Genomic DNA, 72,089 nt, shown 5'->3' on the forward strand with positions numbered 1-72,089 from the left:
TCATTTTCATATAAAAAAATGCAGGACCAACTCTCCCGACTAACTGATGAAAACATTGCCTTCAAGGAAGGGGTCTTTTTTTCGGAGTGGCGTTGTTGTACGTAAATTTATGAGGTGCAAGGGAGACATATTGCTCTCCAGACGGGTTTCCTTCGTTCACTCAGGCTTCCCTGGGCAATTCTCTTTAGACCTGAATAAGATGGCTTCAACCAGCAGTGCATCATGCATTCTTTCGATCTGAAGCTCAGCCAGGAGCAGTAAGGAAGCTTGAAAACAAAATTGAACAGTTCTTGTTATTTCGATGTCAAGCTAACTTTAAACAAAAAGAAATGCGGAATTTCATCACGAAATGGACATAGTATTAGTTGAATAAACTGCTTGTTTTAAGGTTTACTGGCAGTCTCAGAGCAGGCCTTCGGATGTCCCGCGCTGAGAAAGCTTCTGCATCCCGAGCTCGACGGCTCTGTGCGTGCATTCTTCCTTCGGCAGCCCGGGTCGGGCGCCGAGGAATGCGCAGGGAATTGAATCGCCGAGCTACCTTGCTGCAGGATAGCAGATCGGCGTTCCAACTGCACCGTTTCTCGAGCTTGAAAGAGCGGTGCAGCTATATTAAGATAGGGACGCCCACTCGTTCTGTCACCCTCTGCGAGACGGATTGTTACGGTTGCTTCCATTCGGCTCAGAGCGACTGTGCCAGCTTTGCGCTTTTCGCAGTTCTTTTTTTTTTCGTTTATTTTGTAATACATTGCTTTCCCGGCAGACTTCAGACTACTTCTCGTTGAGGGTTTCCAATTCTGTCAGCGCCGGCTTGCAGGCCGAGTTGCTACAGTGATCGAGCTTTGGGCTGTCGAGTGACTGTTTATTTTCTTGGCTCTGTATGGTTCGAAACAATTTGACAGTGTGGTGAAAGCGAGTAGAAGACCGCTCTTCGAACTTAATGGTCAGGTGACTTTGTGCTTACCCACAAAGAAGCAATGGCCCTGAGTTTGCAGAGTCGCTCAACAATTGCTGGAGATCGAAGTTAACATTTGATTTAGTACTTCGCACCTTTAGGAGCTAACTGAACGAAGTCCATTGGCTTAGAAAGCCTTCTTAGAAATCCCCTGGTAAATTACTGCGTTCGAGGAGGAAATCTTCAAAGTGATATTTCTGGTGCATGGGTAGATGAGGGCCAATACGTCGCATAGTAGCCAGCACTGCAATATTCGGAGGGAACAGAGGCTTGCGCATTTTGACACGCGACTATTAAACAACCAACACTGGAGAAGCAAATTTGGAGAAGAGCTTTCTGATGCAGATGTCTAAGTAATTTGTAAAAATTGAATTCATAAAACATAGGGAGTCAGAGAAACGATGTTTTTTAGAGCACAGCACCTAGGCGTTCGGTAGGCATCGTTCTCTGTAATTTTTTTTGTTTGTGTATTAAAAAGATAACTCGTAGGAGTTCTTGAACCTGTGAACACAAAATCTTGACTTCCCATTCGGGCACTGCTTACACAAGCAGTAAGACGGTGAATATATTAAGGGTACAAATCCTGACTACAAATCACGAACAGATATTTCCGAGGCGTTTGCTACGGTAGCTGAGGGAGGAATCTTCAGCATTCCAGCAATTATTCGCGTTTTCACTAAGCAGATTTTGCCGTTCTTCACTATTTCGTGTAGGCTGGCGTGATTTGAAAGCTATCACTTTGTTTTGGGCTGAAACAAAAAAATACATTTTCCTGGCGTGGCAGTCACTGAGCCCGCAGCAACCATGACGGTGCAAAATAGAGGCATCCTTCTGCTAGCCAAGCTTACGTATTAACTCAATAGAATTATAGGTCCCGTTCGCGAGATGATCCGGTGTCAGCATTGTCAAGGTCAGCGTTGTGATAAACAAATCACGGCTATGTCGCGGTCAGGTGGTCCCCAGGAGCAAACTATAGACAGGTGGTCCACATAGGTCACGTGACTTTGTGGCGTCATCACAAACTGCCCACCGAATTGTCAGCAAACTGCCCACCCTGGAAGGTGGCAGTAAAAATAATGATTGTTCGCTCCAGAGAAGCAACCTGTGTCGGAGAAGGCCGATAGTTGAGATAACTTTCCATCGCAGGGCAGTGGCGCATCGCTTAAGCGTTGCAGCACTACGCCAGAGGGGGTTTGAGGACTCCCGGAGATCTATGAATGTAATGTAGAGAATGACCTTCTGCCTATATAGATTGCTCTCTGATATAAAGCAGTCTATAGACAACAAATGTACATATATATATATATATATATATATATATATATATATATATATATATATATATATATATAAATTACGACAAAATGCAAACAAGAACAAACAGAGACAAACTGCACATCCGACTGTAAAAAACCTTCGCAAGGAGCGCTGCAGGACTCACTTCTAAACTAGTCCGACGAACGAGAACGGGCAGTGGAATCGTACCGGGCTGCTGTACCACTCGCTGACAGGAAGCACGGCTCTCCCGGTACGAATCTCGGCCTTAATGGAGGCGCCACCATGGCAGATGCCCTTTAGGTGAAGCGAGCGCTAAAGGCAAGGAAACAAGAGCCTCTCTGGGAGTCTGGGAGAGGAACGGCATCCTGGTTCGCCTCTCCAGTCTTCGAGGTGTCACCGCGGCGAAGACAGAAAGATCTATACAAACCGCATTACCAGCCGGAAAGGGCAGCAGTTCTTTTGGCCGCGTTGTTAGCGCGAGAAAACAGGCGATCGTCACTCGGTAAAAGGAAAGAAGCTGACGAAGCCACTTGCTTGTTAGGAGTCGGCTGCTTCGCCTTGCATTTGCCACCGCTTTTTCAAGAAAGAATCCGGCAAAAACAGCTAGTCTACAACGACGGTTTTCATCTCCAGAGGCGCTTTTTTAGAGCGCAGCTCTTTGGCGTCCGTTCCTGGGTTTCGCGTCGGCGTCGGCCTCGTAACCAGCTCCGCCCCCAATGTCACGCTTTTCAATTGGTCGAAATGCTCGTGACTTCACAGTGCGCGAATTTCAAATGGGGCCAATTGTACTTTGGCTAGTAACCATGCAACCAACCAAAGGGATCGTATAGTGATGCTGCAACTAAGTTGGACTGAGTTTAGTTAATTGCTTAATTAATCAATTAGCCTAATTAATATAGAGGAGAATGAAGAGGTCAGAAGAAAAGAAAAAGACGCGCGCCGCAGCGACAACAGCGTTCGCGGAAGGAGACGCTGCTGAAAAAAAACAGATAAGTACGAAGCCGCGTTCCCTCCACCACCACGCACTTCCCCACTCAGTAAGTTGTTGTTGTTGTTGTTGTGACTGAGAGAAGGATGAAGAGGAAATTGCACGGGCCTGCTACTGGCTCTAGTCAAGCCACCACCGCTGCCACGTGCAGACAGATGAGAGTTAAAAGATCAGAGGAAAGAGAAAAAGGAAAGAAAAGACGCGCGTCGCAGCAACAACTGCGTCCGCCGAAACGGACGCTGCTCAAAAAAAAGCGGCCGAAGCCGCGCTCGCCGAAGCGAGAACAGATACTCCACTTTTCCACACCCACTCAGTAAGACGTTGCTCGTTTCATATACGTTGTGTCAAACATCCTAGACAGTTCCAACAATTGACAGGTTAATGACAGAACACGATGGATAGAAATACAATAATATAAATATGAAATAGCCTAATTAACCTTTCTAGTTAGACCGCATAAATCAATAAAACCGAGAACGAAATTGGTCGAGTTGGGGAATCGAACCAGGGTCTCCGGAGTGCGATACGAGCACGCTAGCCACTCCGTAATGCCAGCTGAATGGTTTGGAATGAACAAAGGCGCGTCTAGCTAATACGGCGTCTTCGTTCACTCCCATCTTCCCCTTTCCCTTACGGCGAGGTGCAGGTGTCCACCCAGATATGCGAGAGAGATACATTTCCTTTCCTCAAAAAATAAATTTACCGTCCAGCAAGGCGTACAGCCGAATTGGCGATGGCGTTCTGTGGACTCCCTGGCAGCGTTGCAAGACGCCTGTCGCGTTCCACTCTTACAGGCGAAGCTTAACATGTTAACCACACATCAGTAACACACGCAGACAGCCAATGGACGCGTCATTCGCTGGCAGCACTTGATTCATCATTCACAACCATATTCTTAACGTACGCTCCCTTGCCGCACATGGCAAGGACGTACACCACGATCACATTCTGCGCCATTCCTCTGTACTTTGCTTTGCTGAAACCTGGATGGATCCCGAAGAGCCTCTCGAAATCATAGATTTCCTATACTGCTGTGGTGCTCGCAGGGACCACAACAGAGCGGCGGGAGTCGCTATCTACTTGCGCACAGGTCTCTCTGCAATACCAGTCGAAATGTTTGGCACGTCACATGAAGTTGGCGAACTGTGCGCCGCAAAGTTGCCCAACGGCTTGCTGGTAGTAGCTGCCTACTTCGCCCCTACCGCACTCACGAAAGACGTCGTGCCCTTCCTGCAACTCGCATTAACCGTCCATCGATGCACACCGATGTTAGTAGTGGGGGACTTTAATGTTGACATAAAGACAAACAGCAATTTCCTAACACTTATGCGGGAGAACATCCCGTTCCTCTCGCTCGTAACGCGTCCCACGGCTGTGACAACCTCGCGAGGCACTTGTATAGATCTCGTCTTTGAGAATCAAGCATTGGTGTACCAATTCGAACATACATCACTCAATTTCTCCGACCACAAAGCTTCCTTCATGGCTGTCAAGAACTGTTAGTGGAGTCTTTGTTAAAGGAATACGTGTGAAAAATAAAAAAAAAATTCTGTGATAGCGCATACATGTGTTGCTCGATTTCTTTGCCTCAATCTATCAAAAAAGGTGAAACAGCTTATTTGCTGCGCTCAAATTTCGCATTAGGAAGTAACGTAATCGTCGGTAATTTTTTTCTTTTCCAAAGGCTTCCCTGTTCTTTTGCCAATGTTCGGCGTCTTGCTCGGGTGACCCATGTATCACTGCATGGTTGCTTTTTCCCCTGCATCCTGGACCTTCCAGGTGACTGCGCTGTTCGGTAGGTTTCAGGTTTGATTGAAATCGTCGAGGATCCGCATTTTTCAATTTTTATATTCCCGGATCGTGTCTTTTGTCTGCTTGCTATTTGGTGATGTCGGCTCTGACGTCAGGGAGGAAATAACCTCCGTCACTGGCTCTGGCATAGATTGCTTAAGAAAAAAAAGAAAAAATTGATTAGGACAAGATTGCTTGCGACATTCAGACCATGATTTGCCTTTTGCATCTGTAGGGCACTTTGAAGTAGCAAGAATTTAAAATACGTGCGCCATTAAAGCATACCTTACCGCGCCTTTTATTGTGTCATATTCTGATGTGAACACCGCAAAAAAAAAAAGCGTGCAGCGCAGCAATGCTCATGAAACTGACGTAAGAATAACTTCTGGCCTGGTTTACCTATTTCGAATTTTTATCCACATTTTATTAAGCGTAGTTCTAAAAAGCACTGTACTACACTCGCCTTGCGTTGGACGTTTTGGAGCTCACCGTTGCTTTCGATTCGTTCGCATAACAAGAAAACAGTAGTGAATACTTTTCCCCCAGTCCAAATCTGATTTCAGATAGCAATGCTAAAACATTATTCACCAGAGTGTTCCTTTGTTTTAGATTTGTGCTTTGATCATTAGCTTTATACTGGCTAATTGAGAGCCTGCAGAACGACAGTGGCGCCGGCGCGAGGTCTGCAACGTAGCAGCATTGCAAAACACCCATGCCGTTTCTACAACATTGACTGCATGCGTTATGATCTTTAACTGCTTTGAGTATTGAAGACATGTCTAAAATTCGGAGCATCTGCGCTAGCCTGTGTCTCAGTATTATTCGAAACTCTTATACTTCAGTGTTTTCTCATATATCTATGAACATATGGTGTGTTTAAAGCCCACAGATCCGGATATCAAGCTACAGCGTCTCTCGTCCCGCCATTCTGAGCATTTGTGAGCTTTAAAACCAGCTAAGCACGCTCCTAAACTCAGGGGTTCACCATTTCAGCGCATCTGCTTAAAGGTTCACTGAACAGGAATCTGAACTCGTCTTTTTACCGTGGGAAGTCAGTCTACACGTTCCGAGCAAATTTAGAAACTTCGAATTATTGTCCTGTGCGGCCGATTTACCTAATTTAAATCAGATTACCCGTCCCGGCTCCCGCCTTTATTTGAACTCGCCGCAGACGGTAGGAGGAATCAATTAGCGCGTACAGTGCCTTTCAGGCAGTCGCGTGGCGGCTTGGCTTACGCTTTTATTTTAGTTTTAGGTTTCCGTGAATAAATAGATCCAGCCAGAGGCTACCTAGCTGATAATTAGATCCAAGGAAAAAATACGCGTGGACTCTTTGGTTTCGCCGATCACGACGTATCACTTCGCCGACGGCAGAGCGGCAAGCCGCCATGAGACTGGCTGTAAGGTTGGTTGACTCCTCCTACCGTCTACGGGGAGTTCAAAAAAAGGCGGGAGGTGGGATGTTGATCCCGATTTAAAGTATAGAAATTTCCGCATAGGACAATAATTTGATGTTCTAAATATACCCGGAACGTATAGATCGAGTTCCCGAATAAAAAGAGGAGTTCAGATACCTCTTCAGTGCACCTTTAAGGAAGAATGGATGGCTATTCGCCTAAGGCGTAAAAAACAAGTATAAATGATTAGAAAATTCAGTAGGACTTGAAGTTATTTCTACAAGCCATTTTATTCGAGCGCTTATTGGCTGACACAACACGCATAGTATCAGTTTATTGATTCTAATTCACATTGAAAACGGCGTACACGAGTAAGCGTAAGAAAGAGCGCTTGTGCGCAAAAAATGGCAGGCAATCATCCGAAGTGTGGTCTCAGGAGAGAGAAAGCAAAATAACTTGGCAACGTGATGGTAACATAAAAATTATACAAAGTAAAAATTTTGATAATAACAAAAATACAATGATATATACTTCTAGAATAGTAACAATCACTCTGGCGCACTGCGCACTGTATCTGTACGCACTATGTCGCGAATATTTTTCTATAAGAAATAGGCGACGTGCCCGTGTTTTGCGATTTTTTCCTGGCCCTCTATTCAGCAATTCTGCTGTTTTCTTCCTTCGCCGGAGGAGAAACACACAACCCCGAGTACGGTTCCAATTTGTCATGTCCTTTTTTTGCTTCGCATGTCTTACCTAAGAATATGCTAGCGGCATAATTAGCTTTTAAATGGTTCTTCACAGCAAGCTTAGCGTTAATGTTTTGGTGCACATTGGCGTGCTCATTTCTGAACGCCCATTATTACGTAGGTGAACTTGAGAAAGGCGCCATGTTTAAATTGTAGTAAGATCCAACAAAATGACATTATTCGTAAGATTTAGCAGCTTACTCTCACTGTGTCACCGTTAAATGTACTACGGCATAATCAACAAGAGGGAAGCACAAGAGAATTGCCATTGGCTAATATAACTAATAAGAAAGGTCATGAAAAAAACGGAAATTTAAGAATTTATTTTTCAGTCTGTTTAGTCAACCTGTCGCTAAAGAATGAACAAATAGAGGCCCTGGAAGTGTTGGTATCGTTTACCAAGAGGAGTTGTGGTGCCTTATTACTACTTATGCAATTATGCAAAACTTGCTACCTTATGAGTTTGCACAGGCTTAATCCCAGATACGAAAACTCGAAACTGTCCCCTCTTACAGCCAGTGAAAAATAAATGCATAAAATAAACATACTTCCCTCCTGTCTTCATCTCAAAATGTCGGTTAGTACGTTGTGGAGAGGTGGCACAAACTGTAATTTGATTAGAGCACAAAGTATGCTGCTCATGTTCGCAATTCAAGACGTTCCTCAGTTATTACGGTCAAATCCTTGCACTAAAATAGAAACTGAAGTCGTCCGAATCTGTCTCGAACGCCTTTCCTCTGCGTGCTTCCCGTTCATTTTTTGGGAGCAAAAGCAAGATGCAACAGCACTTAGATTGGTCACGCCTTCGACGGCGCCGACGCTGATGCCGTCACTCTGTGGATTCTTTAGTGACCTCATGTTGGTAGTGAATGAAGGCGGAAGTAGCAAAGCCAGTTACCATAAGTACGCAGCTACAATGCACAAGGTGTGAAAGTGCTTTTCTAGCTTGGCCTTCCGGCATTGTCTGCAATGCGTCTATCATAAATTCAGCTACGTCGCAGCTGCGAAGCATCTTTTGCCTGCCAAGGACGTTGACGGGAGCTCCAGTACCGGCCTCCGGCACAATACCTGTCAGGTTTACTTTACGTCGACATTTGTATGACCAGACAAGCCTGCCCGCTGCTTGCGTCTGGTCCCTGTCACCCGCACCTCTCCTTGCGTATGTGCTAGACTCGTCCGAAGAAATTATTCACGAGCGCCCAGAGCGGACAGCGCAATTCCGGGTTTGAATGGCTGTTTCTACCACATTGTGGGCAGTTGAGTGGACCGCAAGAAGTGTAGTGCGGTGTGTTCCAAGTGTTTGCATAGTACATTCGCACAGAGCGCTTGCTTGCGGCTTGCTAGCCCTGGAGACTGTTGCCTGCGCTGTACACACTCATGCCACCTAAATCCGGCATGCGATGGTTCCATCGCACTGCGCCGATAACATTTACATAGAACCAAGCTATGTGCAAAAAAGATGGGACAAAGATAGAGCTGTGCGTATCACGCTCGGCTCCTGCAGAAGGCTGTACATCAATACTCGGTCAATAAATTGCCTGATATTTTGCGAGTAATTGACCGCCTTATTTCGGTTTCTCCAGAATTTATCGCTCGAAAAACCCTCGGATGGGGACAGTTACAGGGCTTTAAAAGACTGGTGCAATTCAAAACATTTCTAACACGTCAGCTGTGCGCTATTTACGTTTCTATGGCACTAGCGAAAGTTTCATGGGTTGGCAGTGGAAGACGCGAGAAGGCAAACGTTACATCGGCATTGCTTAGAAAGTTCAACCTGCGTAAAAAATATCAGGACAAGTGTTGCAATGTCTTTTTCTCCACGTACGAAAAGAAGTAGGAGCATTGAATTACTTCCTTGCCGTATTACTACTTTTTATATTTTACTTTTAGAAATAAGTACACGACGCTCCCTTTTACAAAGCTCTTTTTCTAGCTTTATACAGAAAACTCTTCCCTGTGCAGTAAGGTTCTGTTTCTAAAGCTTAGTTTCTGAGCTGGCTCTCTGTATTGCCCCTACCATACCACGTAGCCAACAAGATTTATTCACAAATGAAAATTGGGTCACTGACCAAGTCGAAAGATGAAAAATGACGTTTCGGGTCTCGTACGGGGCCCATGTTCACAATAAGGCTGTCACAGAAGAAGGGATGGTTATATACGCTTCAGAATCTTCTGCAATCTTTTCACGAAAATGTGATGTAGCGTGCCCTGATTCTTGTTTAGCGTGTTGGCCGTTGTCTGGATGATTAGGGATTCTAGATGCAGTCTTGCAGATAGGTTTATTTCCGTCGCCAAGATTTCCACCTCATTTCAGCCTATCTCGTGGCCAGTGGACAGCACGTGCTCTGCAACTGTATTTTTTGCTGCGCGCTTGTTTCTGACGCCGCCCTGGTGCTCCTTCATGCGCCGCTGGAAGTTCCCGGTTTCCCCAATGTAGACGGAGGGGCAGTCACTGCAAGGTATCCGATAAACAACGCCAGGGAACTTGGCACGTGGTAGCGGGTCCGTATGGGACCCGAAACGTCATTTTTCATCTTTCGACTTGGTCAGTGACCCAATTTTCATTTGTGAATAAATCATGCTTCGCCCTGACCAGACGGTGTTCCGTCGAACCTTGGACTATACACGTAGCACCAAATTGGGGTATAGTAGATGGATTCGCGCTCTGCGATATTTTTTGTGTACACTGGGCTGTATGCGAGAGATATGTGTATATACGCATAAGCGCTCCCTGGTTGGTAAAATTACGGAGGTCACCATAAATACAACTGCCGAAAGAGAACATATGATAGAAAAAGTACCGCCTGGTGAGCATTATTAATCTATCAGCAGCGGTGCCGGCTACACTCCACGCAACTTCGAGCCCAAGGCAGAGGGGTTAGAAGCAATGCACCCTGAACGACGTGAAAAGCGAAACTACCAGGCAAGCACCACCAATTGTAAGCACAGAAATTAGATGGCGCCTAAAGAATTGCCTCGCGCTACGCGCTTCGCGAATCCTGCGAGGTCTGTCTACGCTTTCTTAGCCAACGACGGCACAAACAACGTGAATGCGACTTCCCCGAGTAAAAATACGGAAGACAGCGACTCCACCGGAGCTGGCAAGCTAAAATTAGTGCTTTCATTCCCTCCATGTTATGCATGTTGAATGAGCTCTAACGTCACGCCAAAACTGCAGCGCGTAGAAACAACAGGTGCTGCTCTGCCTCCTGCATCTATTATTTATGCTTGTAAATGGCCCCGCGAAAGAGGCTGTCCGCCGCTAGGGGCTCGCGAGAAAGAAGGACTAGACGACTTTCCACAACATTTTATTTGAAGATGTTGGCAGTGAAAGAGTAAAAATAACACATTCGGTGTTTATGCGGTCGGTGGGTCTGCAAGGCTCTAAATTCCCTGTTTCCGCTCTCTCCAGCCTTCTAATCATGGACTTCATAAAGTCCTGGAATCGTTGCCGAAGAACCGTTGTATTTATCTGAATAACAGCAAGCTTACGAGCAACTGTTTACTTCCTAGAAGCGAAGTGAGGAGATTTCCAGTGCAAAATATTGGCTCGTTATATGGTCGCTCTTGGTCTCCTCTTTAATATAGATTTATTGAGCCAAAAAAATTAGCGATGACATAAAAAATCATCGCGTTTATTACAGTGTTGTGCAATCAGCCAGTCAGGTTTTGGTACAAACTATGAGATTATTCATTATACTCTCCAAAGACAACCTGCAGGAAAGCTTTGCAAAGTGATAATAGATAGCGGCATGTCACAGACTAGCGAGCGAATGCATGATTTTTGTAGGGCGAATAAATATGTTTGCATACATAGTGAGAAAAATTGTTCACGTGGATGATCACATGTCAGCGCTGGATTACATATTTAAAGAAGCCCTCTTACGAATGCCTCAATGTTCTCTTGCAGTACAGGCGGCTTAATGATGAAGGAAGATAACTAAGCAGGTTATCTGAGCAAGCTACATTACGTTAATGCAAGTAGCATCAGCATAATGACGCTGCTTTGCTGTTTCCTGTTCTAAACCGATTGCATTGCATACAGTGAATGGAGGCGTCTACAGAGGTGCTTGAATATCGAATTTTTTTGTACTTGAAGAATATAGCATGCATCTAACGTGTGAAGTTTGCACATTATCAGCGCCTCAGTAGTGTTATTTTCGGGCCGGACAGCCGATAGGCTTAAGGGTCGCAAAGCAAGGCAGGACCCAATTTAGCTCTGTTGCATAAAAGGACGTCATATCATGGAAAAATTATCCCAGACAAGCTAGTGGCAATCAAACGATAAAACTTTGTTATCGACGGATGTTTTGAGACCACACATGTGGAGATCAAAATTGGACTTATATTCTTTATTGTGCGCTGGCGAAACAAAGAATCCTTGGAAGAAATGAAAAGAATACGCCTGAAGTCCGGTTTCTGTGTCCTCAAGGCTTCTGTCACTAATAATATGCCGGAAAAAATTTGAACAGTGTCCAGCAAAAGCTTATTAATAGCCCGCAATGCCTCAACGTATTTTTCGCCGCAGCTCTGCTCCCCAGTTTCAGTGCAATTTAAAAAAAATAGTGGCGTTTCGCGTCTACGAGCCAGCAAAAAAGAGATAAAATAGATTCCGGCTAATCTCACTGACATATCATGTTTATAGGGCTGCTGCAGGAAACTATTTCTCTTGGAATGCAATGAGTTCTGCGTTTTTTATCTGCTCTATTGGCATTTAAACAGTGTATGACAAACTCTCCAGGTTTTCTATACTGTTGTAAACTGTTAGAAATACATCAGTTTGCTTGGCAAATGAGCAAATGTTACATACCAAGACAAAAAAAGTGAAACAATTGAGCTTGCGCCTACGAACTGCATGAAACCAATTTTGCGCCTGCAATGAATGCAACGGAAACTGGACTCTGCGTAAATGTGAATCTCAGGTGTGATAAAGGATAAATATAAACGATTTTTCCGTATTTCGGGAGTAAGGACGATCGTATCTCCTCGCAGACAAAGCTTGTTGAGCAGAAAGGCTGCCTGCCGGGTGAGGCAGCCTTGCGTCGATTTTAGGGAATAAATTTTCTGCCCCCTCTCTTAGCAATCCAATGAACTGGGAGACGAAGAACAACATTTTAGGTCCTCTTTATTCAGTTTCTCTTCAGTGACTAGCTATTCTCCTCTGTCAGTATCTAACGCTGATGGCATGTTTGCTGGTTGTGAAATTGTGGCCTTTCATAATCAAAGTCGGAGAGTACGCATTAACTGCAGGAAAAAAAAAACAGAAAGGCTGTTCAGGAAAAAGCCCTTTCGCCAAAGATCCTGGCAGCAATCAAACGCTTATTGGCATGGGAGCTACTGGCAGCTTGCAGTGTGGCGAGATGTATCGCTTGGTTTGTTGGAGTTTAACGTCCCGAAGCAACCCAGGCTATGAGGGACGCCATAGTCAAGGGCTCCGGAACTTTTGACCACCTATTTGATGACATTATAACATAGCGAGAGTTGTGTGAGTGCACCTTAAGAGTGTGCACAGCTTTGTTTGGGTACAGCAAATGCGTGAGTTGATATTGTCTATCAGCAAAGAAATGCAAAGTGGCCTATATCTGCTGCTACTTAACAGCGATAGAAAGAAACAGGTCAAACGCAGTTTCTGGTGGTTGCATTTGGGACGTAGCATGAAAACTAACCATGTAGACTGAATAGCCTGTGGGAATAATTAATACGTAAAATTTGAGGCACTTTCTGCTACAAAAGTTTCCCAATTTTTAAAAACCTCTACTTTTCGCAGCCGACTCAGATACTGCTTCAGTGATGTCGGCGCAGTTTGCTTTGCAAGTTTAAGTTTAATTGCATTGCGGTGAGCATGCGAAAGCTTGGTGAAGGAGTGCGGCGTTGTAAACGGAAAGTATGCGGAAGGGGTGATGGAGTTGTAGATAAGTTCTAAGGCAGTTAGCCATGGTGCTACTTTCCAGGCACTATGCGGGGATGTTTGCTGCTATTTCTCTTTCTTTTGTTTTTCGTTTTTGTGAACAGCGGAGAAAAGTCATTGTTCATTGACCGTTTCTAATGAGGGAAGAAAGCGTGCTTGTAGAGCTAGTGAAATGCCTTTCATATTCCTTGGTTAAGACCGGATTTTGTAATGTTCGCTAACACCCCTTAATATCCAAATTCAGTAGGAGAGGTGGTTTTCGTTGTCGTGGCTGGTCTTTAAGACTTCGCGTTTTTTGCGTGTTCAGTGCTACTTTCTCTTCAAGCTATGTAGGCGAACGCGTGCGGATGTAGCGCCAAGAATAGTCAAGGGTAGAACGCACACTTTACTCAAAGCAGGGGTGGGGGGGGGGGGGGGGGGGCACGTTAAAAAGAAGTAAAAACAATGCTGCCCAGTCCCAGCAAATGGCCATTGCTTGGGATGGCTTATGCGCGCACTGTCAGCCGTCGCCACCTTCTTCCTTTTCCTCTCCCTTTTCCCCAGGCGCAGCTTGCTAGATAAGAATCCTTCAGGCCGTGCTTTCTAGCTTCCTCAAAATAAGTATTTATTCTCACCGGAATGGCACTCTCTCTAAAGCATTCTCGTGAAGCTGCATAGAATATAAAAAAAAAATTCTTGTGGTGTGTCGTTGAGCTAACTCAGCAAAAAAAAAAGAAACGACCCAAACATTAAAGCGAATCCTCCCCGAAAGGGGATGAAGCTTGGTTGCTCACGCGTTAATGAAAGTCAGAAAAAAAAGAAGAAAGCATTCTAGGAAAGAAACGGCGTAATACAAGCTCCAACAATTAATTCTCGACAATTGGGTCTATAAAAGAAGCAAGAAAAAAATTATGGCTGAGGCTTAGCTAAGGTTAAGCCTAGTCAGATGCGAAGCATATTGGTGGCTAGGCTTGGTAATACATGGCTTTCCTTGGTTGCATACTTGGTCATTTTAATACAACCACTAGAAGCCTTCGTCGTGGGGGAAGACAACGGCATGGCTACAGCGGAACGCCGACTAACCCCGAGACGCGCGTTGGGTGAGCGCCTGGATTGCCACGGAAGCCGCGTCTGCCTGCCCGGTGGAGCGAGCTTTTCACCTACACCGAGTGTGAACGCGCGTTCGAAATGCGCGGGAATGCCGCTCGAGGACATTCCGGCGTCTGTGCGATGGCATCGTCACGACGACGTCACGGTGTCACGTGGAGTGACGGCTAGGGGTCCCACGGCGACGGCGCGAGGTGGAGGCCGCCTCTCTCATCCGATGTCACGTGGTGTTACGTCACGGTGTCACGTGGTGTGACGTCACGGTGTCACGTGGTGTGACGTCTAGGTGTCCCACGCCGACGGCGTGAGTGGTAGCTCTAGCAATATGCTTCGCATAAAATTCGTTTCTTGGCAATCTTTGACCAAAACGTGATATATAGCCACTGAAGGATAGGAAAGTCGCATTGAAAAAGGTGGAAAGTCTGGCTATTGTATAACGCACCGACAATGATCGAGAAGAGTCAGAAGAAAGGTATGAAGACGTAGCAATGTACAAAACAGTAAGAAAAGAGAAGTTGAAAATATAGGACATAAGTAATAAAAAAACTGGGAGCAGAAGAGAAACGCGATGACAAGGGCTGTTGGCGGCATGGCGTGATATATCGATGGTAAATGGGGATGAAAGGAGGGCACGACTCCTGCCGCTAAGGTCCTCTGTTTCGCTTGGCTGCACACAGATGTGTTGGCGGAAACCGGTTGGCCTGACGCGGACCATCCTATGGTGAATTTGAAGCCGGCACAAAAAACTAGCTGGCGGGAATCTAATGAGAGCACTGTTCTTTGTGTCGGCAACCCATCCGGTCCTCTTCCTTTCTCGCTGGTCTTACGTGTGAGAGGTTGTTTGGTAGTTTCTGAGAAAAAAGAGAACATACAGCAACGCCTACGAAACGTGTAAAAGAATTTCATCGCTGTTGACCAGAAAAAAAAAACGAAGGAACACTACACGAATATGGCTTTCATATTGAGGGCTGCACGTGGCTATTTTTGATTGCTTGCACAAACAGAAGGCCTATCTCAGAAAGAAAATTGAAAAAAGACAGTAATCTGAAAGAGCTTACCATACGATGTTAGGATGCAACAGTACTACTCTTAAGCAAAAAACACAAAAGTAAATACTGCGGCGACTCGAAATGATCAGCCCAATTTCTGCTGCTCCAGCTTAAATTGCGCCAATTGGCATTGAGCTATAAAGACGCAGTTAAGCTGTATCACCATTAGAGTGGAAAAAAAGATGACAGCTTTGGAGAATATTTATCACGAGGGGATTAACATGCTGAAGCTTCTATACGCGTGCTCCAAGAAACACAGTAGAAATGAGCTCTCGGTTAACTTCGACCTACTGCCTTTAGTTGCGATTTCTGACGTGAGGATGTACGCGAAGTTTTTGCATTCCACCTTCATCAGAACTGGGTCCCAGCAACCCAGATGCAGTCTTTCCAGAATGGGATTAGTTGCAGAAGGTCAAAGCCAATGACACAGATTGGCGGGTGCCTGCAGAAACATTCTTGCCAAACATTGCATATTTAATTTTCGCGGTGTTCATCAAGGCAGCAGAGCTGCACATCAGGAATTCGCATTCATTGCACAGTGGCGTTTTCAGTTACTCAACGATGCTTGGTCGCCCCTCTTCACGATTTGATTACGGTTCTCTTGTATCTTCACTGCGCCCACGTAACATATGGTTATGATGATAAATTTTTATTCTGGAAGTGCACCTGTGGCCAAAGTGCGCCATGACACAGGATTTTTTCTTATACTGAAGCTGGGCTCAAAGAAGGCCCATCACCCAAGCACTTCAACCTAAAGAAGCCGAGCACCAAGCAGGGAAAGCTTGTACCCACTGCGTCACCGGTGGGTACCCGACGGCACAGGAGATCGAACATCATACCTCCCGCATGGGAGGCTGATGCTCAAACTACTAGGCCACCGCTGAGGTCTGCATCAAGTACTGTCTCAACTTCTAATGCTTTTAGCAAAGTGCTGCACTGCACGGATGCATCGAGTGGGAAGATAAGTAACTTTTTCTTGATTGTTAACAAGACAATAAGGCAATGAAAGCGAATCGTGAAGGATGACCAGGGGGTTTGTGAACATTGGAATTCGAATAGAATATCCCCATCTTCGAAAATCTGAACGAATCAATTAGTTCAGACGGAAATGTATTTGTGTCTATTCGAATATTTTTTAAAGATTTTCGAATAAATCTTATGAGAAAACGGTGATTACTTCGGAAATCGCTATGGGATTGCTCGAGAAAGAGAAATCGTGGCCGTGACGCGGTCTATTTGCATTGTGACCTTTATAATCCCCCTATGTTGCGTCCAAAACGGGCGATGCCGTAGGGCTAAATCGGGTGGGATGCCCCAGCTCTGAGGCCTAGGACACAGCTCATTCTTCTATCATCTGCGGACCATACAAGAATAGCACTGTACAGCTCGGTTGTCTTATAGAAGTCAAGAAGCCAAGGGCAAATTTCCGTCAAAGACCTTCCAGCCTTTTGCGCGGACCAGTTTTTGCGACGTCGGGGTTGCGATACAGCAGAGGTTAGGCAGGAAAGTTAAAACAGACGGTCGGTTGTCCCCGTGCTGTGGCAAGTCGGTTTGTTGTTCGGGCATGCGGTGTCGAGTGGAGAAGGGGCAATCTAAAGACAGGGAGCAAGGTCCCTAGTGATGAGAAGCCCACTCCTGCATGACATTGAAACCAACGAGAGCCTATTTCCCTCTCCTGCCAAGCCTCTCCCATGTTCTCATGAAAAGTTGTTAGCAATTTTTGCGTGGAACCGCAAGTGACTGACAATTGCCTTCGTGAAATGGGATTGACCGGGACGTTATGACAATCGGTGGATGACATTTATTGGAAGACTTCGTTTATGGGCTACTTCCAGCGTCCTTCTTGACTTTCACCTTACTATACAAGGAAGCAGCGCATGTCTTTCAAAGCCGGACCTCCAGCCAATGGCTTCGACCGATTGTCAGCTTGTCACGGTTAATTATGTTGCTTCGTGGTCAATCACTCCGCGCGTGCTGGACTCCTGTGATGACATGCTAGCAAGAATAAGGAAATCTGGACTATCCAGACGTCTTGAAAACAGCTTGATGGCATTGGCTGAAAGGCCTCCCTTAAGAGGCATTTGTGGCTTCGTTTTGTGTTTTTCTCCGACAGTAGTTTATTCGCGGTCATCCCCAGTTGCACTAGTCAAAGCTAAGTTTCTAAATGTTTGGTAGTGACGATGCCACGTAACGATTCCCTGCCACGCAGGCGTTTGCATGGCAGCCGCCTGTAGCTTGAGTTGTCCTATAGCCAGCGCTCTGAAGTTACGGGCGTTTGCAGGGCAGCCGCCTGCACCTTGTGCGCGCTTGGCCATCGCACTGAAGCTGCAGGCATCTCCGTTGGTCATCTGACATGGATTTGAAGAAAATAGAATAAATAGGCAGGTTACGTATTGCTACATTCGTATGATACTCGTACGACTCATTTAGGAAGTCAGACATGAGCGCGTTGTTATCTTTTCTGCAAATCGACATAGACACTCCTGCTTCTTTTCAGGACAAAGAAAGGAAGAAATATGCGAGCGGACGCTGACATCTCTAGGGCGTTACTAAAAAAAAATGAATGATAATGCACTGCAAATCACCAACTACAAAACATATTTCCCTCGAAGGTGAGTGCATTTTCGACATCGGCCCTGCAACTTGTGCCTGAGGAGGAAGGACTTAGGTCGTGCATCAAACCATTATTTTTCAGCAGCTGTGATATTTTCATGGGTAGAAAAATGCGCACCCTTCGAGTGTTTCTTCAGATTCGGAAGCTGAGTACAGTCGCTGGGAGCTTGATCATATGAGAAGATGAGCGTTGTACCATTGGAAGTGTGATATTGGTCAGTTTCTGAGCAACTGTGTAAGCTGTGCGGGCTGAAACGCTCTAATTCAAAAACAGCACTCCCTTGGACAGATTTTTTTTCCCGGCGGTTTTGACCAGTTCCTGTCTGACTGCACAAAAATGAAGTACCATCGCATCAACTTTAGATAATTCACAAAATAACAATATCTGTCTGAAAGCTCTGTTTAATTCCCTTGCGAGCTGTCCTTCGGCGTCAGAAATTGTTTAATCGGGGTGACCTAGGCTCTCGCGACTCCTTCCATTTCTCTTTATTCTTGATAATTAGTAAATAGCCATGTCTGATCCATTCTTGCAAGTGGTAAAAAATAAAATTGCTTCATCTACTCAAAAATGCATACGAATGACCAAAAAATTCTCCATACGTTCATCCTTCTGGTCAGCGCAGACGCATTTTAGGACCCCGTTTGTCATGCCTTTGTCACGCCTAGTACATCAGCTAAAATGTAACCGATGTGCTGCCGAGAAATGTCTACGAGGGGGTACCCAAAAGAAACCGGACTTATTTTTGTTTGAACTTATTTGTTCATATTTTAAGCACAGACCTTTAATATCCTTCAAAGTACTCTCCACTTACAATAATACGTTTGTCGAATCTTTCATTCCATTTTTCAAAACATTGTTTAAATTCATCTTTTGTAATGCTTGACAGTCCCTCCGTCGTTTTTTTCTTCACCTCAGCAACATCAGCGAAACGCTTTCGATTCACCTGTGTTTTCATTCTACGAAACAAAGAAAGTAGCACGTGGCAAGGTCGGGTGAGTATGAGGGTTGAGTAACAGAGGTCATGCCATTTTTGGTCCGAATTTGTCGTAGAGACAGGGCTGTGTGAGTAGGGGCATTGCCATGGTGGAAAAACCAGTCACCCGTCTGCCACAAATCAGGCCGCTTCCACCGGACACTGTTGCCCAATCTTTTCAAAACATCCAAGCAGAAAGCCTGGTTAACTGTCTGACCCTGCGGAACAAATTCTGAATGGACGACTCCTCTCACGTCGAAAAAATAAATCAGCATTGTTTCGAGGTTTCGTTTCACCTGACGAGCTTTCTTGAGGCGAGGTGAATTTGAAGTTTTCCATTGGCATGAATGTTGCTTTGTTCAGGATTTAATTCAGGAACACTTAAGTTGTCCCCATAGCATCGTCCTTGAACGTCTTTCTGAATATTTCAAGAGTTTCCGTTCCACTTTTTCCGAGAAAAAATCAGAATTTCACCGGCGCACGCTGTTCACGAACATCAGCCATTGCAAAAACGACGCTCACACAAAACAGCCGTCACTCTAAAACTCTGCCTAAACTAGTCTGACCTCCTTCAGCGACGGCACTCGGCTTACTGACTCTGAAATGTTCGTTCTATGCGCTCCTAGCGGCAAAACGCGGTACCACAGAAGCTTTGCCGATTCAAAAAATTATTCCGGTTTCTTTTGGGTACCCCCTCGTAGTGCGTCTGCAATGCATACAGCTGACATTATTTTGTTACCACTTCGTGAACAGTGTCACCGAATTGCCAAAAGGTAGATTCTACAGGCCTCCAAAGATGTACTTCATTTTCATTGCTGAAAAGGCTTGTTTCGATAGCAGTCGCCCACCGAATCACCGTGGGGTATGAAGCGCCGCTTTTCCTTACATTTGCTAGCTGAGTGTAAAAAATTTATTTGTAGATATTTCGGTGTAGATTTGTAGAAATGTTTTCTTAGTAGATCGTAGGGGGAACGTTTGTGACAACGCGATAGTCTCTTGGCGTGGAGCCCACAGTGATAAACAGCTTCTTCGGTTCCGCACAAGAAAAAAATCAGGAAAAATCTTGTTCAGTAGGTTGAAATGTTTACTGTGGGTAGGTTTTCTGGGACAATGCAAGACGTTATTGCTGTACATTTGGATCAGGATAAAGGTGAAGGCTTATCGCCACCATGGTGAAAATTATAGTACAGCCTGTGCGAAGAGTCGATACGAGCCAACATGGTTGAGGGTAGCTTTTCCGGGAGAGACAGTTGTATGCTGTTTGATTTCAGTTATCGCCAGTGTAGCCAGGGTAGCAGGGCCGATCGTGCTGACGACTGAATCGTTCACTCGATTGAGATTTCTTGCAGAAAAGTATGACAATTAAGAACCCAACACGTGGAATGTGGAGGAAGCTTTGGTTTGCTTTAACACACTGGGAAAGATGCAAGCTGTGTAGTAGATAATTCAGTCGGATGTGACATGTTGCCTGTGCCGCACACAAAAACCTAGCCTGCCTGCTCCATTCCTCAGGAACGTTGTATTGAATTGAGAGCTCATAAAAATGGGAGATATTCGACGCTGCACAGGACAAGTAACCAATGTTAGGAACGAGGAAAAGTTATTTTCATAGATTCCAACACTGAAACTAGTTAACTTTTGCGCATCGCTGACGTGAGTGGATGAACGGTACATCGACAGTGGGTGGGCGCTCGCTGCCAATGGGTTGCGATGGGTGACTCTGGAACTGGCCGAACATGTTCTGCAGCTCATCACGTGTCTCCTCGCACCAGTCACAGCAGTCGCACCAGTCACACCAGTCCCCCCCGCGCACGCACCACTGCGCACCTTCATTCCTTCTTTTCCCAGACTGCAGTAGATTGGAATGGCCTGCCTGCCGATGCCGCACTCCACACCAGCCCCGTTCATTTTAAAAAAGCCATTGAAAATGTTCTGTTTTAAACCCCATGTCATTCATTTCAGATTCATTTTTTGTATTGTTTCCCCTCATGTAATACCCCTATTCAGGGGCATTTGAGGTGTACAAGAAATAAATAACAAGAACCGTGAGCCCGAGGTGCAACTAGAGATTTGAAGTAGGGCACAGGTCGAGGACGCCGGCAGCAGAGGTCGGCAGGAAAGGGAGACTAAAGTCTGGGCACCTGATCGCTTACCCGCGTTCGCACCCTGGTCTGCTGAATGGTAGTCAGCTACTGCCTCAGGTGTAGGGGGACAAGAAAATGAGAAAAAAAGGCTCTAGATAGATGCCTGCGCGAGCAGCCGCTTCCTGGGAATCCTCTAGATGGTTTGTTTTCCTGTACGTTCTTCCTAGGAGCCGGTCACTATTGTGAGCCTGCAAATTCCTTGTTGTTAGCAATGTGTAGGCATTTCCTGCTCCTCTGGATTATCTTTCACACGTCACACACTGAACGAGGCCACCGTACAGCGCCAGCACATCACATGGAAGCATTCAATTCCCCCTCGTGCTTGTTTCTAGACCACTAAGCAGATAGGAAATCTAGAGGAATTACTGGTGGCAAAGGAAACGTCGTGCACGTGCCATTGTTCAACGCAGACACCGAAACGGCGTATTCTCCCCTGTCATTCTGGTCACATTAATCTCCTTGAATATCTTTGTGCCTTCTATTTAGTCACACAAGGGAATAATACTGGGTGGCACATAACGTGTTCACTGCCGTTCTCCTAAGTGAATTTGCTAAATCTTCACCATAGTTTTGATTACATGTGCCCCCACCGCAAATAATAAGAAAGGCGCATTCTGAGAGCCTGGTTGTTGCTGTTACTGACACAATGTTGCCCTTGCTTACTATTCTTCAAGAAAGTGCTGGAAATGCTGGCCAAGACTAATGCACAATAAAAGGATAAAAACATCCCCTGGGGTCCCACTCTTTCCGTATCGGTCTACTTCCGCGGGAATCGTTTACCCCCATAAGTGTGACCTTTCATGCCTTAACGAGTGATGCCGGCCGACGGCGCCATCGACTAGGTGAAGGAATCTAGGTGCTAGGTGAAGGAAGGCGCTAAAAACAACAAAAAAGGCACCGAAGGTTTATTTTCTATGCTTTCGGGGCGAAACAATAATCAGTCAAACGGTTTCGGGTTGCCTTCTGTCAGTTTTAGGCCAGCACTCTGCGATTAATTTTTCCTCCATAGAAAGAAGTAACCCAGTGGCCATTGTTTGCATCTCAGGAAGGACTGTTAATGAGGAAGATTGCTGCTTGCTGAGCTTTCCATCAAGTCAGTCAATGCAGCATCCGGAGATTGTGACCACCTTGTCGGCGCCCTCAGAGACAGCATAACAATACGTCTTGAAAAAAAAGAAGCGGGCAGCAACTTTGTCCTTCATATGTTTCGAAGCTACTTCAGGTAACTGTCTGACAACCACCTCGCCTAGCGGGAAATGATGAAGGCGGGTGTGAAACAAGGAAGAGAGAAAGAGGCGGCGGAGTGTAGGGCTCGGAAATAATTTATACCATCTTGGGTTCTTTATTCAACAGCCATCGAGGGATTGAATGCTGTGAAGAAGCAAGTTTGAGGATGGCGCCGTGGACTTTTGTTGTTGCTAGCCGTTCAGAATATGGCGCATGCTCACACGGGGGGATCGGCGAAGAATTGGGAAATTTTCCGGAGCAATCGCCATGGCAGCGCGAGCTTTTTTCGTTTTTCTCATCTCTGCTGTTGTGCGCAATGGCCCTCACTCGAGGCCTGAGGCCGAACATGCGTTAAGGTGTCCTCAAAGTCGGGAAAGAAAGCAGCGATCCCCTCGAGACACTGCCCTCCATACAGCGTAGAACCCGAGGCCGATAGGAGTCGGTGTCACGACCCGACAGTGCTTTTTTAAATAATGCGTTGCAAGATAGTGGATCATTGCAATACATTTAGAGTAGGAGCTGTTGCCAACAAGGACGGGTGCAGAGCGCGGCATTTGGTTACGTTAACACTAAATTTCTGGTTTCCAACACTAACGTATCTAATTGAAGCATGTGGCACATAGAAATTTAGGAAATGATGAAAAGCCGATACTAACCTGATTCCTGCCAAACCTGCAGCCAAATTCTGCATATGGCAGTCTATAGTACGCTATTATGTTAGCGTATGACGAAACACCGAAGCTTACGCCTTTTAAAATATCATTCTCAGTGTCCACTGCATTACGATTTTATGAGAGGCAGCTAACACACATCTGTGACTTCGGTTTCTTAAATTCAACAGTGAAACAATTTTCTGGCGCACTCGGTGAAAAGCTTTTAGTGCAAAAACGTCCCGATTACACGCGATTCTTACAAAGATTAATTACGGCCAACAACATCTGAGAGTATTTTGACAAGGACGGCAGCTGCATCGCACCACGGTAGCAACGACATTATCTAAAGAGCCTCCACATCGGCCCGTCTGGGTAACACTCCTGTAGCCCAGAAGTAAACGAGTGATTTTTCACTTCCGGTATCCTTCACAGCCAAAAGCGCGTATGGGGGACGAAGTCCGAATTGCAAATATGTCTTTAGAAAGAACAGTTCTAGAATTATTGATAGAAATAGCTTTATTTTCTCATAGGGAAGCATCGGGTGACCTGTCCGCTCAGACGACGGTTCGGAGCTCACGGGTCCGGCCGTCGGCTTCAGCCAGTTGGATGACAGCAGGTTGAGTAGGTCAGACCCAGCTGAGCATCAGTCTCCCACGAGGCCTCTGTTCTTTCTTGATTATGTGCTTAGTTTATGTTTGGCATGTACAGGCCATGTAGAGTATTCATAGTTAACTGACCTGCAGAAATGACTGTAATATCTGTGCCGACCCCGCACTACAAAATGTTTTATCTTAACTGACCCACAGAAATGACTGTAGTATCTGTACCGGCCCCATACAACAAAATTCTCATCATCATCAACACAGCTCCTTCTACTACAGAGCAGATACCTCTGGAAGTCAACTACAAATAAAACAACCCGACGAAGGCTGCGACCAGCCTCTCCTGGCAAACATTCATTTTCCTGCGCCCACATAACTCATTACTGCAGAATCCGCTTCGTTGCTTCAAGGGACCATCGGTTATCTTCTCTGCTAATGACATGCCTTTCTATGCCAGTTTCTTCTTCGCCGTCTCAACGATAGGATATTGTTAAGCCATGTTTGTTCCCTTGATTTTCTTAAAAAACCTTAACTCCGAGAACCACATGATCACGGCCTCTCACACTGAAAATACCGGTCTCTTTCCTACATGGACAGCATTCTAACAGTGCCAGGTGACATTCGCCGTCTAGAGCTTTCGGCTGTGATTTATGAGAGTGCTCCCACTAAAGCCACTGAATCTCCCCAAAAGACATCATAGATCTCTAGCTCTAATATAGAACGGTCATTTTCTGGGAGCAGGTTCACAAGCTTACCGGATGTCTCGCATTTGTACGCTGAGCCGACGGGAATAACGCCATTGCTTGGACGAAAAGTATTGCGACGGCGAAGCTTTCAGCCATCGGCACTGAAGCGTTGCACAACGGCGCTGCAAGTACGTATTGCTTGATTGAGCGCCTGGCCAGCTCTGTTTTTTCATGTTGGCTTGGCGTTTCCTGCGCCATTCCTGCACGGTGTTTTTATATGACTTTTTCTTTGCTCTATCACAGAAGAGCCCGATCACTACGGTCGTGAAACCACGGATCCATAGAATGGAACCGTAGAACCAGTGACAAAACACAGAAGACATTCCGTGACTGTTCATTGGGCGAAAATCAACGACAGGGCTATCACTTGTTTCCTGTAGATAAATCTTTGTTTTTATCTTTACATTTTTTCCTCTTTTTCACTGACCGCTGAGGAAAATATTGCGGTTGCGGTTAGCGCGAAAGCTTTCTTGCAGCCAACCGTCGTGCCGTCATGCGTCGCGGCACCGAAGCAATTTCGCGACAGTATTGAGTACGCGACCGAAAAAAGTTTGACTGAGGGGATGAAGAATATGCTATGTAACATAATAAATGCTTTCCAATGGTATTTCAGTGTATTTGGCGGATGATGTGCTGCAGGATAATGCCTACCTATTAACAATTTTTCGATTTCCAATCATTTGTTATGAAAAAAGATCCCAGCGCGTTTTTTTTTAATTTACTGTCCTTTTACTTTGCGCCGTTGCACAATATGAAGCGATTTCCTTCGTACCTGGCAATCGGCCGCCTTGAAGGGAATTCTGTTTGATTTCGAGGAAACATTCCTGTGGTAGTCAAAAGACAAAGTACTTCTTCGGTTTAGGGTGCTAAGGCGTCAAAAGTTATTGGAACATTTTACCCTTAGATTAAATCCTGCCTTCGCCGCCAAATTTGATACACAAATATGCCAGAAGCCACCTGGTAGTAGTAGTAGCACTCTTTGCCAAATGTTATATTAAGTAAAAGTGACTACCGTTGTGCGCAAGCACGTATTCTAGTGTAGCACAGCACAAGATTTTTCGTAGCCCCTCTATGCTCTCGCCTGTATGAGGAAGAACCCTCCATTGCGAAATGAACTTTAGATTATATCTTTTTCAGTGCATAAGTAATTTAACATCCCTTGTACTCCTCAGGTTGACCATAGTGTGGCCTCCCTAGGTGGATATGGTGGCGGTCTTGGCCACCCTAGCCCGGCCGTTCAGAACGCCAACGATGCACACGCCGGTTGTTTTGCAGAACTGGATCCTTAACGCGATCTCGTTGAAAGAGTTATCAGTCAGTTTGTCGTTTCCAGCACTGGCAATTGCACTTGAAGCACACGATAGACATAACTTTAAGCGATACAGAAAAAACAATTCTAGAGTGTTTCCTAGAATTTTCGATACTACAAATACAATTATATTCCGCATATTGCTATTCATAGTATGCTATATATTCAAGCATGAAGAAAAAACGAATTTTTCAGCTTCAAGAGTATCACTCCCACTATCCACTCCAATACGCTTCTATGGCAGGCAAACTACTTTGCATGCTTAAGTTCATTTGGCCAAAACAAACAGTGATAAAATTGATTGACGCCCTGGTAAATGGCTGTTACTATAAAACATCAGAGATGCTCATGATTCACGCACACAAGTACTGCTATCAAGCGTATCTGAAATACTTCTGAAAGAGCTCTGTCTTATAAAACAAACGTTGCTGTAACCTGCATGTCCCCCTGATGGTACCTCGCAAAAATGTATGTATTTAGCCTTTCAGAGCAGTGTAACATGTGCCTTCCTCTTGAAAGCTTAAAGCTTATTCAGTTGCCACCAGACAAAAATTTTAATTTCCACTGTTACATCTAGTTATTTAAGACCGTTCAGGAAGTGTTATGAGGCTTTGTAAGACTGTTCAGGAAGTATTATGAGGCTTTAATGGCTTACTTTCAAACTGAGAAAGGAGACCTTGGCGGCAATATATGTGTGGCCCGGCAGCTATGGTGTTTGCATACATTAGGCTCGGAACGAAGCACAATGAATTCTTTACTTTTAAGAGAGACTAAGTTTCTGGAATGCCAACAAGAGCTCATTACCTTTTCCTTCGGATTCCCGAACGCCGAACGATTTAATTCATGAAGGGATCGCTGCGAGGTCCTTACAGCAAAAACTCGCATAGTGGAGTAGCGAGATTTAAAGGAACTCGCTTAGGGGAGTCTTTAAAATTTCAAGATCAAAAGCGCTGTACGGTGTAGACAGTGGTTTTTCATATGTTTCAACGATTTAGAGCATGTGTCGTTACATAAGGACTCTACTAGGCGACTGAGAATAAGCCCATGGAGACAAGGTACTTATAGAAAAACCAGTGCCTGCATCAAATAACGGCAGAGATGGCATTACCTAAAGCCCCTCCACATGGGAACACCTTGAAACAGTTTTCAAACGTGGAAGTGAATGCAGAGTTTTTCAATTGCGGCAACCTACACTGAAAGACGCCCTTGTGCGGGACAAAGTTCCATGCGTAGGTAAGTTCGTAAAAAAGAACGCTCAAAACATTCGTCTCTGGACCTGAGAGGTGACAATAACAGCTATACCAGCCTCACACCCTCTGTTTTGTCGTCAGCATACGTACTTTAAACTACAGGAAAGAGCCTTCTGCTAGCGACCTCTAATTAACATTGCTCTGCGTCGCCTGTGGCCACCTTGTGCCGACAAGCTTCCAATCTCCTGCGTCCCATGAAGGGACCATAGCTTATCTTCTCTGCTGATAACATGCCTTCTCATGACCGTTTGCTCTTCGTCTCAGCTAGGTAATCATTAAGCCGCGTTTGTTCCACGGTTTCCTAAAATGCCTAAACTCCGGGAACCACATACAACACAGCAACTCACATTAGAAAGCGAGAGGTTTCTTGAGGACATGAACAGCATTCTGATCAGCCGCAGGTGATATTAGGAAGACGGTTAAACCAAGACTTTTCGGCTGTCTTATATAAGACTGCTCACGCTGATATCGCTGGGCCGCAACAAATGACATCGTAGATCTCTCGCTCCGTCATGGAGCGGTCATGTTCTCAGAACCGGATCAAAAGCTTACCGGATATCTCACGTTCCTGCCTTGTGTCGACAGCAATAGCGACATCGCTCAGATGAAAAATATTACGGCTGCGGCGCTCTCAGGAGCCTGTAATAACGCATAGCGCAACGGCGTTCTAGCGTACATTACGTATTGCTACGATCGAGGACTTGTCTAGGTGTATGACTCTGTTCATGTTGGCTTCGTGTTTATGTTTAAATTTCTGCGTGCTGTCTCTTCATAACCAAGTTGATCTTCGCTCGATCTCAGGAAAGCGCGACCACTGGCGGCCGTGAAACGACAAGCGAAGCGATGATTTGTACCCTCCACTGGGAACAAAACGACAACTTTGGTGTGAAAACTCAGATGACATCCTGGGAGCGAGTTCTTTATAGATCTTAGGGTTTTTATAGACCAATGTACGCTTTTATAAACATAATTTTTTCTTTTTGTTCGGTGACCGCCAAGGAAAATATTGCGGTTCCGACTGACAGTTATGCCGTCTTGCAGCCAACCTGGTGTGGTGATGCGTCCCGTCACTGAAGCGATTTCGCAATAGTATTGAGACTGCGGCACCAGAGAGATGTGAATGAGGATAAGGCTCTCCAGTCTCATAGGGCGACAAAAAAATACACCAGGCAGCACAAAGCAACTTTCGGCTTCCTTGAAATGTGGCCATCTTTATTCTCCGTTTCACAGCGACAGCTGCTTAGGGTACTTTCAGCGAAATTATGTCGCCGTCGTCATCAGTGTCCTCCGCGCACCCGCCCGAGATGGATGGCCTAATGGTAATAAAGTGGCGTCTAGCGTGAAGACCGCAGCCAGATGTGAGTGAGTCTGACCGTGCCCTTGTGCGTAACCCTATCGCCAAGGCTGTGACACCCTTTTATTGGTCCTCTAGAAAAAAGGTAAAAAAACATAAAAGAAAGAGAGAGGATGCCTGGACCAGCAATGATTTGCCACGCTTAACGCGAATTCAAAATAAATGAAAAATAACTAAATGTTCCAATGAGGAGCAAAAAAAATTAAGCGAAAAACACCCGTACCCCCGTATCCCCACCCCTTACGCACACTCTCTGCTCACATTTCACCTCCTACACACCTCTACATCAGCAATTTCTCGCCCCGTCAGGGGTCGAATTAATTCGCCTTACCATCAGAATATTTCTCCGGTTATTTTCTTTTCTGATATTTCCTTTGCCTGCCACATTGACTATTTCTTTTCTCATTTTCGGGAATGGTAGCCAGCTACTGCACCGTTTTACATTTCCAAGATTTTGTCTTGCATAATAACAAACAAAGATATAAACGAGGAAGGGAAGACGACTAGACTGAGTATGCTTTAATCCCTTTGTGTACCCAACTCAAAGGTAAACTTAACCTCTTGTAAGTTTGAAAAGTTAGAAAAATGACATAGTGTGTCTCCACTACCGCCTGTTTGCCTCCGTAAACTGCGCTGCGTCGCCACAGCGTTCTGGGCGCGGATTTCAGGCCAGGCTAAACCACCAGTGAGTTCAAAATGGTAGGCAAGGGTCATTTTCATTATATATGTCACATGAGTGAATGGAGAGAAAGGGTATTTTTTTGTTTATCTAAGCAGAATGCTTGTCTTTTGCTGTCGGGAACAATATCGACATACTCCCATAAGCTGCCCAATAAATTTCTGCTCATAGCAAAATGATGGGACGGGACACTTAAGCTCCACCTTATGTGCTTGACGCAATAGGTGATGGGTAGTGCCCATATATCAGTATTGGTCATTTTCTAATAAACATTCATAGATCCATGGGAGCCCTCATATTACTGCTGGCGCAGTTTTTAAGCAGTTAATCAATTCTCCACTGCCCTAGATGGCAGGTGCTGCCACCTGCCTTATGGGTGACTGTTGTAGGCGTTTGCTTCTCGGTATTTGTCCAGCTTTAAGGAGCTCAAGTCGCAGAAACTCCGGCCCCGGCGTCTCTGACCGTGAACGAAAAATCAACGAAAAATCTGCAGAGCAGCAACCTAGGAGCCAGGTTGGCCACGAAGGGCACCTAAATTGCGGTGTCATCACAACTTGTACACCTGAGTGCGACCAAACTGCGCAGCCGCAGGTGGGAATTAAAGTAATGATTGGTCGCGAGAGGTTGCTTGTGTGTCGCACAAGCCCCACCGGTGGCAGCACGTGCCATCGCAGGGCAGTGACGCATCGCTTAACCACTGCACCACTGCGCCAGGAGGGGTCTGAGGACTTCCAGTGATCTATGAATTCTAAGTAGAGAATGACCAATTCTCCATATATGAGATTTAACCCATTAGTGCTGCGGGGTCGTACTGCGGAGTTGACGTTGTTTGTAAGCTGAGGCTCAACTTCTCCTCCGATGGCTTGGGCGCTTAGGACGCCGGATGACCGACTGCCAACGGTGTTGTACCAGGGATCGCTCGTTACCCCACTGACTATTTTTTTTCCTGTCCATTCGAGAGACCCTTGTGTGCCGCGCCTTCTCTCAGCGTCGACGCCTGCAGCATTCGCTGATCCCCCCCTTCCTCATCTACTTGGGGCTTAGGTCCTTTGCCCTACCGACGGCGCCTCTTTCACTCTTGCAGGGTGGGCTTGACCAGCTGGATGCTTGTCGGCACGCGATTAATGCTGACGTCCAGGGTGTCGGCCTTCAGACCGCTGATGAACTTTGCCCCCGACACGCGACGATTCCTGGCGCCATGCAGCCTCTTCCTCAACCGCCTCCGGGGTCCCACGAAAGGAAGATGTCAGAGATTGCGGCCCTCCGGAGACACGCAGCGCGCTGTCATAGGATGGTGAGTAATTAGGAGGATACCGTCTCCATATTCGAAAAGCCTAGTGTGGTATGTGGTAGTGCTCCGATCATTTCCGTAATTAGTAAATAACAAAGGTGCTGAAATACAACCCTGCGGAACTCTTTTTGTGATGACAATCAGATCAATTCGAGTTTCCTGTAATATTCGTGAGGTAATTCGTAAGGTAATTCAATAAGAGAGACCGGAATCGACCTGGAAGGCCGTAATGGTGCAACTACAAGCGCAGTATACTGGCATTAACAAGTAAACCGCCTTAGAGAGTGTAAAAACAGAATATGTATGATATTTGTTTTCAAATGTGGTATTTAGCATGGCACATACTTCATGTAAACCAAGCTGAGTTCCTCTCTCTGGAATAAAGCCGAACTGATGGTTAGAAAAGAAAACATCATGATCCTTAAACGAAGTATACATTTGAATTAAACACGATTTTTTTTCTAAGTTAAGAGCGAAAGGTGACAATACTAATATGCCGGGCTGGTTTTCCACGTTGCTTTTAACGCTGCTCTTATTCAATGGAATAACAAGTGCTTCTTTCAATTGGTCACGGATAACTTGAGTAACAAGTATTGGAAAAATAATGCATAAAAAACACGGCTTAAAAATAAAATGTGCTGCAGAGCATTTCAACAGACATTCCACCCCGTCCAGGAGATGTGCGTGTTTTGAAGCAAAACAGAATCGATCCAAGATCATCATCAGTGCACTCGTGCAAAGCTGCTAGTCTAAGGACCAAGGAATCATTGATTAAAACACCCGCAGGAACACGATCGCTGCCTCTTGCCGCCGAGCTAAAGCTAAAGTGACCGCTAAAGTGACCGATTAGCTAAAGTGACCGATAGTGGGAAAAAAAGATATTAGAGATAACGTCTATCGGTCTCTTGAAAGTAACACCACCTCGTAGCCAATCTATGAGCAACGAAGTCCGGCATGGGCTGGGATGCCATTCCTCAAACTTCCATTTGAAGTATTTTCGTTTTTCCGATAGTTTTACTGCATTTGCCCGGTTGCGAGCAACCATGAACTATTCTCGTAAGAATCGTTTTTGGTAAGCAGCGATATCTATTCCAAGCCAGTTCCCTTTCTGCTGTACGAGCAAAAAGGTGTTAGAAATTCAAGGCAGCAAGTTCTTCACTGTTTGACTGGAGCTGTTTTTTTTCGAGGATTTAATAAATCTATCAAGTATTTCGATAAGTGAGTCATAAAGCTTAAATCTTTGCACAGTGCTTAAAAAATATTCCGAATAATAATTCTTTAACATTAACTCAATCTTATGCTTATTATGAACCTCAATAGCGGTTTATTGCAATCGAGTATTTAGACAGAAATTATGCACTGCAAAGCGGCAGGCGACAAAGAAAGGAGCTGACATGTTTTATTTGATAACAACAAAATATCGTTCTATTTGAAGTGTACATCTACAAGGCCAAGAAATGACTAGACTAATGAGCTGCCCAAAATTTCTGCGCGCCTTGGGGAGCAAATAGCTACCGATATTCCCCAATCAGCTCAGTTGTTTAGATATTCCACAACTATTTGCTTTTTGGTTTTTAATAAATATGTTTAGACATCACTGATAATGCAAACATTACCCTGCGGAATAGACACACGACGTAGTTAGTCAGGAAATTTGGTTTAATGACAAAGAATGCTACCTTTTCTATCGTGTATTTAATGCAGACGCCACACGGGAGTATTACGAAACTTACCAATATAAGCTAAATCGCCACAGGAAAACAGGACAATCCTGGCGACACACCCTCAAAACTGAAGCACAGCTTAGCATGCAGTATTCTTGCAAACGTTATCAGCTGCGAAGGGAAGAGTTGAAGAAAAGACAACAAAAGGAAAATCGTTATACAATCTGTAGGCTAAGGGGGGGGGGGGGGGGGGGGCTAAATAGTTTGTGGAGGCTAGGCAGGAGATAGTACAGCTACAGCAAAAAAAAGGCGCGGAGGACTGCGAGAAGTCGCAGAAATGAAAACACTGAACAAAAGAAAAGCGTACATAAAAATCATACGAAAAAACACGCGAAGGATGCAGTGTGAAAACGGCAACTAAAGAACCAGAAAGCCCGCACACAAGAGAGCTAGACAGCGAAGAAGTGGTTGGCTGGAGGGCATATTTATCCTCCGCAGATGGTGCGCAAACCCGAGTCCGAAAAATTTCTGCCTTGTAGGGGCTCTCATAACTTTAAAGGTCTATATTATTGTGCAAGATAAAATGCGGCTGAGACTGAGAAAGTCTGAAGAGATGAAAATAACGAGGGAAAAAAAATTTCGCCTTTTTTTGGTATATAACAAGAGAGAATGTCCGGTTCCATGCGGCTTGTTCAGCATGCCGCGTCGAATGCAGCAGTCTAGATTCTCGATGTTCTGCATCGGTATGAAGTGCTGGCCGGTGCGGACTGAGTTGAGCGAGCAAAAATCAGAAGTATTGAAGGCACCGTTTGCGGAGTGCTATCTTCGCTGCTATCTTATTGTGTCTTTCATAGATAAGATGCATCTGGCCTTTTTCCTTTAGATAATCGAACCACAAATAACATGTTAATGAGACAGTGAGTGCACTGCTCAACGAAGTTGGCGCCTAGCACCCATTCAGTCCACCGTGCTGCTCTTGTTGCGCATTTACTTCAGTCTGCCCGGAATGCTGGGCAAAGATTTCGCAAGGCGTCGCAACTCCTGTTCTTTCTGGTCCTATTGTCTAGCGCTGTTTGAATTTTCTTGTCATCATGGAACACCAACTCGTCCAATATGCCGTCTTTCTGAGAATCAGGGATGATTCCAGAACGCTACGGGCAAATTGAGCCTGATACTGATAACGCGACGACATTCATGAGGTGACTCCTCTTAATTTGGCCGCATAGAAACTATGAACTCAACAAAAATTCCCATAACCTAACCACACACTCCGAAGACCCCGTGGGCAAATCGCTTGTCTGTTATCAATCGGTTGACTGGTCACTCCGCGGTCGCTTTTTCAAAGCTAGAATTTAACCAACAATGGCGGGTGTTCTCTGGTTTGTAAAGTGAATGCCACAACGACCGATTGCCGATATGACGAGCTGGAAGTTCAGGTACCTCCAAGAAACTTTACTAGACAGTTGAACAAATATCTTATTCTTGTTGGTCCGGTCTGCGTGCGCGCTGCACATCAACGATTTTTATTTCGCATTTTGAGGCACCTTAACTTGATGCGATATTACAGCCACACAATATAGCATCACAAAAATGTCATCTCGAGACTTTTTGGCTTCCGATGGTGGGATAGTTTTCCGAACAATTGGTGCGCTCTGTGGGGACCAGCGTTGAGCAATGAGAACAACGTTATACTACGCGCGGTTCTCCGGTGATTCTTTAAGAGGGGCGATCAGTTTTCCTTTTTGTTCGCGATGTGTAAAGAGAGCAGACAAATGTACACACTTGAGTTCAATACTGCTTTCCAATTCGCACCTAGGGAGGAGCGGCTCCTGGCAAATAGGGCCTAGAGCTGAACACGCTCGTCAACTCTGCTTCATAGGGGAAACAATACGACCGGAGCGGTATTGAATTCTTGCGGAAAGGGCGAGGGTAGCAAGATCTAATTCGCCCGAGGCCTGTACGCTCCTAAGCTTTTTTTCGCCCTCGACAATCTGTACCAACGTGGGGACGCGGAAGAAATCAGCAAAGCATCTATTCAAAACCGAGTGAAGGCCTATTTATTTCTATCGTTGTTTCTGTACTTTCGCACTTTCTCTTTAGTTTCGTTCTGTCATTCTTGCGTTAGTTTTCTTCGTCCTTCGTTTCTAGCGGGCGAGATTTAAAGGGGCGCTTAAAGCACGCCTTGTACCGTGCCTTCTACAATTGCAGTTGTCGTTGCGATCAAAAGTGTAAATTTAGAAAAAAATTTCAACGCTGTGGCACTATGTACACAATCTGAAAGTATCCGTCACCTGTTCTTGATGTCACTTGTGACATTTTTATTTTCTCTACATTTGGTAGTTTTTTTGTTTCGGTTGTACATTTCTTTTGCTGGCCTATTCGATATCTCCTTTCATACTACGTTCAAATGGAAATATCCAAAATTTAACCACTTCCAGCTTTATATACAAAAGGCTAATTGTGTACGTCCGCGATATATAAACTCATCTATATAATTGCATAAATACGACTTTTAGAGCCATTTTGCCTAAAAATACAAAAAAATTGACTGAGCAAGATTTTAAGGGTATCTGCTGTATATCGCATTCTGCGCTATACAATTTTGCAGACAAAATTAGCCTCATTCGAAACTTACCACTGCGCCCCGTAGCGCTCGGGTAGCATGATAAGCAGCCTATAGATGGCAGTCCATTACCAAATCAGCAAGAGAAGAAGATACTTTGCTGCTACATTCGTGGCTGTTGACACAAAACGTGGATTTCGCCTACGAAAAAGAAAAAAAAAGTAAACCGATATGCAGTTGATTGCTTTGGTCACTGGGAGAACGTATCGGAAGTGCGAAAGACGCAGTGAGACTCACGAAGTTCATGACTCACTGTGAAAGTGTAATTGCGTAGTAACTTCTTACCTCCAACCACGAATAAGAAAAGTCTTAAACCACACATGGTCGTCCTACCCATGGTCAAAACGAATTGGTGAGCTAGTTGATATTTCATGCTCACATTATTATAGGGCAACAACGGACGTAGGTACTTACTGCCAGACAACACAAAGCGCTGGCTTCAAGGAAGTTTATTCCGGTGCGTTACGCATGCATGTGTGCAGATGAGCGCGTAAGCGATGCAAAGGTATAACGCCATATCGTCCCGCCGCGGTGGCTCAGTGGTTACGGCGCTCGGCTGCTGACCCGATAGACGCGGGTGCGATCCTGGCCGCGGCGGCCGAATTTCGATGAAGGCGAAATTCTACAGGCCCGTGTGCTGTGAGATGTCAGTGCACGTTAAATAACCCCAGGTGGTCTAAATTTCCGGAGCCCTTCACTACGGTGTCTCTCATAGCCTGAGTTGCTTCGGGGCGCTAAACCCCAATAAATCAATAACACCATGTGCCACATTATCCTTAGCAGCGGCAGTGATCTGCACGCAAACGCTCCATTCATAGAAGCAAGGAGTAAAAACACTAAATGCCCAGTGCTGGGCAGAAGGATGTAGTTACAATAAATAATACTTCTGTTGCCCGCTTCTCTTCCCACATTGCACGCGCACGCGACCATCAGCGTTAGTGAAAGCTAATGGACGCAGGGAACAATTTTTATTCCCGCTTGCAAGGCAGTAAAGTTTTCTCGTCGGCAAAAGCGTTCCATCTGAGATCCTTTCAAGTGACTAAATGCAAAGATGGTGTGAATAAATCTTTTAAACTGAATTTGAAAAGAGCAGCCAGAAGAAAGAAGGCTAGCTTTCCATTCTTCGGCATGCTTTCAGCCTAACCTCGATGGTTAGTGAATCGCCCCATCTCAGCCGTCAGTTACAGTTCCGCTTTGCACGCCGTTCTTGTTATACGCTGGGCCGCGTCGGACAGTTTCATTTTACAACCTTAGTTTTTTTTTCGTTAGTGTTGGATCTCGCCTGCGTGATTTTTTTGGGAAGGCGCCAAACGAGCCCACAAAGCAATCTCGTTATGATAATGTGCAGACTGAATTTCAAACCGAACCATAGTGGCTAGTAAAAAAGATAAATCAAGAAAAGCATCATCATGACAATAGCGTTGCAAGCGTCGTTCTTTAGGAAGCGCAAAGAAAAAACACGGAAAACCCGCTTGCCCTGAGGATAAAGTGCACTGTCCTGCAGGGAAATGTATCTTGTGGGTGCGTGCAAATTTATGCTGGGGCCCATACTAACTCGCGTAACCTTGCAATTTGAATGAATAAAATAGTCTCATTTCTTAAAGAGGTACGCTTACTTTGTAGCGCTTTATTCTCTGTTTATTCTAGAATCTGCGATTTTGCTCTAAAAACTTCAGGCAGGGTAAATGTAAAGAAATGTTCGGAGAAGCACTAGATATGTGATTTGTCAGTATCTCCAAGCTTAGGAAGACGCGGTGCTGTGAAAATACAGCGGGTTGCCATTTCTGTCGTTACGTGGAGCCCACTTACGACAATGCATGAAAAGCCTTACAAATGACACTGCATTTGGGTTTATGCGGGTAGCGTCTTGTAATGACATCCATGAAACGCCTTACAAAACGATGTTTCATTTGTATTTATGCAGCAGTGCCACGTAGTGCCGTACGTAAGATTCCTTACAAACGAAATTGCGTTTGGGTTTATGCGTGCAGTGGCATCCAGAAGATTGCACGAATTTCCTCACTACGTAATATTGCTTTTGGATCTATGCGGCCAGTGGCACGCATGCGAGTGACATGCAAAGGCCTTATTAATCGATAATGCTTTTAAGTTTATGAGATCAGAGCCATATAGTAGCATGCATGAAATTCATCATTAAACAACATTGCTCTTCTATTTATGCGGGCAGTGACAGGTAGCGGATGTGTAAAATTCTTACTTGACGATATTTGATTTGGATTTATGCTGCCAGTGACATGTAACAGCATTTCAATCTTACATTTCCGTGAACAGCATCGGTGAAACACCATCCGTGAAATGGATGTTTCACCTTGCGTGCGCTCATTGAACTTTCTTCTCCCGCTCCCTTCTTTTCACTCTCCTGACAGCTCAACTTCACGCTCTTATGCAACAGTACTGGTTGGGACGCAAAAAGTACGAGTCACTTCTTGTCGATATTCTGAACCGCTTACATTGGGGTGGCACACACTATCGACCCAGTCTCCACTTCTGCTTCGAAGAAAATTGGAACAAAAGAACAAAGAAAGAAGGTGATAGTGAAATGAGGAAAGGAAGAAAGCATAAGACGCTACTGAAAAGCAATGCTTCGAGAAAAGCGATAACAGCGCTGAGCTGCATCGAAAATGTCATTCGTTACTATATGCCTCGTTTTGTTTAAACGACATTTTATGTCTTAACACTCTTTGTACTGCTACTAAAAATGCGCAAGTTTCTCAGCGTATGCAGTACATCTATGTATTGCATTGGGATGTACAAATTGAGAAATATGTGCACAGAGGCTTTGATGTGGCACACACTCTGTAACTCTCAGTTTACACTTTGTTCTTATATAGCTTGGTGCACTGAAAATCAATCATCTATAGCTTGGTGCACTGAAAATAAATCATCTATAGCTTGGTGCACTGAAAATAAATCAGCGAAAATTTTGAATACGGGGGCATTAGCCCCCGTATTCCAAATATGAACGAAGAAAATATGAACGAATAGTGTACGGGAAGTAACTTCAGATAACAAATGTATTAAAATGAAAGAACATTTTTATGTTGTCTATATGATACCTGAGCACTCTGCCTAAAAGTAAGCCGGAAGTGTACCTCAGCCTGCAGAGCCTTGCTTCAGACCAGGAGTTTCAAATCACGAATGAAGCTTAGAGTTCTTCAATAAGCGCTAGAAAATAGGCGTATTCGGTACAGATAAGCCATACTTCAAGTACGTGTGACGAAAAAGGCCAAAAAGTCCGGCCAAAACTTTCTTTTTTATGAAAGAAATTTGCTATTTGTTTTTATGCTGTCGAGTTTGTCCGGATGCTACACCGAAGAAGGGTAAAGTCGGTTGCTTCACCTAAACAGTGAGGTACGAGTCTAGGTACAAGTTATTGTTGAAATCTTTTAGTAAAAGGAAGCGATTTGTGTTCGGCAATCAAGACTTCTTAGGTCGAGCTTCAGATTCCTCTGACAGAATGCTTACTTCTAAACGCGTAAAAAATGTCCTCTTCTCTTCTACAGCGAAAGTTCAGGATATTGGACGAGTAATGGCAGTAACTGCAGTTGCGCTACAAAATTAAAACGCTTCAGAAAAGTGAACTTTTGAAGGCTATAGTAGAAAACTAAGGACTTTAACCGAAAGACGACAGTTAGGACAACGTAAAGCTTGTCTATTTTCTGGCAAGCCCATGTGGTATGGTTTAGGGTTGGTTTTGACTCCACACCACGGGCACTCGCTCTTGTACTGTGTGGGGTAGATTTTACTCATGATGTTTAGGCACGGGAATGTTCCCGTTTGTAACTTTCGCCATGCTACGGCGTCTTCTCTATTGAGTTGTTTGTGTGGGGGCGGGTATTTTCATCGCTGAGGAACCCGAGAGGGGGGGGGGGGGGGGGGCGCTCGCTTAATGCGCTGTTGACCTAACGCAGAAATGATTTATGGGCACGGGACAGAGACTTAGCTATATTGCTCATAGTAAATTCTAGTTCGGCATAGCCCTGCGCAGGTTGTACAACAAGGTAAGCTCGGAGCGCGTAGAATATATTGCGAAAGAAAAAGGCTACCGGTATGAAATTGGACATTAAGCCACAGCGAGAGGAAGGTTACTGGAAGCAAATCTGCCCACAAAAGAAACGAAAAAAAAGGCAGCAAAACCTTTTTTTTCCATCTGAGGACAGAATGCAGGATGGAGATTGGGACGAGAATCCACCGCAGGCAGCCAATTTTATGCATTCAGTAAGATTAGCAAAACTTCTTGTTGGGGCTAGTTGTTAAGCCATGCTTTCAGAGGAACCAGCGCTAGAAAGGACAACGGACAAGCAAGAAGAAGGACGGCACAGGCAGAGAGGCTGTCCGTATCGTCCTTCTTCTTCCTTGTTCGCTGTCCTTTTTAGCGCTGGTTCCTCTGAAAACAGTAAGATTAGTGCCTCCAGGCTATCCTAAATTTATTAGGTCTTTTCACTTCTCGTTCATAGCTGCGCTCCCACTTTGAAATTAGTTGTGACGCATTGTTTACCAGCTTTCTTGCCGCTTTACCTGCCTTGACTGCAGTAAGCATTTCCTTGTATTTCTGAAAACAGAAAATAGCATCAAACACAAACTCGGCCCAAACTCACTCAATAAGTAAATGCAAACTTACCTATGCCGCATTCTCTTTCCTGCCCCGTTAATGGGACTGATGTGCAATCTTTCGTGTAAAATGCCTTGGTTCCGATATCTTGTTTTGTTTATTCACAAAGGAAAATTGGGTTACTGACCAAGTCAAAAGATGAAAAATGACGTTTCGGGTCCCATACGGGGCCCTTGTTCACAATAAGGGCCCCGGTCAGTGACCCAATTGGTCAGTGACCCAATTTTCCTTTGTGAATAAATAATGCTTCACCCTGACCAGACGGTGTTCCGTCGAACCTTGGACTATCTTGTTTTGGACTGCAATAATTTTATTTTCCATGGCGCAGTCCTCGGCTTTGCACAGCTGCTACTTCAATCGTATCAAAACTCGAATGACACGTTGCAGGGTGAGTCCGTGCCATGGTGCTCGGAGAAGGAATTATCTTGGAAAGAAAAGTAAAGCCAAGTCTGTTTTATTTAGCAATGTTATATTTGTTTTCTTTTATTGCTTAGAGGAAACCGAATTCTTTAGGATAGCTGAACGCATATTTCCACCCTTTAAGGTCGGAGAGCAGCAAGTAATACAAAATTCGAGCCCTCAAAGACTTCTGCACTTCTGAAAACCGTATCCTGCGGAAGTTATTCAGGAAGCCGCAAATTACTTCAGCGAAAAAATAAAATCGTGCATCTGGCCGAATAGTACATATTAAATTAGAACGCTTTGTACCGGTGCCATTGCAGACAGTGCACTCGGTTTTTTTTTTCTTAACCATTCATCCTGCACACTTTTGCCTGTGGTGGCATTCTGGCACTTCAAAAGACGGCACTCTTAAAAAGAACGAAGCTTGTGCGATTGAAACAGTGCCGAAACCATTCCGTCCTGGCGTTAAATCATTGCGCACATTTCTTTAGCACTGCAAGTGTTCTATGTTGAGCCTCAAACTTTCTCGTTACTCCACTAGTAATGGTAACGGCTTCCAATGGCCTCAGCTGTTGTGCTTATTATTAATGGGCACAGCCCTTTGCAGTACCTCTTCACTTCTAGCTCTCAGTCATATCGGGAACACAACAATTAACAACTCATAAGAGCGGCCGAAGCAGCGGCCCCAGGAGCCGGTGCGTTGGTTTGGCTGGAAGGTCAAGAAAAAAAGTGTGTCCTCTCATTTCTCGCTGCATATGTGACCTAATGTACCCTCAACCGCCGTTACATTATTTTTCTTTCCTTTGCTACATAAACCAATCAAGAGCTGCTGTTTTAGTCTTGACAACGTGGTTTGTTCTGCAGTTAGTTAATTCCTGCCGACGGAGAAAAAGAAAAAAGTGCCTTGGGGACAAAACACTACTAGATACCTTTACGCCGCTAATGATACTCTAACCGTTCATGCACATGGAATAAGAAGAACTGTAAAGATGTCTGTCAATAATGCGCATGAAAGAGTTCGAGGACCTGTAACCTCATACCTAATGAAAGGTTCGTCTTGCTCCAAATATTTGCTAATTACGGAAGAAGGACACGAAGGGTTTTTACAATGTTTCATTTCAAACAGCTTGTGCACTATAGCTTAGCCCCAAAGTTCAGTGAAGCAAAAAGTTATCTGAGGTTGTGGCTAGTACCTAACATATAATTTGTCTATTTGAACTTTCACCGATTGGAATGTTGATCTTTCGTTATTGAAGCGACGGTGTCTTTTTAATTCAAGCATTATTTTTTCAAATCTCTTGCTCTCTTGTCAGATTAATCTTTTTTTTTTTCCGGAAAGTCATTTACTCCAGATACTTTTCACTTTTTTGCTGACAAGCATTTCGCTTTCCAAATGTACCTACTCGAGCGCACTTTAACATCATCATCTTTCTTTGTCATAGTGGTCAGTTGTCACAGCTGTTTGTCACAGCTGTTTGCCCAGCTACAAGCGAACCAACGCTAATGTAAACTGGACTCACACTCTACATTGATGCGAATAAAACGTTAATTTATGATTATTTTTTATACAAAGGACCACAGTAAGATCCAAAGTAAGAATTGCAGTAGGTGGCTATAACTTGAGAGCCGGAGATTCCTCTTCCCTCAGCTTTCGGTAGGTCGGACTGACAGCGCATAATCATCGTTTTTATTCATGAGAAGTGCGCTCCAGAATTCTGTACCCGGCGTTTAAACGGCATCCAGTTTTTGGAGCTTCTTCACGTGGTCCTTAATTCTTAAAATATTGGAGAATAAAATCAAGCATTGTAAAATGGATTTGCTACGCCCGGGCGAAACTCTCTGGAGAAAAGACAAAAACTCGGTGGCGCCGATGATAGGTGTATTTGAAGCAATCACATTTGTTTGGCCGTCCTCTCAATTGCATTTAGATAAGGCTCACAACCTACTGAAAAACGGGTGTGCACCCTCGTCAGCAATCTCGAACATGACGTAATCACAATCTTTTGAACGTTATGCCTCGCGAGTGGTCTAGCAGCATCAACCCGACGTACTAAGCAAGGAGAATATAAATATGGCAAGGAAAAGCGCCTGCAGCGTCGTATAAAAACATTGATGAAGGAGAAAAAAAGGAAAGCGCCGCGGTAATCTGAAGGACACTAGCGACTTGAACAACTTGGTACCAATCGCAGCCCATTTATTTCTTGACACATAATTTGATTAGCTAGCATGTCTTCCTCCTAAATATTACGGCTAAAAAAGCGTTAATTTTTTTTATCGCTAAAACAGTACCTACCAAAAATTATTTTTTTGCGTGCCAAATAAAGCGCCAGCTCTCTAGAGGAACCGTTAACTTGGTGAGACGATCGCATGACTGGGAAGCGCAGCTTTTTTGTCTCACGATATTTTCCCATCAAGCAGAGTTTATTCATTTCAATGAACTTGGAAAAAACTATTCACTTCTAAAATATCCGTTTGTCTAATTGAGCCATATTCATTTTTTTGTTATTTCACAACCCGTATCCGCTGTATGTTGTGATATCAGAGCCTGCAGCCAAGAATCGCCTCAGTTTTACGAGACGTTCAGAGCGCCCACGTTTCTCAGCCCACGCGAATAAAGTGCCAGATTCCTAAAGCACGCTTCGTCATGGCACGCTTCAACTATAGTACATGTCGACAGCGAACCACGTTTGTCATCCCACGCGAATATAATGCCAGATTCCAAAAGCACGCTTCTTCATGGCATGCTTCAACTCAGCCAAGTACTGCGTTTATTTTTCTTTTTGCTCACGGCTAGATGATCGCGCGACTCCGGGACTGCACTGAAGATGTAGCGGTGAGAATAAGCTTCCAAGCGTGACCCGATTCTCGCTGAAGCGTCTCGTCACGCATTTCCGCACTGCGCGTCATCTTTTCCGCTGGCTCAGTCTCCGTCTTCGAGACTAGTGTTTTCCCAGCCAAACAGTAGAGCAAAATTTTCAAAAGCGCCAACTTTGTGAGCATGCAGTGCCGGTATCACTGCCGTGTCGTTTGGGCTCTTTGTCGTCGTTTTTTTTATTTATTAATGCACGTGAACTTCCTTCCTTGGGGATGACACATCTTAGAACCGAGGATTCAGTGTAGACGGACAGCAACACGAGCGTATTTATCACCATCGACGCAATAAATAAAACAGACTAAGCATGTCCGGAAGACTTTTTTTTACTTTTCTTTTTTGTTATCGTTTTCTAAGTTTGCTCATCTTTGACATAGTTACTGAAGGATGTTTTAGCCCTAATTCATTGTCTTCAAGATTGAAAAGAGCGAAGTTTGCCTGCATAAATTCGGTGCCTCAAGCAGCAACGCCTTCGAGACGTGCCATCTACGATGCTGTTTTGGGCTTGATGTTTGTATTTCCAAATTCAGAATGGCCCAAGGGTCTTGGGTTCCATACGCTTTGTTTTCGGTAGCAATATAGCGTAACGTTCACTTTATTTGAAAGGCGACACACCTCCGCCATGCTTCGCAGCGCTCGAGCCCAGTTGTAAGAAATTTCAAAGAAGATTGGTTTTTGGGAAATGATCGTTTTATTAGACACCGGTATTGCAAGATTTGGCTGCTTATTCCATTCGAAAAATACCACAGTATCAAGCACAATACACGACAAAAGGGTTTGCGGTGCTGCCGTAACGACCGTCTGTTCTTAGTATTGGACGTGCTTCTCCAGTATTGTAGTAATTTTTTTTCAAGTACTTTTTGTATTTCAGCCAATACGATCAGAGACATGACGATACTGCAGATAAATTTGTTGCTACAGAAATTTCTTTGGTGATTACAAGTTAAGGGTGAAAATTTCAAGAAATCTGTCGCGACAACAGAAAGTTCTTGGGGCGTTCTTTCATTGAATGTTCCTGTTTTAAATCGTTTAATTTCGTTTTCTTTTAAGGAGGTCGTGACGCCAGTCCTGAATAAAGCCACAAAAAGGGGTGGAAGAAAAGAACCAATCGCAGGCACTCCCAATTTGTAGGCGCTGCCGCCGCTAGCCACCCTACAGCCAGGGGCATTCATATCGGCCGCACCACAAAGACCATGTTGCACAAATTCGTGCCACAACTAACGCACAGCTCCTTTCCATAGACGAAAAGGTAATGCTCGTGAGGCAAGTAAACGCGTTGTAGCGCTCTGTCTTTAGTGGGCATCGGTGTTGGTCCACCGCTTCGACATTGGGCTGAGCCAACACTATCTAGAAACATAGGGTGCATTTGCACTCCTCCTGTGACGTTACCGCGCTTTGGCTTCTTGACAAAGTCATGGAGTGAATTACGCCGACGCTGTACATACAGCCTTGTTCGCTTAGGCTAGTTTGCGACACAACGCCGAGTCCGCTATTAGCGGCTCTTGCTTCTGTAGCCTTGAGGCCTACTTTCAAAATCGAAGAGTTTGCGATGATATCACTGGAGGAATTCAGAGTTTTTTTTTGTCTCGATGGCGTTGTTACCGCGCGTTTATGCAAGCAGGTTTCATCATGGGACTGTTTATTGCGCGAGCATTTTGACATCATCTTCCTCCGACATTCATCACAATGAAAATGCCACCATTGGCAAAGGGCCTAATGAACTCTAATAATTACCGTGTAGGTTCACGTCTTTGCATGCCGCCGTAAAAGACCAGGCCCAGAAGCTGACAATTCTGGTCGCCTGCTTTATTTTTTAGATCTTCGTCCGACGCGAAGGTTGGCTAAGCTATAAAAAGAAAGGGACAGCTTTTTATTGGACGTCATAGAGACTGCTACGGTGCTGAAAAAAAAAACATCCACGGTTCTTCTGTCATGACAGCAGGCATACAGCAGTGTTCGGGTCCCCGACGTGTATCATCGCTACAGTGGACACTACATCGAAAAGGCGGTTGCTCGTTAGAAAGGACAACGCATGCGAATGAAGTAGTATTTAATTCCATCACCAAATAACGACCACATTTGAGGAGAGAAAACTTCGATAACGCTCCTCGTGATCTTGAATTCACCAGGCAGACTTCCAACACAAAATTGAATGACCGAGGGTTGAGGGGGAGACTCATTCCGTCAAGCAATGTTTCGACAAAAGGACTTACCATCGTCTGAGCGGATGACTTTCGTAATTTATTAAGCACTATTGCTGAGAAGGCATTCGTTTCTTAACCGCCTAATTTTCCCGCAGGAAACTTTTTTCCGTACAGTAAGATATAGCTGTGTTTTCAGCACCACGGAATAGCCTGACATCTGCGGTGCACATGAAATGTATCGCCCACTGACACTTTTACTAACCGTGAAGTAATCGGGATATGTATCTTATTGTAAGACTGCCATGTACCACGAGATACAAGATACAAGCTGTTATTTTAATAAGTTGAGTATTTCTGTCAGACCCTGGGTCGGTATAGCGCAAAGACTTAATGGTATTACTTCAGAACAAAAGCTATGCTGCGTAAAGTGTTTCTGGGTTTGGCGGCAGAGTTGCTGGGCTCAAGTCGTCTCATATTTGCAAAGAAATAAGCTCTAGCACACTAATACATCAGTAGGTGTGGACGACTAATGCTCGCTTATGAAAAGATTTTCAAATTTTCTCTATTTTTATCATAACAACAGAGCCGTACAGTTAAATATAGCTGGGGATTTATTCTCAAAGAAGTAATCAATGAGACAGTGGGGTTCTCTACATTGAGAGTTTAGTAAAGAACAAGGGCTCCACTTTGCGCGCTTTGGAAATATTGTAGAAAGCTGCCGTCTGCTGCCATGCGGATACCAGACACCGTGGTAACTACTTTCTCTTAACAAGATGTCTATACTGACGTAGAGATAACAATGAATTAAAGTAGCTGTGCCTCAGGCAGAAAAAGACACGCAAAGAGCATCTGTTGCCTTCATCTAACCCCGATATCGCATAAGCAAATATTTTCGGGACGTATATCCTTAAGTCGCCTTCATTTAAGGCTCCACAAGAAAAAATACATGAAAGATACGTCACGTTAGATGTTACTTGCCGAATAAGATGCGGAAGTCTCCTCTCAGGCGGTCATTGACACCGCAATTCTAGCTCTGGACGGAAGGGTGAGCTCCAGCACAGTGATTCCTGACTTTTTTGGCTTATTACGTCGAAAAGTCACGCGACTGGTACTCTGTAGAAGGGCTTGACGGTTACTCCTGAGCAATACCGCAAGAAATTATAACAAGGAATTACCAAGCAGTACTTGCTATCACGAAAAGTAAAAGGCAAGAACTTTTTTTTTCGAGTTGTAATTTTAATATTGAATTTATTTGGCGAAGTAACACCGCAAGGTTTGGTAAAACTTCCCCTAAATCTTTCCCTAAAAATTACGCCGAATGGAAAGAAATGTTCAACTTAGGTGTTAAAAACTTGCTTACCTAGCCAATGAGCAATGAAAAAATATTCGCCGCGAAGGGACGCCTAGTTTTTTGAATCTATTTAATAACAAAATTCTGTTAACGCATCAGGAGGCAAAAAATAAACTGTGGTAAAGCATTGGAGAAATAATGGTACCAGGTTTCCAAAATAATGTCCCTTGAGAAAGAAGCAGTTCTGGGATACAACAAATTAACGCTCAGAAAGTAAGACAACACAATCGCGAACAAGTTTCGTCTCTTAACGAGGCAGTCAAGTGTTAGAGACGGCATATTGAGCTTACGAACTTTCATAAGATTTAACAAATTGCCCGTATTTCTCTCACGCTTCGCTTCGAGGGGCCGCATGGGAGATTCTATTAGGAGTATTGCATACACTACTGTTACAACAGAGCGAAAAACAAGCAAGTTAAAAAGAATGCCTCTAGGTAAGAGCATTCTTCAAAGCGCCGGTTCGAAACTTAGCCTATAAGCTCCAAAAATGTTGGTGCTCTCTGTTGAGCAGGTAATGCTTCTCCATAGCGGTCATACGCGTTACACCAGGTAGCCCTCGTTCCTTCAGCATCGAAGAAAATAAACGTATGGGCATATTCAAGTTTATATGAATTGTGAAGCTGTTGCGCATATTGTTAATACAAACCACCAAGCTTTGGGTTGGATATATCGCCTGTCAACTTCATACATGCCGCCAACAAATAAAGGCGTGTTGGTGAAGTGGGTAGGTATGGAGGCTAAGCGCTTAATCCGCCCACTCATTATACGCCATGCTCTTTCCCACCACAGAGGCGGCGATGCTGAGTGAACGCTTTTTGCATGGAACGCCTTTCACCGACCGTTCCATCGAAGCAATTTGCAAGAACTTCTCTCAAAAGCTGCCTTCGGGGAACAGTTACACGATGTTGGGGCCACCGGTGGTACGTGTGTGTGTGAGTCGTGATTATCTTGAGACGTTTGATCGGCGATGCTCATTGCGTGCCATTAGAACAGCTCATCTGAACCGAATCCCGCCCTCCCGGTGGCCCGTATTCGCCTTCGCTTCAAAATGAGGCCGCCGCGTTCCGCTGAACGCTTTCGTTCTCGCCTGCACCTCGCCTTTCTCGGCATCATTTGGAGCATAGGGCAGCAATCATTAGGCGCTGCGGCGTCAGCCTTTGTGTAACCATGACGTTGGTAGAAACATTGTAAAGGCCTTTAACTGGAAAAAATTATTGATCTATACGCTGCGCAGAAATTTCTCGATGTCTGCGGACAGTGACCAGCACTCCCGCGTGATGCCCTCCGCACTTCTCGCTTGCTTGCAATCTGTTCCAGCTCACATTCACTGAAATTCATTCACATCGCTGCTACCCTTGGATTGTTTTGTTTCAAAGTGTCCTCTTTCACTTTATTGTAGACGAGTTCTAGCCACACAAGTAATTTGGCAAGCTTCTATAAGATATTTGACTTCTTGAAAAACAGTCCGATATCGACACAATTTTTCTTCACTTCTCCAAAGCATGCGAATAGGTTAGTCATAAGCTCCTAATGAATAAGCTGTCTATCCTGTATAAAGATCCTTAACTCCTCATTTGGATTCAGCATTGTTTTACTTATTGCTACCAATATGCATGCCCTGCCGGCAAGATCTCAAAGCCTAACTAAAGTAACCTCTGGCGCCACCAGGGTTCTTCCTTAACGACCTCCCATATTACGGGACTTCTGCGATGGAATTTTACGCTGACGACTGTGCTATTTACCGGAAAGCTGGTAACAAAAACGACGAGACGATTCTACAGTCTGAGACTGACAGCAAACTTCACTGATGCAAAGTGTGGTAAATAGAGCTTAACACAAACAAATGTCAAACAAAGTTTATAGCATGTCTCGTCGCGTATGCATCAAAGTACCGCATGAATGGACTGAAATGAAGGCTTATCATCATATCGGTACTTAGGTGTCCTCATAACCTCAAAATTATTATGTAAACCGCACATTGATTCAATATTGTGCAACGCTAGCCGCATGTGCGGTTATTTGCGTCGTAATTTCAGGACGGCATCACATTCCTCTAAAAACACTCACTTGTTGGGCCCAAACTAGAATATGCCGCTTTCATATGGAATCCTACCCAGGCGAAGCTATGTCAGTCACTCAAACTTCTCCAGAATAACGCAGCGATTTCAATCTGTCTCACTGTGATCACACAGCTAGCGTAACAAGCTTGAAAAACAGTCTGTTATTATCCTGTTTGTCTCTGCGCAGAAATTTGTTTCGTTTATGACTCTTTCATAAAAGCTACGAACATTCATCTCTAAAAGGCCTGGTCATTCTAGAATCCGCATATCGCTCGTCAAGACTTGATCGTAAAAATAATGGTGGATACGTTCGCTTATACAGGCACACGTTCTTTACCTCCGCCTTACCGTGGACATCCAGCGACTGGAAACACCTTCAGGTCGATATCGAACGTGTTAATGGCTGTGCTCTTTTTAGAAAATCTTTATCCGTTTTTATACGTAGTATTTCCATTTTCTGTACTTATAATGCTGTGTCATAAGAAATTTGTATATTTAAATATGCGGTCTTGTATTTTCCTTTCCGTTGTGTGCCACATCATAGTTTATTACTTTTTAAATATCGCATTTTAACGTTCTGTTTCGCTACTTAACTTTGCGAATTATTTATTTTTTGTTCGTCGCTGATGTATATGCGGCTTTCCAATGGTTTGTTATTATTGAACTTAACATTGGTGCTGTTGGTTATTATTGCTACTTTAAGAATTTGTTTGTCGACGGCTTGGTAGTCTTCTAGCAAGTTGTTTAGCAAGTTTTCACTGTTGAACCGCATATTGCCGCGTATTCATACTCATTTTCTTTGCCTGTATTATGTTTGTTTCAACCCCACTCCCTGCTACAATACCTGGGCGATTGAGAGTACTGTAAATCATGAATAAATGAATTAATGTGTCATTAAAAAGGAACCCCGTCGAACAGAATAACATGGGTTAAAGCGAGAATGTCGCTCCATTTGGATGGCTATCTTCACACCTCCTATTTGCGTTAAGTAAAGAATAGTTAACATGCAATTATTCTAACTATAAATTGATGCCGTTTTTCTTCTGCTACTGAGCTCTATCGGAAAAAAATCCAACACAACACAGTCTTAAGCAGATTTAAAGATCTGCCGGCTTTATTACTTGAACGATTTGAGCCATATTATTAGACCATGTGGCGGCGCCGGTATCGTCGCCCGCCCAGGAATATACTCTGTCCCAAATAAGCAAACAGAATATTTCAATGTGCAGATGACCCCTATTATTCACGGCCAAATTTTTGAACGTCATTCTTTTTTGTTGCTGTTCATAATTGACAGGCACTAGTCCGCCTTTGAAAAATGTGTGAAATTCAGTTTATCTTATTTGTGGACGCGAAGTTCATGCGACCAGAAACCACCCTATGAAAGAGAGGGATTAGGCGCCTAAGTAGCGTTTAAATTCTCACGATGTTTCGTCGGCAAATTCGTTGAACGGACGGTGCTCACAAGTATAGAGTAGTAACTGAATGGTTCCAAGTATATCAAGCTCTTATTTCCGGATTTCGAACCGCCATCTTGCCTCCTGTCGACGTGATTGACCTCGTGTCATCCGTTACACACCAAAACATTTGAGGCGCTTGGCGGAGGCGAATAGAACAACGTAACTTGCCAAGCTTTTTTGGACACTCTGGAAGTTGCGCAAATTGGTGGCCATGTGTTCTACTTAGTTATTTACGCGATATATCTCTTTCTGTACGGATTGAAAATGGGTCAATGATTTCTCATTTCACTTCCCCTGGTTCGCCGGAAGGTGGAGTGCAGAGCGTAACACTTTTCTGTCTTTCACTGGTCCGTCCTGTTGACTTAATATCAAAGCTGGCCAAACTATTTCTCAATGGAGCCGTCATCATTATCTGCGCATCAGTAGTTACGCTCCTAGAAGTTAGATAGCGATGTCAAAAGACAACCATTATTCTTACACCTTAACTCCGCCAGCAAGGCTTCGAGGACTCTTTTGTTAAAGTGTACCCTTGTTGCCATTACACGTATGAACAAGTCACATTGCACCTTGTGTGTAAACTCTACACCTATACCCTACGAAAGAAACCATTGCTTTCTTAGAGTAATCATAGATCAAAATCTATCTCCGAGCCTCGCATGTCTCGTGAATGACAGAGACATTGAGAGGGAGTGCGCACATTTCCTCTTTACCTGGGGAAAGATATGGGGAGTTTCAATGCCCTCGAATACAAGCTATAGAGCACATTATTCACGATATTCCTCTGGTATAGTGTCCCTGTACACGAAAATATAAAAAAAAACATACATCGGAGCTCTACACAGTGTTCAAATCAGACCTTCCCGCCATGTTTAGCATATTCTGAATGTACCGCCGTGGTCTCCATGCGCTCCAGTGTCGCCCGCATAACGCTGAGAATAATCATATCAAATAAACCTCACCACACTTCATCGACAGGTGCAGCACTCGGTGCTCTTTGTGCCGCCACTGACTGCATAAATCAGGAAAGGCGTTAGCAGTGACGTATGATTACTATTTATTATTATTATTATTATTATTATTATCAAGGATTCGCCAGCAAACTACATAAGCCAGCGGACAACGGGGATCATCTGCAGTCGGCGGCGAGTGCGTGGCCCAACGCTGACACTCTGTATCTTGACAGGTAGCATGTCATTTTTTTTTTTTTGGCTGGTATCGCTCAAATTTTGATTGGCCGCTGACTGCACCCAGTGTATTGCACCCTGTCTGCACCCTGTGTACGCTTTCCCCTGTATAACAATGACATATTGTATCACCTGTCACCAGAAACTACCCGTGGATGGAAAATTCATGACCTGTACTAGTTGTAATTACTCTTACCATCTGGGCCAAAATTGTTCTGGAATTGCGCCAAACACCTTTAACACAATGGGTACCGCAAAACGGGACGTGTGGGTATGCAAGACATGCGGAGCGGCAAGAAAACGCGTAGGTGGTTCCAACTCTCAGTCTGATGCTGCCGAGGCCGATGAGGGTACGGGGGTGGAATCGGCATTGCTTTCGGAACTACAAGACATCAAAAAGAGCCTAGAATGCTTACCGGAGCTACATTCGAAGATTGATTCACTGCTGCTTTTGCGAACCGAAGTGGTCACATTAACCAAAACAGTTCATGAATTGGAGAGCTCAGTGACCTTCCTGTCGGAACAGTACGATTCAGTTCTCGCAGAAATGAAGGCAGCCAAGGAACAAGCATTTTCTCGAGATGAAGAAATATCCGCACTGAGAACAACTGTCCAGGCTCAAGCACAACAGCTGGAGCGGATACAAGCGGAACTAAATGAGAGTAAACAATACAGTCGCAACATGAACATGGAAATCCATGGCCTCAAAGAAGAAGCGGACGAAAATCTGAAGGAAGTGTTTGGGGAGATCGCTGGAAAATTGGAAGTGCAAAATTTTTCTCTGTCGGAGGTTCAAGCAATTCATCGTCTACCGGGCAGGCGTGACTCTATCCCCAGGATTCTTGTGCGCTTCACTTCTATTGCTTCGAGAGAAAAGTTGTTCGAAGCCCGCAGGAAGCTTGGAAATCTTTGCGAGCCTGGAAAGACTCAAACGATATTTTTTAGCGAGAACTTGACTAGACTGAACCGAGATCTGTTCTGGCGTGCAAGGACCAGGGCTAAGAAAAATGAGTACAAATTTGTCTGGGTTAAACGTGGCAAGATCTTCGCGAAGAAGACCGAAAACTCGTCTCTGCTCCGAATAATCAGACCAGCCGAATTGGATCGAATTGTCTAACTGCAATGGACAGTACGTGCTGCCAACTCCCAAACTTTCAGTCTTTCGAGGATAAATTTGGTCACAGCTCTGAGAATGAATTTACTATTGTGAACACAAATGTTAGAAGCCTTCGAAAACACTGGGAAGAATTTAAGCTAACTGCCACATCAGGAATCGGATTTGTTGACGTTTTCGTCCTGACAGAAATTAATGCTACAGATGCCTGCATGCACACGTTTTCAGTACCAGGCTATCAGTGCCGTTTCGTAACACGGCCTCGTCGACGAGGGGGCGGAATCGCTATCTTTGTAAGAGACACGTTTGACATTGCACCCATCGACGTGAACTTTGTTCATGCCGAATGCTTGGCGCTAACGATAACTTGTGGCTCTCGATGTCTGAGCTTCTTAGCTTTTTATCGGCCACCTTGCAACAGTGTTAGCCGTTTTCTGTTGGAACTCGAGAAATTGCTGCGGTCATGGCATTCCGTGGAAAAACTATGCTTAGTAGGAGACCTGAATATAAATACCTTGTGTCCTGCAGTGGGCTCCGTATCCGACTATTTGTCCCTCTTGTCATCGTATGGTGTTGAAAATAATATAACAGCTCCCACCCGCGAAGAAATAGCTGGTGGCCATTTAACAAAGTCGTGTCTAGACCACATCGCCTTACGAGCCCCCAACTACTCATTTGGTTCTTGTGTTATTTTGCAACGTTTTGCGGACCACTATCTTGCCGTTTGCCGTTCATCACCATCTTTTCCTCTGCCTAATGCTCAGCGAACCACCACACCCAATAACTTAATTTACCTTACTGTAATCAACCAGAAGGTCTTAGATGACCTAATTAGCAGTTTTAATTGGATGGCCCTAACTAATTCTAATTCCCCGCAAGTAGTCTATACCATCTTCTGTAACCAAATAAAGAAGTTCGAAGATAGTGCCAAGCATGTCGTAATTAAGAAACATAGAAAGGACTATAACTGGTTGACTGCGGACATAATGCATGCCATTTCATACCGAGACATGCTTTGGAAGCGATGTAAGCATGTCCCAAAAAATAAAAACCTACGTCTAGAGTACAAGGCTGCAAGAAATAGGGTAGTAGCTTTAATAAGGTCCAAGAAGCGCCAATAATTTTTTCAAAAATTTCGCCAGTCGTTGAGGAATGCCGCAAAAACATGGTCCCTAATAAACCACCTTCGTGGTAAAAACGCTGCAAACCTTTCCCAGGTTTCTTTTTTTCCAGGCGATTCGGTCGAGGTCGCAAATAGATTCAACCATTTGTTTGCACTTCCTTCCGAAAACGCATCCTCGTGTCAGGCCGTCCACTCCACGCTTGAAAATTCACTCCCAGCGTCCGCTTTTCTTCCTAGAATTTCAGAAAATGAACTTTATGAAATAATTTTCAGCTTTAAGCGCAATAAGCCTCCTGGTATTGACGGTTTATCAGCTAGTCTACTACAGAGGAACTTTGCAGCGATATCCAATATTTTGCTCTTCATGTTAAATGGCTTTCTCGATACCGCGTGCATCCCGAAAGAGCTCAAAACTGCGATAGTTAAGCCGCTTTTCAAAGGGGGACAAAAAGATGACATGAAGAACTATCGACCCATTTCGATGTTGCCCATACTTTCCCATGTTATCGAAAAATTTCTTTTAAAAACCATGTCATCCTTCGTTGAAAAATGTTCGATTCTGTCGACTCGACAGTTCGGTTTCGTTACTGGTCGTGGTAGGGTAGCCCTTCTGGAGGAATTCTCGGATGTACTGTTTTCGGCTTTTGATCAAAATTTGTTTTCCGTTGCTTTGTTTCTATACATATCTAAAGCCTTCGATACAGTTCATCACGGAATTCTTCTACAGAAACTCTATTCTAGCGGTTTCAGGGGTCCATTTTACGATGTCCTTAAGAACTATCTCACCGGGCGATCGCAAATGGTTGTTTTGGACGAGATTAAAAACGCAAGTGGTAAACTTCCTGTGAAGGCTGGTGTACCTCAGGGCTCTATACTATCACCTTTACTCTTCAACATATTTATTAATGATTTTACGCACGTAATCTCAAACTGTCTAGTATTTCAGTACGCCGATGACACGCTTTTGCTTTCAAAACATTTTTCCTACGACATGGCCATCCTTAATCTGCAGAATAGTGTCCACAAAGCCATGACCTGGTTCAGTGATAACTGTTTAAAGGTTAACGCCTCAAAAACCCAACTTGTTTGCTTCAGATCCCCTTTAAAATTAACAGTAATAAACGCACCAGTTTTTCTACATAGCCACAACTGTCATCCCTGTCGATGCACGCCGGTCGCCTACACGAACTCGGTGAAATACCTGGGAGTATTCTTCGATAGTGATATGTCATGGCACAATCACCTATCGCATATCTGCAATAAGCTTAGGAGCGCTGCTTGGTTATTTTTCCACATTAAATCTATCGTTCCGTTTCAAATAAAAAAAACTATTGCACATGTTTAGTCTACAGCACTCTCAGATATGGGATCACTGTTTTTGCTTTTTGCTCCAATCGATGGCAAAACCGTGTTGATTCTTTGCTAAAGACCATATTAAGAAATATAGCCTACAATACTCCAACAATCGCTGATCCTAATATCTTTTCTGCACTTCGTCTTCCATGCTTCTGAAATCTGTTCGTACAAACTGTGGTTTTACGGCATCTCTGGTTCAGTGAATTTAAAATAAGTTACACTGCCCCCCGAAGCCTTCGTAACAGTGTTCGTTTTGTTGTTCCGCGATCTTCAACAAGATTCGGCGAAGCTAGGCGTTGTGCTTTTGTGCCGAAAATTTTTAATGATTTGCCAGATGAGATATTTTCGCTAACATCAAAAAACGTATTAAAAAGCATGCTTGGTTCTTTGTAAAGTAATGTGTATGTTCTCATTTCTGTAATTTGTACGCGTTGTCTGTTTTTATGTTGTGTTTATTTTGTATATGTGTATGCGGTTCACCACATGTTGACATTAATCGCCCCAACTGTTAACCATCATTCAACACTTTTTTTTGTATGCCGATTTGAATTATTGCACCCTCGTCCGCTGACTTAGCCGGGCCTAGTCCCTCAAGCAACTGCTGGCTTTGACAGGCCCGCTCCTTGATCTGTGTATCATTATATGCAATAAAACATTTATTATTATTAAACATTTATTATTATTATTATTATTATTATTATTATTATTATTATTATTATTATTATTATTATTTTTAATAATCATTAATACCCCAAAGGTCCCGGTGGGGGCTTTGCATGAGTGTTGGCGGGTGTACTGCGATAAATTGTAACAGGGTTGTGCTATACACGGTTATGATGAGACTGCTTCTTCGATGGCATTCTTGAAGCGTGCAAGATCACCGATGAGCGCCATTTGGTTGGGAAGGTCATGCTAGTTGTAAGCGGTGCGCACGAAGAGTAACTCATGAAACCTAGTTGTGCGTGCGGGCGGCGGATTGACGATGTTAAGATGGCTTGCGCGAGGTGTTTGATGCGCTGGTTGAATGAGCCTACTGTCACGGGATGATGTATGAAAAAACTTGTGTTAGGGGCATAGGCGTGAAATTCGGCGCCTAGAAGCGAGAGAAGGTAGCTTTGACTGAGATTTCATAGCAGAGATGCTGGAATGGTACCAGTAGTTCGAAGGAATGAAACCAGCGACACAGTTTTGAACGGATTAAAAAGCTTTAGTAAGGTTACACTGGCGTGAATCAAAGATTGCGGTCGCATATTCAAGCTTAGGTCGCACAAAGGTTTTGTAAGCTAGAAGTTTTAAAGAAGAAGGTGCCAAAACTCTAACTCAAACGCTGTTGGAACCTATGAGCAACTTCTCACTGAAATCCTAGGGCCACACCACACCGACATCAAAAAAAAAAAGACTCGGCATTGTCTACCAGTGGCTACCAGAGCGCAGGGGCATCGTTGCCGATCAACTCACGGAACACGCTCCGCGATCTGCACACTACCACGGCGATTGTGTGTCGGTTCAATTTTCGTTGTGTACGCAATACGTAGGCTTCCAAAACTTGGGCGCGAAATCAGGCTTGCCTCATGGCATTCCAAATAGGTTTTTAACCCACGTCTACAACTCTCCAAAGCTGACCTGCAGCTCTGATTTCCACCAGGCTTACCACAACGTGAAGCAAATGTACTGTGTAACCTTTCGCATGTTTCATTTACGAAGCACGGTTCCTTTTTACCGGTAAGGCAGATTGCTCTCCGTGCGCTTTCTGCAGATGGGGCGAGACCATAGCACACATTTTCTGTGCCTGTCTTGCAATTAGTGCTAAAACGCTGTCCGCGCAGTGCGCTGAGGCATCTTGACCAAAGTTTAGGGAGAAGAGTCTCCGACAGGGGCCGCAGCGATCGTTGGAGGTGAATGCCTACCCGGCGGTGCTCGGTTTTTTTTAGGGATTCGGGCCTGCACAATAGGCGATGACTTTACCGGACGGTTACTACTCACTGACGTAATTTTCATCTTATCTTCCTTTTCTCCTTCACTTTGATATCCCCTCCTCTCTTTTCTCACTGTAGAGTAGGAAATCAGTTTCTTGTTCTCGGTAGCCCCCTCTCTTTAGTTTTACTATTCATAGGGTGTTAGGGGGGCCACGTGCTAATTTTTACACCACGAGTGTGCTCCGCTTCCCTTTAGGCGCCTGTACAGTCGTGAGCTTCATTTGAGCCAGTAAGTAAGCGCGTACTAAGTATGCACGTGAAAGCATGCTCGCATGCTGCATTAAGGCAGATGAATAACTGCCTATTTCTGGTGCTAAACCCTATGTAGCCTTGTATACTGTAAAGGTGCTGTCGGCCACAACAATAATTACTATTTAGCGTGTAGGCTGTAGGAATCCTTTTCATAGAGCAGCGACGCTTCCATCGAGATGCTAAGGATGAAAAAACGAGGACTGAGAGCTGGAGCTCGTCTAACTGAACCGGAGTACCAAGGTTGGAACCCGACCGCTGCGAACACGTTTCGGCACCTTCGTTTCATATCTGCTTGCTTAGACTACAAAAAAAAAAGCTTTTTTTTTTCACTTATTTGTGCCGCGCAAGCTTCTGCGGTCCATCACAGCAGCTTCTATTCGCTTTATTGCCAGCATATTATAACCGGCTGGAATCAAATTTTACGGGCGTCCAATTTGCGAAATTGTTGAGTTCATTACATACGTTGTCAGCTTCCACCAATAATGAATGTCCAATATGAAAGAATAACTGTGGACCACTGCTGTAATCAAGTTGCTCCGCAAAACAAACAAACAAACAAAGACAAAACAATTGAACTAAGCGATGTCTCTCTGGCGATCAGAAAAGATTCTAACTCACGCACATTGGCATCTCTAGCAGGATGAGCTGCAAAGGATTCAACGATAACAAACATCCTCGGATAGTTTTAAGACCGACTTCATTGGGCTGAATAGTTATCAGTGCAACTGAAAGGTAGACGCCTTCCCACATTACGTACGCACGCTAAGGGAGCCAAACGCCACCGAAACCACGCTTATGTTGGCACTGGTAGTGTTAGACAGCAGTGTTGTCCATGGATTCTGCAGTTCTACATAAGCACCACCTTTTACAAGACACGAAGCACAGGGTCGTAGACATATGGCTTTGCAAGGATGGGACAAACCTGATAATTATGAGGGTTCAAAAGCCTGCAAAAAAACCGAGACTACAAGGGTGTGCTCAGCGCCCTTTATCTTCTGACACGAACCACGGTGTAGCCGTAAGCACAAAGAGAACGAGATTTGGCAACATGCCGTCGACGCGTAAGTAGCTAATGCTCCCGAGTTAAACGACCCCCTCTTAGAGGCGTCCGCCTAAATGTCAGCCCTAATGAATGCATGCATGTGAGGACCAGGCTCGAAAACGCGACAAGGACCCTCTCTGCCTCATCGCACTTTATTATTAGTGCTGCGCTATGTGAAGCTCGAAATGCGCCTTTCCACTCCTCCCTCCCCTCCCCCTTTTCTCTTCGGCCCAGTGCAGCATTCACGCAGAAAACTGGCGGTCTCCTTCATGTTTAAGTGTACGTTTAGAAAGTGGGCACTTAAAAAGTAAACATGCAGCACAATAAAGCACACGACTTTTGTGGCTGGTTAAGTAGCGGCTGATTAGTGGGTCTCCCAGCCTATGCTCTCGAACCATAGACAAGTGGGGCTTGGCGAAGCACTTCAGAATTGCATAGAGTTAAGTGAATTGCAGTCCGCTATTCTCATCACCATTACCACAAGCAACCAGAGGGCGGGGAGCAAAGGATTGTTAATGTGAGTGCCGGTCATGGTTCTGCACCCTTCTCCATACGCCTACATTGCCTTTTTCCTTCCGCTAGCTAGCACGTGCGCACGCTCTTTGCACTTAAACGCACTGTTAGGCCTCATAAAAATTGCGACGTTGTCAGTGAATCCAGGAATTGATGTAGTTTTTTTTATTTTTTTTCGCGTTCTCTCCTTTTGTGGCTGTGTGGGGAGACTCACTGGGAATGTACACTCGTCGTAGGCGTTCCTCTCAAGGCGTTGATTTCATATTAGACATTTGTTTAAGACTAAAGCCTGCTGTCTCCAGATTTCTACGTCGTCGGGAGATTTTAAACAAAGCGCGTTCAGCCTGATGGCGGCCAGACGAGCTACCCTCTCCAAAATATTGCTTGCCAGCGTGAACTCAGCGTGCAGTTTGCGTAGAACGTTAGCCAACTTGGTATTTTTGCATCGTGTAATAGCGGTCGTTTATCCCGTTTCTTCTCTTCTGTTCTGTCTTCTTGTGCACGCTTTTTCGCGATGTAAAAACCTTCTGATGGTCAAATATTTAGGGGAACCCCCCAAGATGGAGTAGATTTGTAATAAGGGAGTAATTACTCTTTGACGTCCACCCAAGCGCAGCCATACGGCTACAAAGGAAAGCTAAACAGCTTTCTCGGAAACTTCGCAGTTAAAGAAAAATTCGTCCTGGTCCGAGGTTCGAACCCGGGACCATCACTGTTCCCACTTCGAGTTATTGATCAATTCGCTCTCGCCCTACCATAAGCTTGCCGTCCCGGTTAGCTCAATTGGTAGAGTGACTGCTCCGGTGAAGCGGTGGTCCCGGTTTCAAACCCCGGACCAGGACGAATTTTTCTTTAACTACGAAGTTTCTGAGAAAGCTGTATAGCTTTCCTTTGTAGCCGCATGGCTGCACTCGGGTGGATGTCAATGAGTAATTACTCCCTTATTACAAATCTACTCCACCTTGGGGGATTCCCCTAAACATTTGACCATCACTGTTCCCACTTCGAGTTATTGATCAATTCGCTCTCGCCCTACCATAAGCTTGCCGTCCCGGTTAGCTCAATTGGTAGAGCGACTGCTCCGGTGATGCGGTAGTCCCGGGTTCGAACCCCGGACCAGGACGAATGTTTCTTTAACTGCGAAGGTTCTGAGAAAGCTGCATAGCTTTCCTTTGTAGCCGTATGGCTGCGCTTGGGTGGACGTCAATGAGTAATTACTTCCTTATGACCAAAATCTTCTGAATGTGCCTGCGGAAACCATTACACATTTAATAAAAGTTTCTCAGTGATCCCTTCATTTCTTCGTTGGTTATTATAAAGCCAATTTTCCGTTCGCAACGCACAGCTTCGTTTTGGTGTGCTGTAACCCTATCACAGGACCTTCTAGTGCCAAGCGTCCAAAACCAGGTAATACTGTCTTTTGTTGTATCCATGGTTTATGAAGCGCCTCCCTATAGCAACGTGCCCTCGTGTTATAACGGATTTCGCATTCGAAATAGCAGGTGTGGTGTTGTCACGAACGGCTTTTCAGTAAAAATGCTTCATCGAAAACATAATGTAATGGCTGAAATACACCAGGAAACACCCGAGGTTCAGGAAACGCACAATATCTGGGAGGTAGTGGGCAACAGTAAGCGCAACGGCCATAGCTGGAGTGTTCGAAGTCAGCAGAGTGCAAGAAGGTCGCAAGGAGGTCGCGCGTTGCGCGCCTGTTGTCAAGCGAAAAGGAAATATGTCGGAAACTGGCGGCAGCAGATGAAACTAGAGCGCGAAAAGAAAGTATTAATCAAATCTTACCGGCTTAGCAATTATTCACTGAAAGCTGCATGGCGTTAGCAACCGAGTGGTTTTGAGTGGCAGCCCTACTTGGATGTTTTCACACGCAGCTGCCCGGTTGAACGTCTCACAGGCTTGTTTTCGCGTTCACACACTCACGTACTTATTCGCCTTCTCCCGTTTTTGGTCCTCGGTTCGAACGCGTTCCCGGCACTCTTCACGGACCCAAGAAATACAAGCACGAAACAGTATAGGCTAGTTCCTAGCGTTGTCTTATTCGCAGTCTAAGCCCTCCGTTGGTTTTGAGGAAAGGTAAGGCGCCTAACTAGCTCTGTGGATCAGTGGACACATCAGCGGATAGGCTAGATCGAAGCCTCACCAACCGAGCCCAATAACCCCCCTCCCTCCCCCTCCCCCCCCCAAAAAAAAAACAGAAAAAACACCAAAACTTCAAACACATTTAATGAGCTAACCAAAGGATAAAAGGAAATATGGAGGGCCTTTCCTCAACCTCATACAAAGCTGACTACAGCACAGGCGAAGACGCTCCCAAGGATCCACACAAGATCTGTCCTTAGTCCTCACAGATTCCATGCAATCTATGAAGGAGAATTCGATTCGAAACGCCAAAATTGCGACACATCTGGAATCGCTAAACAAGAACAAATACTCTGGGCATGCAAGGGCAAACCGCCGCCCAAAGAACTCCTACGAGCTACAGATACCTGCGAAGTCCTGTGATGCGCCCTAGAATTTTTCAGTAAGCAGAAGGTGCTCACCATCTACAATGTTGTAATGAATAAATGAAAGTAGTTCAAATTTTCTTTCAGCGCAGCTCTTCGGCGCCCGTTCCTGCGTTTCGCGGCATCGTCGTCGCCGTTGTCCTTCACGACCAGTTCCCTAGCCGGGGCAGCGCGCTGCTCTAGTTGCGCGCGAGTAGACAAGGTCTTAACTTCAGTGTTGAATTGCCTGCTAATGACTCCCTACATTTCCTTGATTTAGCCCTAGAGTTTTGCGACAAGCATATATGCCGCCTAGTAAACCTTTGCTTCATCAGAACTCTGGTCACTCGGAAATTGTAAAGAACGCAATAGCCTCCTCCTGTCTACGTTCGGCCCTTCTCAAATCGTGTATACACCAGACAGGCATAAGTTTCGTTGAGGAAGTGAATAGACTGCTGAATGTAGGTTATCCTGTATCGGTGATTACCAGCAGAGTTCACAAGCTTCTCGGATGGGTGAAAGGAATTGTTGCTAAGAAAGTTGATCTGACTGGCTCTAAAAAGCTCGCAGTACTGCTTACGCTCATCTTTTAACGCACGGGTTGCGAGATGTCGCAAAAGGATACGATGTTAGAACAGCCATTTGTGCTCCCCTAAAACTGTCCAGTGCATGTTCCTTAGTTCGTAAAAAGGCAGAAGTCCGTAAAAGTATGCACCAGTGCTAGGTAAATCACAAATCTAGGTTTGCACCATGTACAACACAGATAGTCTACAGGATACCTCTTTCCTGCAGTAAGTCCTATATTGGTCAGACCAGCCGTTGTTTGAATATCCGCCTCTTCGAACATAGGAATTCTTTAGGCCATAATACGACTGAAAACTTGCCTAAGCATTGCGCGAAATAAAAAAGTCAACCTCTCTTTGAAAAAACCGTTGCGCTTGGGAAAGCGCGCGACCAGAGAACGAGGGAGATAACAGAAGCTTTGCGCGTCATAAAAAGTGGAAACAACTGCGTAAGCGACCCATCAATTTCATTAATGAAGAATTAGATTACTTACCTGGATCCAGCCGTGACCTAATCGCATTTTTAAACTTTGGCTTCCCTATTTTTGCGTGTGCATTTCTCTGACTTCCTTTTCCAATAGGGTTTGTCATTTTTCATGCGTTTTCTCATGTCTTCTTTGCTGTTCAATCTGTACACTTCCTATTAATAATTTCAGTTGTGAGACAGCGCTTGTCCGTGTTACCTTGCTTCCGTCCCGTTTTTCTTCCGCGCTGATTTTCTCAAAAGAATAACAGGGCTTTGGCGCGGTGTAGCAAACATCGGAAAATGGATCGGTGATGACTTTTCAGGATTACAGTGCTGTCTTCAAATATAACAATATCAGCCTTTGCACGGGCCATCATACGGGCATCTACAATGGTAGGTTTAAAAAGGTCCAAGTTTTCCATGGCGTGAACTACGTCAGTGACCCCCTGAAGAAGTTGGTCGATGCGGTTATCAAAGTTCTAGCAGCATGCGTGGATCTCCCAAGTGCTAGCTTAGACATAGAGACGATTTTCTCTGCTGCTACTGAACTTTAGGTATTGAGGACTGTTATATTGTTCCAAGGCATGATATGCAGTGAAATATCCAGATCTTTGTGTGATGTGGGAAGGGCTTATTGTCGTACAGTTTGGCAGACGTGCTGCATTTTGTATTGAGGGAGGTTCAGACCACTTCTGTGTGAAGCCCCATGGGATGTCTGGGGATGGTAACGTCCTTCTTTCTGTATGGAACGAAAGTCAGGCCGCCTTCAGCAGCATTCTGGTTTTGCGGAGTGTCCATTACATTGGCTTGCCTGGTTGGTGAAGTGGGTGCGGGAAGGTCAATAGCCAATGAGAGAAGGGTCTTCGGCACCATGTGGTCGCCTATAGCACATGATGGCACGTGGCAGGCAACCGCACGTGGCGGCACGTGGCCGACGTAGATTGGAGAAGCTTTTGAGAAGTTCGTGCGGCTAGTATCCTCCTTTCTTTACGTGTTCTTTTTTTTTGCTCCTTGCATCGATGCTTGCCTGAAAATGCCACAGAAGGGGAGAGAGGACGTGCTTACTTTAGTGGAGATCGGATAGTTGCCGTCGAGTGAGTGACATTACGATATATACGGCTAATTATCCGGCTGTGCATCGTACATTAAACAAACGGAATAAGCCTTGGTGCAGGACAACACAGAAATTGTTAAGCACGATAAAATTGGTTGTCGCTGAAGCGCTAAACATTTTCAGAATTCAGTTTGCATCACAGCTGTAGCGTCGTCCCCTGAGGTTCCAGAGACGCGTACCACGGTATTAGCCCGCATAACTCTGATGCTTAAAGCCTGCGGCGTTTCACGCTTTTGCTGGATAGCCTATAGTGGTATTCCCCTGTGGCATTCAGCAGTCGTCACAGTCATTTATGCATGCCAGAACAGCTACGCAACTCTCGTGGGCGCCATATTCCGTTTGTTGACAGCATGTACATAACAAGGCTGTACGCGGATTTCTTTCAATCTTATCAGAAGCAGTCGGTAAAGCGGCCATAGAGGAGCACAACCGCTTCCACGTATATGCATGCCAATCTGTTTGTATGCGAACCCGCTGGCCTCGAATGGGAGTGGATGGTGGCGGTAGTGACAGATGTGCACTGCATGCGTTGGCATTGACAACGTTGTGCCAGAAACGCGACACTGAAGCCATATGCAAGGAAGCCATAGTGCACCCGCCCCGGTGGCTCAGTGGTTATGGCGCTCGGCTGCTGAACCGAAAAACGCGGGTTCGATCCCGGCCGCGGCGGTCGAATTTCGATGGAGGCGAAATTCTAGAGGCCCGTTTGCCGCGCGATGTCAGTGCACGTTAAAGAACCCCAGGTGGTCGAAATTTCCGGAGCCCTTCACTACGCCGTCCCTCGTAGCCCGAGTTGCTTTGGGACGTTAAACCCTAATAAAATCAATACAATCCATAGTGCGCACACCTGGCTACCCTGGTCAGTGGATGCCTGAATCGCGCTTATATGTGTATGTGGTGATGAAAAAAATTATCGAAGGCACTTTAGAAATTTTAAACTGTGCTTGGCGAAAGCCTTCTGATCAACCCACCGCCGCTTCTCCGAAGAGAACGCCGAGAAGAACGAAGAGAACGCCCTTCGCCAGTGCTCCTGCCTGGACGCCTCATTTCACCCGGAAAACCTCGACGTAGTAGAAAATGGAGTACTCCATCGTTTTCTACTGATCAAGCGAAATCCGTGGATACCCGCTTTTCATCCGTAAGTCCGGATTTCGCCATTTTGTGCCCGTCTGAAAATCCAAGACGGAAAACGCCACGCTTAGCCTATAGGCGGCGTCGGGCTATCGCCCGAAGGAACGACGCTACAGCTCACGCCGCACCCGTGAGGACGGCTGACGCTGACGCGGCGGCGTCGGCCAGGGCCACGACACCGCTCGAAGAGACTCTTCAAAGCGACGACAACGCTACCGACCTCTCGCTGAAGAGAACAATCGACAACGGGGGTTGGTTCACTGCCAAATACCCCAACTCGAGACTGATTGCCGTTCCGGAGGCAGGGACAGACGCGGCGGACAACCAAGCGCTCAGCCAACCCAATCTGAAGTGAAATCCCGTTCGGCGAGAGAAGCTACCTCCTTCGCCAGAAAACGACTTTAAAGTCATCCTTAGACCGAAGAATGGACTAAACATCAGCGAACTGAGCACACATCAGATTGTCCGGGCTATAACCAAAGCATGCGGCAAACCAGACTTCTGCAACGAAGGCAGCTTTCTTATATGGCTGCGCAACGGATCCAACATCGCTATACTCAGCACGCCAAGCATGGACACTGGCAGTGCTCTGCCCTGTATTTCGAGTCTACGCTTTGGTGCAAAGGACTATGCAGTCAGTAAAGGACTATGTGGTCAGTAGGATCTTATACGGCGTCCCCTACCAAACACCGCTCGAGCAAGAAAGGAGCAGTTAGAGGCACTTCTTAGAAAAACATAGAAATGTGCTCTCGGACTGCCGGTCAACACTTCGACGGAGAAATTCCTTAAACTGGGCATAAACAACACAGTACAAGAACGCATCGTGGCCCAGCTTCTCGCGCCGAAAACAATATTGATGCTGTCCGAAACGGGCAGAAACATGCTGCGGTTGCTGGGCATGAGGGACGCTTTGAAAGAAATCAACAGCACAGCGAGCGTTCTAAATGAAATCAGGAGGATCACTGAGATCATTCTGATTCCGAACAACATGCATCCGGATATACATCAGGCCAGAAGAAAGGCAAGGTCCGAATTCCACGAAAGAAGCTTCGCCGGGGCAAACGATGTATTATACGTTGACGCAACCAAATACAGACACCGATACGGCTCGGCAGCCAGCGTGGTGGATCACCAGCTCAGGGAAATCAACTGCCCTTCGATCCTTCGATAAAAACCAACAACATCCTCGAGGCTAAGGAAGAAGCACTTGCACTCGCCATCACCCAGCAGAGTGACGAGCCCCATGCACAGATCATTACAGGCTCGCAAGAGGCGTGCAGATGGTACAGCAGTGGACACATATCCACTGCAGCCATTCATATACTCAAGGCGAGGACAATCACCTTTACGAGATGCTTCATCACGTGGACACCAGACCATGAGGCTGTCAAAGGGAACCAACGTGCGGACGCCAATCGGGAGGTGCGCACCGAAGGGGAACTGGACGCTGTCACTAGACGGTATGGAGCCATCTTAGAACACCAACGAGCCCTCAGGAGGACCTACTCCCCTCCCCACAAAGACCTTAGTAGAGAGCAGTCGGTTGCCTGGAGACAACTGCAGACTAATGCATATCCCAATCTGAGTTTACTAAGCAAATTCTATCCTTCCAAATATGACAACAAATGCGCGCTATGCGGTGAACACCAAAAGCTTTACCACGTTACATGGGCCTGTGAGAAAATGCAGACAACGCCGATAAACAACACACCAACACCGGAGCCGTGGGAGGCTGCGCTGTCCAGCTGATCGATGGGCTCGCAAGACTGCAAAGGCCACTGGGGCCCTGGACTGGGGGCTCCACCTACGCTGAGAGAAAGAACCCTTGTACAATACGTTTTTCATTCATTCATTCATTCATTCATTCATTCATTCATTCATTCATTCATTCATTCATTCATTCATTCATTCATTCATTCATTCATTCATTCATTCATTCATTCATTCCTCGAAACGCTTGGCGCGTGGCGGGCCTGCGGTCGATATATTTATTGTACTGTTGTAGAGCGCAGCTCTTTGGCACCCGTTTCGCCGCGTCGCCGTTGTTCGTTCTTCCTCTCCAAAGAGGAGCGGCAAGCACGGACGTATTGAATGTCCACAGCCCTCCTAAAGACAGGCACGCAAGATTGGGTTCCCTCATAAAGAAATTTCTGAGCTTAGCGGGCCATGCCCCCTGCGTGATTGGGGGCGACTTCAACGCACCACACCCTTCATGGGGCTACCCAGCGGCGACACCAAAGGCAGAAAACTGGAAGAAGTAGTGACGCAAGAAGGGTTATCGGTCCTCACCGATCCCACCTACCCTACGAGGCTGGGAAACAGTGTCAGTAGAGATACGTGTCCCGGCCTGACGTTCACCAAAAACATGCAAAGCGCCATTTGGAAGAATACCGAACAGCACCTAGGAAGCAATCACTTCATACTCTCTCTGGAGATAAGTACAAACGCGTGCAAGCGCAAAATAGGTATCGCAAGAGTTAGGAACTGGGACAGGTGGAGAAAGGCCGAGGCGCCTACTGCAAACCCTATGACCGACCTAGAGGAATGGATTAAGGATGAAGTGCACACTTTGAAAGCCTTTATGAAAGAGGTCTGCACGACGAAGATTGCCCAGCGGTCGATCAGCACCTTCTACATTTATGGGAAGCGAGGCACTCATTGACAAAGAGATGACGAAGACAAGGGCTGAACCGCAAACTGAAGAAAAAAAAATAGAGGAGATAAACAAAAAGGCAGAATCCTAACTTGAATTCGTTCTGCGGTGGTATTCAGGGGAATCTAGGTGTGTCAAAGACTTGGATGCTCGTACGTGTCCTAATCGACCCCAGCAGCAGCAAGTCGGCCACTAAAGACAGGCTCACGAAGATCGTACACACCACCCCGGGTACAGACACAGAGTTGATGGAAAAGCTCAAGGCCAGATATCTGTGCACAGACCAAGTCGTGGAACAGCCGCAGTATTCTAGGCGGCCGAATTCCAAGCTCAACATGCCACTCACGATAGAAGAAATCAAAACATAAATCGCGGCCATGAGAAAAAATGCAGCTCCAGGTCCAGATCAAGTGACAGCGAAGCTCTTATGTAACCTCGGCGATGACACCATCACCTCGCTTGTGGAATGCTTCAACGAGCAGCATTGGGCTACAGAAATGTTAACAATATCCTGGAAGACACCCGGGTTCGGTTCATTCCGAAGCCGAACAAACCCCTTAAACTGGATAATCTAAGACCGATATCGCTGACCTCGTGTTTGGGAAAGCTCATAGAGAGGGCCATCAACACGAGACTGAGTAGATACTTAGGAGATGACAACCTCCTACCTAACACTCAATTCGGCTTTCGCCCTCACCTATCGACAGAGGACGCCCTCTTGTACTTGTACAAAGACCTCCTTGAGACACCTCCCAAGTGTCAGGCAAGGGCCATCCTGGCACTTGATTTGAAAGGAGCGTTCCATAATCTTGTACATAAAAACTCAAAAAATTACCGACGATTACGTTACTTCCTAATGCGAAATTTGAGCGCAGCAAATAAGCTGTTTCACCTTTTCGATAGTGAGTCAACCCCAGCTGCGGAGTTGGTTTCAGGGACAACGCCGCCGATGCCGACACAAACAATATGATACCCTCGCTTCCGCAGCGCTAAGAACCAGGTCTAGCCGTGGGAAGGTTGTCACGTATTCGTCGACGTGCCGGAGCCTACGTGAAATAACCGGCGCGTCGGCAACTGAAGAGCACCCTATCCGCCACACAAGAACAGGGGGGGGGGGGGACCCTTTCCTCCTCTTTCTGCATGGCGGCGACGGTGTTCTATGCAGTCACGTTATCTTGACTCTCTAGCGGCGTCAGCGGCATCCAGCGGTATCAGTCGGTCGTTATCAGTCGGTGGCTGCTAGCGCTGGGGGGATGAAAGGGGGGCGGAGCTGGTTACGAGGCCGACGCCGACGCGAAACCCAGGAATGGACGCCAAAGAGCTGCGCTCTAAAATTAGGAGTCACTTTGGCGACTAAAGTGGTGCAAGGCGAAAGCCTTAGTACAGCATTCTGTCACGAATGTGGTTGTGAATGATGAATCAAGTGCTGCCAGCGAATGACGCGTCCATTGGCTGTCTGCGTGTGTTACTGATGTGTGGTTAACATGTTAAGCTTCGCCTGTAAGAGTGGAACGCGACAGCGTCTTGCAACGCTGCCAGGGAGTCCACAGAACGCCATCGCCAATTCGGCTGTACGCCTTGCTGGACGGTAAATTTATTTTTTGAGGAAAGGAAATGTATCTCTCTCGCATATCTGGGTGGACACCTGCACCTCGCCGTAAGGGAAAGGGGGAAGATGGGAGTGAACGAAGACGCCGTATTAGCTAGACGCGCCTTTGTTCATTCCAAACAATTCAGCTGGCATTACGGAGTGGCTAGCGTGCTCGTATCGCACTCCGGAGACCCTGGTTCGATTCCCCAACTCGACCAATTTCGTTCTCGGTTTTATTGATTTATGCGGTCTAACTAGAAAGGTTAATTAGGCTATTTCATATTTATATTATTGAATTTCTATCCATCGTGTTCTGTCATTAACCTGTCAATTGTTGGAACTGTCTAGGATGTTCGACACAACGTATATGAAACAAGCAACGTCTTACTGAGTGGGGAAGTGCGTGGTGGTGGAGGGAACGCGGCTTCGTACTTATGTTTTTTTTTCAGCAGCGTCTCCTTCCGCGGACGCTGTTGTCGCTGCGGCGGGCGTCTTTCTTTTCTTTTCTTCTGACCTCTTCATTCTCCTCTATATTAATTAGGCTAATTGATTAATTAAGCAATTAACTAAACTCAGTCCAACTTAGTTGCAGCATCACTATACGATCCCTTTGATTGGTTGCATGGTTACTAGCCAAAGTACAATTGGCCCCATTTGAAATTCGCGCACGGTGACGTCACGAGCATTTCGACCAATTGAAAAGCGTGACAATGGGGGCGGAGCTGGTTACGAGGCCGACGCCGACGCCGACGACGACGCGAAACCTAGGAACGGACGCCAAAGAGCTGCGCTCTAAAATATCCATCAAAGCCTAGGCGATACCAACTGTGGCGCAAGAACCTACAACTTTATCAAAAACTTCTTCCCAGCCAGGCAAGCCATTTTAAACTTCGATGGAATAAAATCAGATCCCATCAGCCTAGGCCCGAGAGGAATTCCGCAAGGGATGGTACTGTCACACCTCTTGTTCAATTTGGCTATGAAAGATCTACCAGATATTGTTTCCGAAATCCCCGGCATCAAACACACAATGCATACGGATGATATCACTGTCTGGTGCAACTCGGGGAGTGACGCTGAGATCGAGGAGCGTCTTCAAGCAGCAGCGGACACGGTGGGCCGGTACGCCAAGGAGAGAGGCCTCCAGTGTGCGCCGGAAAAGTCCGAGTTGCTCATCCTGAAGAACACGAGGACACCTCTAGCGCTGAACATCACGGTGTATATAGAGAACCACCCAGTACAGAAACCCACAGAGATCAAGATTCTAGGGCAGCAAATCCCGCTGGGGCGACAGAACACCACCACTATGAAGAAGCTTACAACATCAACCGAGCAAATCCTCCGGATGATACATCGTATACGAAAAAATATCTGCCTCTTCCGTAAACGAGAGTAGAGTAAGCATGAAATGTTTACGGGCCTAATGCCATCTCGGTGGACACCCGAACCGCACCGTACAGGAAGGGAGGAACGCCACCACCCGTTCAGCGCGATGCCTTGCCATTTGAACGCAAGGTTTTTTGAGGAAAGGAAATGGCGCAGTAATTCTCTGCCATCTCGGTGGACACCCGAACCGCACAGTAAAGGAAGGGAGGAACGCCACCACCCGTTCGGCGCGATGCCTTGCCCTTTGAACGCAGCGCTTCTCCCCCGGATCACGTATGACAACGAAGTGTAACGTGGCATTTATGTGCTTTTTGCACGCGTTATTAGAAATCGGAAATTATAATTCCGTGCATTATCAAACCCACAGCTCCACTGATATCTTGATAAACATTGAGAGGCACTGGCAGCAGTTATTTTTTGTCTCGTTTGGAGACAAACTGGCGCTTGCATGCCGGTCGCGTAGAAGGGCTTAGAGAGTCTCGTTAAATCTCGTTAAGTCTCGTACGGTGCCCGGATGTTCTCGTTTCAGTGCCCGGATGAGTGGATTTCAGTGCCCGGATGAGTGGATTTCAGTGCCCGGATGAGCGGATTTCAGTGCCCGGATGAATGCTCTCGGTCTCGGCGTGACGTCACCACACTGCCGACAACGGGAGCTAAAAGCATTTCATGCTTAATAAACACCATGACATGAAGGAAAGGGACACCATCCGCTTAGTGCAAGCTTTCGTGATCTCTCGGATAATGTACTGGACGGCATTCCTTAACCTCCCCAGGTCGGAAATTGAAAAGTTGGAGACACTGATCAGGAAAGCCTACAAGACGGCACTCGGGGTACCGAACTCCACGCCACCGGCTGAGCTCATGGCTCTAGAAGTACATAATACCCTCTTATGAGATGTGGAAGCACAATGACTCTCACTACTCAATAGGCTGGTACTAACAAAACCCGCCAGAGAACTGCTTGAGAAGATCCATGTTAATCAGCCCTATACAATAGACCAAAGGGAAGAGGTCCCACGTGATGTGAGAAGACGCATCAACGTGCACCCCATTCCGCGTAATATGCATCCCGCATATGGCATCGAGAGGAGGAAAGCAAGAGGGGAAGCCCTGCAGAATATATGGGACAAGCAAACCAACAGGACGCAGCAGGACCAAAGAAGAGTCATGACTGTTGTGGTCTCAACGCCCTCAGGATCGATGGTGAGCTGCGCCTAGATGAAAACATCTAACACCACTCACGCAGTGGAGGCAGCTATTGCATTAGCTGTAGCATCTAACCCCAACGCTTGTGCTCACTGATTCCCAGAATGCCTTTCGCAACTTCCATAACGGATTAATTCACAGGTCCGGGTTTTCACTGCTGACTAAGCATCCACCCAACCAAGCCTCAGTCATCTGGTTTCCCGGTCACCTGGAACTACCAGGAGGAAGCCAAGCCGCTCACAGTCATGCCCGATCTCTTCTATACCGGGCCTCTCCCCCTGATGACCATGAAGGGTGCCGCGACCTTATAGGTTTATCAGTGTATGCTGACAATCTCGCGCCATGCAGAACAGCCGGAAAGCAGTACCCAACACCACATAAATCCCTCAGTAAGTTAGAAGAGACTAAAAACCAACACACACCCAACGCCAGCTAAGTTACACCAGTGGTACCCTACACTATACTCTCCGCAGTGCCCAAGCTGTGGAGAGGTAGCTAACCTCTACCACATGGTGTGGGCATGCCAATTTAATCCCTTAGTTGAATCCATTCCCAACCCCTCAGAGGAGAAGTGGAGGCCATTCTGCTCAGCGATGGTCCTGACCGTCAGCACTGGCTGGTGGGAGGACCAGTGCAGAAGCAACAGCCAGCAAACCACCGGACTAGGTGGCCCACCCACATGCTCTAAGAATATTGAGCAAATAAAGATGTTTTCAACCAATTGTTCGGCGTTCATTGTGTTCATTGGCGTTGGCTTTGACATTTCACACTCCAATCATTTTAAGGCGAAAGCCTTTAATGTCTCATCGTTGTAAGCATCAGTTGTCGACAGAAATGTCATGCTTTTCAGGTGGTCGAAACGGTCGTGACGTCAAAGTGCGCCAATTTAAAACGGGGCCAATTGTACTTTGGCTAGTAACCATGCAACCAATTGAAGGGATCATATAGTGATGCTCCAAGTAAGTGGGACTGAGCTTAGTTAATTGCTTAATAACCCAATTAGCTATAATTAACTTTTCTAGTCAGGCCATATAAATTTTCATAAAATAAATATAGAATAAATAAAATAAAATAATAAATATAATAAAATATAATAAAATAATGAAATAAATATAAAATAAATAGTCAGGCCATATAAGCCTTCTTTAGCCCGTCGAGACTAGCACACATGTATCCAACAGAATACAACGCTACTTGCAAACAATGCGGCGAGATAGCCGGATATGACCACATTTTATGGAGCTGCAAAAAGGCGCCGCCACCGGCGGACCTACTACCAGTCCCTTCTCTAGAGCGGTGGGAGGCTATACTGGCCAGCTCAGACCCGTTGACGCAAGTCCGGGCCACTGAGTGGGCTCACAAGGTCGCCAAGAGCCATGGGCTCGAAGCCACCTAGTATAATGCCCACTAGGGCTCAGTGCTGACAATAAACGTTTTGCAATCCAATCCACATATCTTGTGGACACCTGAACCGCGCCGTAATGAAAGGGAGTAAGTTGGGAGTGAAAGAAGAAAGAGAGAAAGAGGTGCCGCAGTGAAGGTCTCCGGAATAATTTTGACGACCTGGGGATATTTAACATGCAATGACACCGCACACCACACGGGCGCCTTTTGCGTGTCGCGTCCTTCGATAAGCGGCCGCCACGGACGGGTTTGAACTCGGGTACTCCGG

Source organism: Amblyomma mixtum, chromosome 2 (assembly GCF_055824585.1).
Source record: "Amblyomma mixtum isolate Tamu chromosome 2, ASM5582458v1, whole genome shotgun sequence".
Classification (NCBI taxonomy): Eukaryota; Metazoa; Arthropoda; class Arachnida; order Ixodida; family Ixodidae; genus Amblyomma; species Amblyomma mixtum.